A 60,948-nucleotide genomic window follows, 5' to 3' on the forward strand; every position below is an offset into this window, starting at 1 on the left:
AGCCTTGGGTTCGGCCTCTCCTGCAGCCTCTCCTGGGCAGAGCTGGGTTTCCAGACTCTTGGTGTGTCAGGCGATGTGCTTTGATTTATCTATGTAGACCTAAAACCTCTCACCCTCAATTCTAAAATTCATAGAAGTTCCAAAACCCATGTTTTGGGAACCCACTTGTTGACCAAACCAGACCTGGCCAGCCCTGAACCCTTGTCCACAAAGCTGGCCTGGGTGCAGGAGGCCGGGGAAGTCCCAGTGGGGTGGACAGCTGCCCCCTGGGGAGGTGGGAGCAGGAAGGTCGCCGCACGCACGGGAAGGGGGCACGGCCACGTGCTGGGCTCGTCCCCAGAGTCTCCACGTGATGGCGGCTGGGCGGACGCTGTGGAGGCGAGGCCCGGGCCCGCCCTCACCCCAGCCCTGTCACCCCAGCCTGCAGCCCCTCTTCCCCGGGGCCAACGAGCTGGACCAGATCTCAAAAATCCACGACATCATCGGCACGCCAGCTGAGAAGACCCTCATCAAGTTTAAACAGTAAGAGCAGGAGTCCCCGCCAGGGCTGGGCCCCTCTGCGGCCAGGCAGCCCTCTCCCTGTGCCCGCTGAGCGACGGGACCCCACCCCCGGGTCCACAGTCCCCGCAGTCTTGTCGGCAGCCTAGGGTGCTGGAGCCCAGGGTGTCCATAGGACTTGGGGACCTAGGGGCCCCTGCAGCTCCTGGCTCTGGCTCCACGCAGTGACTCCAGGCCCAGGCTCAGAGAGGAAGTGGGGGTCAGGCACTTCCTGGAGGCCCCCACGGGAAGCGCCCACAGTTGCTGCCTCTAAGGAGCCAACAACTATTTTGGAATCTTTTGCTTTTTTAAAGCTTCATTTCATTCTTCTCAGCCGAGGATGTGACATTCGTTTTTTCTAGGAAGAGTAGTTTCCTTACGGTTACAGCACGGATTTCAACACCCCCGTTTTTTAAAGACACTTTCTCTTTTAGAGCAGTTTTAGGTTCACAGAAAAATGGGGTGGAGAGTAGCCCAGGGGGCCCCACTGCCCGCTGGCCCTGCTGCCCTTCCGTGGGCACCTTGCCTGTCAGTCCACAGGCCGCCGCCAGGCCCCCGGGCACGGAGGGCCGCTCAGGCCGGACCCCTTCAGACCTTAGGCCGCCCCTCAGCGCAGCCCCGCGGCGTCAGGACGGACGGACCACCACGTGCTCTGAATAATGGCGCGATTGTCTGTTGTCATTGGGCTTTTAATACAGGTCGAGAGCTATGAGTTTTGATTTTCCTTTTAAAAAGGGATCGGGAATACCTCTATCGACAGCCAATCTGTCCCCGCAGTGCCTCTCCCTCCTGCACGCAATGGTGGCCTATGACCCCGACGAGAGAATCACTGCCCACCAGGCGCTGCAGCACCCCTACTTCCAAGAGCAGAGGTAGGCGGGGGTGGGGGGGCTGCTGAGCCCCGGGGCCTGGAGGGCCTGGAGGTGCAGCCCCCACCTGGCTCTTTTCTGCTGTCTCCTCCCCCAGAGGAGGTGGTGCCAGCAGGGGCCAGCAGAGGGTGCGGCTGCTGGGCCTGGGGCTGATCCTGGCTCGCTCGGGCCGGAGCCGCCCTGGTGAGGAGGTCCACAGGGCTGAGCACCTGAGACAGCAGCTGGCACTGGGGGAGTCGTCAGGGCCCGGGGCTGTGGCTGGGACAGAGGAGGAAAAGGCTCTTCCTCCGAGGCTGTGTGGAGGGGTAGTGACCACAGGACAGACACAAGGTGTCCTGCCGTCCTCCTTCCCCAGGGCGGCTGAGAAGCAGGCTCTGGCCAGCCACAGGAGAACTTTCTTCCCAGAGCACTCCGCGGCCCCGGAACTCCTCAGCAAGGACTGGCATCTCACAAGGGAGGGCAGGAAGCAGGTATTGAGCGAAGCAGCGAGCCCGCCGCCCTGCGTGGCCCTGGCTCCGTGGAGGTCCTCTCCAGAGGCCACCTCCTGGCCGGTCCCCTCTGCCCCTTGGCCCAGGTGCCAAAGCACCTCGCAGCACCCCCTGCCCCGGGGCCTCGAGCCTCCCTGACAAGGGCTCGGAGCAGCCAAACACTGGCCCGGGTGACCCAGGAAGCGGGCAGGGGCCCTGGCCCGGTCTGTCTCCGCTCAGCACCGTCACAGGCTGTGCTCTGCTCTTGGGCTTGAGACAATAGCATCTGTCTGCGGCGCCCCTGCTGTCCCGCAACCCCGTGCAGCCCGGGCCGAGGGCTGGGCTGGCACCAGGCTCACTCTGACACGGTGCCCAGCGCTCACCCAGTGCCACTGTGCGCCAGGGTGGGTGCAGACGCATCTGCAGCCAGGCCCTTGTCCAGGAACGCCACCCGCCGCGTCCAGCTGCCTGCCCAGCCCTCCGCTTAGCGTCAAGCCCGATTGCCCCATCTTCCTCCCGGGTCCGGCTGCTCCGGCTCCAACCCGTGCCCACAGCCACAACCGGCCTCCTAAGTGCTGTCCATGATGGGCCACCCCTCCCTCCCATGGTGTCCGCCCACGTCTTCCTGCCTGAGAGGGGCCCGCCTGGGAGGGGCCCGCCCGGCAGTCGGCCCTCAGGTGGCCGTGGCCATGGCCGCGCCTCCGGCTTGCCTGGACCACCGTGCCGGGATGGTGGGCTGAGCACCCGTAAGACTGTGGACCCTGACATTTGAGTCTCAATTTTCACATATCAGGGAATTTTTTAACTATTAAAAAATTTTAAAACCATCCTTAGCTCGGCAGGTGGGCAGCGGCCAGGCCCTCAGCTCAGGCGGGGCACAGCCCCTTGCTGGCCCCCGCTGCTCGCCTGGGGCAGGGCCGTGCCGTGTGCACCCTCTGGTTGCCTTGTGCCTGCACCTCGCCACCAACTCGGTGCCAGGCAACCTCCTGCCAGAGCCGCCCTGTGTTGCCCCAGCGCCCATAGGGGCCGTTGTCTGTCTGGCTGACCTCTGTTTTGTTTCAAGAAGCAGTCTGTGAAGCCAGAGGAAGAGCTGCCCCGGAGGCCAGGGCCCGCCTACCTGATGGAACTCCCCAAGCTCAAGCTAGCAGGCATGACCACGCTGTCCTACTCCAGCCCAGCGTTGCACAGCGTGTTTGGGCCCAGAGCCAACAGCAGAGTCTCAGTGCTCAGGCCCCTGAAGTTCATGGGCGCAAACCAGAAGGTAGCGCTGCCTCCCGCTCCCCTGGGCACCGGGTCGGCCCCTGGCCTCGCTGACCGCCTGCCCCCTCCCCTCCAGGCGGACCCACAGGAGGACCTGAGGCGCAGCCTGAAGCAGCACCGCCTGCCCGCGCTGGGGAGGAAGGGCGGGGGGCGCTGAGCGCGGCCCCCAGCCCCGCAGCCAGGCCTGCCCGAGATGGACAGAGGCCTCCAGGGAGGCCCGGTGCTGCCCATACCCGGGTCTGCAGAGAGGGCGCCCGAGGCCGCGCGCCGCAGCAGCGGCTGTACAGAGTGCCGGGTCTAATACACATGTCAAACCACCGCGTCCCAGGCTTTCCTTTCTTCTTCGTAATTTAAGGATTTGGGGCAGAGAATATTTTGTAGTTTTTTTATATGAATCAAAACTGATTTACCTGCTGGTCCCACGTGGCCGTGCGGCTGGGCGAGCGCCTGGGGCCATGGGGGTGAGGCCCGAGCCCTGTGTTATTAAAGAATAAGCTGTGGTTGTAAGGTCGCGCCTCATGTTTCTGAGTTAAACAGTGTCTTGACAGCCGTTCCGCTTCAGCTTTGGCTGCACGCCAGAGGGCCAGCTCTCTGGGGAGACTGGCCCAGCCTAATGTTTCAGTGGCAACAGGCAGGGCGGGCCCCAGACCCTCAGCCCGGCAGCCACGGGAGCGGGAGCTGGGGCGGGATTGGGGCTGGGGCGGGCAAGCCCCCTCGGGTGGGGAGGGCCCGTGGGAGAGGGGGGCGGCGGAGCAGCAGGTGGGGCTGTCCCAGGGCAGGCTTCCAAGGTCTCCTGTGGGCAGCGCATGGCGTCCTGACTCCCAAGGGCTCCAAGCCCCATTAGTGGGGGCCGATGGGGGCGCCAGAAGACCCGCACTCTGGTCTGGGGCCATGGCCAAGAGCGGTGGAAAGTGTGGGAGGGAACATCCCCGGAGCCTTTGCCAGCGGGCGGGCTCTCCTCTCCTCAAACTGACACCAGACAAGAGACGGTCACCCGGGTTTGTGCACCGACTCTTATATCTGCGCCCCGCCCCCCACCCCGCACTCTCTGCTGCCCCCCGCAGGTGGTGGACAGGATAGCTGGGCGGCAGGAGCCACAGGCAGCGGCCACAGAAGGGCAGGCGGCCTCCATCTCAGGGTGGCCCTGGGGAGCAGTGGTGGGGTGAGGGGTCGTGAGCAGGGCCCGGGGCTGGGCCTCATGGGGTGGAGGAGCCGAGAAGGGCAGGAGTGAGCTGGTGCACAGGGAGGGCTTGAGGGAGCTGGGGGCGGGAGCCAGCTGCTGTCGGGGCTGCTGGCCCCAGGCTGGTGGCTTCGAGCAGGCAGGAAAAGCATCCCCGGCAAGTCTGCGGGACTGGAAAGCCCAAGTGGGTCGCCCCAAAGCATGTCCCCTGACTTGATTTCAGGGAGCTGTAGGGCATCGATGCAGGGTACCCTGAGGGGCCCAGGAAAGCCTCACCTTCTCCTTCCAGTGGCCGTCCTGAGGTGCCTCCCCATCCTCTGCCCCCATACCCCCCCCAACCCCCGCCTCAGCTACTGAAGATGGTGCCGGAGCCAGCCAGGGAGTCTCGCCACCTGGGTCTCTATTACATCTTTTTACTTTCTCAAAACATAAACCCACCCTGAGGGAATGCTCTCAGGGTCCTGCGTCCCTCAGGGCCGCAGCCCCCACCCCCTGGCAGGCCGCCTCGGAGCCACGACAGCAGGCCTTTGGGCTCCGCGGCGGCCTCTGGGGCAAGTGCACCAGCATGTGGGGCGGCCCAGCGGCCAGGCCACAGGCCCGGTTGCTGCCCCATGGGGGAGTGTTTCCGCCATCCATGATTGAGAGCAGGATGGCCCCAGGCGCCCGGCAGTCACCAAGGCAGCTGCAGGGCTCCTGGGCTGAGGGTGCGGTGCACACCTCCAAACTGGGAAGACTGAAAACAAAGGGCCAGCCTTTCCACACCCCAGGGCAGGTGCCAGACCCCCAGAACTCAGGGCCGTCCTGTCCCAGCTCAGCCTCTCCTGACCCAGGACGCCAGCCGGGGGCGCTGAGTTCCAGGGCAAGTTGTGGTTAACTGGCAGCGTCAGGGGCAGGCAGGGGCGGGAGCTAAAGAAGCTGAGATAAGGGCAGAGAAATCCACGAGGGCTGCCAAGGGCAGTAAATTTTAAGAGACCTTTGGCAGGAGAGGTAAAAGGAGAAACTCTACGAGCCAGGGAAATAGGCCGACATGGTGGCCACTGGGAGACAGAGCCAGTCACAAAGCAGGGTGAGGACACTTCAGAGAAAAAAGGGTTTAAATGTCCCCAGACCCAGGCCCAGGCGGTGTCTCCGGTACCCCTTGGCCTGGCCGCCTCGAGTCTTTGCTTTTGTTCTTGCGCCTCTGAGAAACTGCTCTTTACCCACTAAATAAAGATTTGCTCCTCTCTGCTCATTCATCTGAGGTTTTCTATGATTTCCCCTCGTGCTTCGTGGGACAGACCCCAGGTGGCTCGAGGGCCACGGGGTGAGGTGGCGGCAGCCCCGGGCATGGCAGCGGTGCAGGCTGGCAGGCAGGCTCGCTGTCTACCCGGGCAGACGGACAGGATCCGGGGCTCTCGGTGGTTGAGCTCTCAGGGACCAGGTGCACAGGCACCCCGGGGAGGGGCAGGGAGGCAACCAGCCCCCCATGAAGCTGTGCACTCCCTCCCTGGGCTCTCTCGCGCCCTTGTCTCTTGGTCTCATCTCCATGGGCGCTGCCCTTTAGCCTCTGGCGCAGGGGCCGCACCCACACCCTAGTTCTCTGGTCCCAGGCGCCCGCCCACACCCCTTGGCCCAGCAGCCATGCTAGTGCGAGAGCAGAAAGAGCCTGAAAACTTCATTTACCTGACAGGTGAAGGAGAAGTGTGTGTGTGTGTGTGTGTGTGTGTGTGGTGGGGGTGTGTCACAAATAGCTGGACCTTGGGCCTCTCGTCGAGGGACAAGTGGTATAGAACTGGGACTGGCTGCCAGGGCCCAGGCAGACATCGGTGAGGCCACGGAGTCTGGTGGCCAGAACCTACCCCTCCTGGTGCCTGCAGGTTACCTCCTGCAGACTGGGGAAGGACAGGCCAGGGTGAGGCCAGGAGGGGCGGGGGCCGAGACCAGATGGTCCTCCAGGGCGACCCCGTGGGCACCAGGGCTGCTGGGGGTGTTTCAGGCTGTCCCTGCTCCCTCCCCAATGCATCCTCGTCCTTTCTAGCCCCAACTCAGCAGACAGGCCAGCGTTTCAGGGACCACTTCCCGGCTGACAGTCTCACCAATACAGCCCCAGGGTTCATGGTGCCTGCGGCCGCCAGCGCCCACCAGGAGGGTGGGCTGCCGCAGTCAGCACGCCGGACGCCTGGCGCTGAGTTGGAGCGACAGGCTCTTAGAGACGGAATATTAAATTTATATTTATTAGAAATATATATGTTAGAAACACCACTCTTAAATGATGAAAATGACTAGTGGAGGAGCCACACCAAGGGGCAGGGCGACGCCATGTATACCCACAGCACACTGGCTGCTGGGTTCCACTCGTCAGGGCCACCTCCTTCGCACAGCCCACGCCTGTCCAGTTCAGACACCTGAGGGCCTGAGGCCCAGCCCAGCCTCCTGCTCGAGGCCTGAGTCAGCGTCACAGCTTCCTCACGTGCCCAGACTGCCCTCAGCCCTCCACGCACCCAGAACCAGCACGGACCAGCCAAGAGCTGTCCACGCTGCGGCACGGGGCTGCTTGTCCCTCATGCCCGTGCTGCCTGACCCGCCAGGTCACACCAAAGGCGGCCACTTTCCCGAAGAGGGGCCTGGCCTCTGAAGGGCCGCTGCGCTCCTGGAGGGAGGCGGGGGAGCTGTGTTAGGGGCGGGGGCTTTAGGACCCCACCTTCTGTGCAGGTGGCGGGAAGGCTCTTCCCGACGTCTTTCTGGCGTCAGGGGCTCTGGCCATGCCAGTCCCTACCCACTCTACAAGGCAGGGGGGACCATCCCGTCCTTTCTTGAAGACCCAGGGCCCACAGGTGGCCGCTGCACCTAGTGCATTTACACTCAAAGCACCCACTAGTTGACTTTGAAAGACCCAATGGGGTGAGCGCTGGGACCTGCCGGAGACCTGGGGTCCAGGACGGCAGGCCCCGGTGGTCACTCTGCTTTGGGGGCTTGTGGCTCCGGGCAGGAGCGCATTGGCTGGGAGGATTCTAGGGTGCGCTGGTCTCCAGGACTGCGGGGAAGGGCACTACCCGCTCACGGTAGCCTCTCCAGGGCACTCTGGTGACTGCGGGTCTCAGCCCAGGTGCCTGCCTGGGGGTGCTGTGGCAGGGAGTTGGGTGCTGTCCTGCCTGGCCCCCTGGATGGCCTCCGCCTCTACCATGCCTGCTGGCCTTGGCACAAGCCCCAGAAGTTGGATCTGCCAGGAGTGTCGGAGCTGCCACACTGCCCATCCCCATGGCAGGCCTGGCACACGAGCTGCTCAGAGAGCCCGGGCGGCCGCACAGAGCCGGCTGCCTAGGGAACAGCCCTGCCACACAGCTGTGTCCACTGGCAGCCCCTGCTGGACTCGGGGCCACCCAAGGCCACGCCCGGGGCACGTGCTCATCCAGGGGGCATTTCCCGTGAGGACTTGCCGGGGTCCAGTGGCCAGGCAGGCCTGTGGCTCCTTGCAACCATCAACAAGGCCTTCGCCTGACAGCAGCTGGAAGCGTCTCTGGCTCCTTGAGATCATTTAACGCTTAGATGTAAAGACGACTATTGAGACCAGCTGCACTTGTAACTCCCCCACCCGTTAATTCAGTCCAGTACAGAGATGGCCCCAGAGCCTAGAGGACGCAGCGGTCTCCAGCGAGACACCGACGGCGGGGCAGACACGCAGCTTTCTTAACAGCGTGACGTCACAAGACTGATACTGAGGTTTGGTTAATTACTGCAACAGTTAAGAACTTAATTTACCAACACTCATGTCAGTAAGGTTCTTTATGACAGTTGTTCAAGCTGAAATTAGCTGAAACGTGAGTAAGGAAATACATGGTAGTTTTACTTTTTTCTTCAAAGGCAAATTCTGGCTGTTTTACACGGTCCCACTGTCCCGCACTTGGGAGTGACCCTGGCACGCAGAAAGCGGAGCTGCAGATGCTCCTTTCACACAAGGAAGCTGCGAGACCTGCGCTGGGGCTTTCCCACTCAGGGCTGGGAAGGAACAGTTGCCCAGTGGCAGCCTGGCCCAGCCCTCCTGGGCTGGCCCCTAGGGCCTGAGGCAGCGACCACCCCGTGCAACGCCAAGGGCACCGACAGGCATCCATGTTCCCCCAGCCCCGGCCATGGCAGGTGTCCCCTTCACCCTGCAGCCCAGGCCGACCAGACTCCGGGTCACCTCTCCAGCCCATATGCCAGCAGATGTTCCAGCTGGGGAGGAAACCCCAAGGGCATGGGGTGGGGAGGGGGGAGGGCCGGCGCAGAGGCTGACACGCCCTCTCGCTCACCATGGTGGGGGAGCAGCACAGGGTCATCGCCAGTGGCCGTGGCCAGGCTCTCATGCCCCCGCCTCCCCAGGGACCCCGCCCGCACGGGGTCTGCTGCAGGCCACTGGGCCTCTGGTTTCTCCTCAACAGCCCTGACAGCTTGGCCCAGGCAGGAGGCATGGACATCCCGCCCGACGGTACCACCACCCTGAGCGCAAACTCAGCGCAAACTCAGCGCTTGGCAACTTCTTGAGTACTCGCTGAAGCTGTGCCAGGGCACAGGTGAAACATGAACCGTCCCCTGGTCGGGGAGCCAAGCCCGCAGCGGTCACTGGGCCTCCGGGACACTGCCCAGCCCAGCGGCGCCTCCGGGCTTCTCGTCCCCAAATGCCTGCGACAATCACCGGGACACTTTGCCTCGCACATGTCCCCATTCCACTGTCATGAGGCTACAGTCCTCAATCCCAGGGCGACATCTCAGAAGAGGGCACTTAATGCTGGAAGCGTCAATAGGCACAAAAGAAAATTCATCTTTTACCAACATTTATATAAGAAAGTTTAGAAGCCAAAGTTACTGGTTATTTCTGAAGCGTCTGTCCCTCCCCCCTTAGGCATCTGTGTTAGAAGGCCCTCTCCCCCTCACGAGAGGACCCTCCCAGCCTGTACCCGGGCACAGTCCAGCCCTGGCCTCTGGAGCCCGAGGATGCCACCGCCGGCTCTGCACCCAAGTCCAGGTGTGCACAGGGCAGTGCTGCCCGGACAGCACAGCTGCACTTACCAACACCCACTTCACTCTAGAGGTTCATTAGAAGTTATTCTTGCTCATGATTGTGTTCAGCTGAAAAGCAAAAGTTTCAATGAGGAGGTGCAAAGTTGGTGAGAAAACTGCAAAACACACCCCAGATCTCGGAGTGGCCTGGGTGGAGGCCACCAAGGCCCTCAGAACCCGTGCTGGGGCGTGCGAGGACCTGCTCTGCAGCGGCCTCCTCCGGCCGCACCCCACCCCAGGAACAGGCCCTGCTGGATGTCAGGCAGGGCTGGGGTCAGGGCACAGTGGGAGGGCAGCAGGTGGTGGTGCAGCCCCTCCCCACCGGGGGACAGCAAGGACCCGCACCAGCAGGCAGAGCAAGGCCATGACCAAGGCCCTCGTCCCAGCCGAGACTGCCGTGGTCTGAGCAGACCCCACAGGCGCAAGCCACACTCCCTCCTCCATCTTCCCCACCCCTCTCCTGCCAGACCTGACCCGGGCTGGGTGGAGGCCCCAGGGCTGTCCCTTGGAGCTGCTGTCACATGCGCACACGGGAGCTGCAGTCTGCTGCCAGCTCTGCACTCGGGAGGTGGCTCGGGCCCCAGAGAGGCCACTTACCTGGGGCAGCTGCTCCTGGCTGGAGCCATGACCAGACCCTGAATTTGGAACTGTGATGACTCCGAGCACCGAGGGCAGTTCCTCTGCCCCCTGCCCGCTCTACGCGGCCGCTCCAGGCAGAAGGAGAAATGCCCCAGGGTGGCCACCGCTGCTGCCTGAGAGCAGGAAGCACTAGGAAGGGAGGAGTGTGTCTTCAGCGTCTGCAGGCCACTCTCCTCCAGGGCCGTCCTGCCCGGGTGGAGGCTCCAGGGGGCTCCAGTGGCCACGCAGTGGGGAAAACAGGCGCGTTGAGGCTGGTGTGTCGCCGGCCTGGCCTGGGGTGGAGGAGGGCGGGGAGCACCAAGGCAGGGCTGTGTTCCCGCCAGTGTGCCCTGCAGGACACTTGCTGAATCGCAGTCGCTACTCAAACCAGCGCAGTGAGTGATCATTAGCTGTGTTTAATTACAAGGTGTGCAAGACAGAATAACCTAAGTGACCAAAATAAGTTTAACAAGTGAACATGTCTTGACATAAAATACACAGGTCAAAGAGCCACCTCGGCCGCACCGGAGCGGGAGTTTGAGGAGTAGCCCCAGATGCAGGCCCAGGCGGTCTCGGCAGAGGGTGGCCGGAGTGCAGGCCGCCAGGCCCCAGGGAGGCCTTGGGTGGGGCAGCGAGGTGGCGCGGGCCAGGCCAGCACCAGTGTCCCCAGCCTTACCCGGAACCAGGACCGCCGTCCAGCAGTAACCACGGGAAGCCTGCACGCGGCATCCCCTCTGGGCGGGTCACAAACGCACATGAGCGCCGGTCAGGGCACTGGACTAGGGGCGTCCATCAGTCTTTAGGAAACAAAGCCGGGGTCCGCCCATGGCCGACAGTCACATGCCTTTCTGACCACAAGAAGCCCCAAACACCACCAAACCCACCAGAAGGCAGAATAAACCGTCCCCCTGGTGGCGGCAGGCGGCATCGGATGCAGCGGGTCTGGGTCAGGGCCACGGACCGGCCCTCGGGGCCGCTCTACCTGGCTGGGCCACGGGCCGGTGAGTGCACAGAATCCCAATCAAAGTGCTACAAACTGCTTCTTTGAAAAAAGATGTTTATTAAACAATTTTAATTGTCATAAAATGACTAAAATGGGTTTTAAAAATTAAGGCTCTTCTCTTTCTGTGGATTGCCAGAACAATGTAAAAATAATATCAATCAACCCTGCTGAATGCTTTGTTCCTAAAGTTAAATTTCATAGATTCCTAGATATTTTATGATTAAGATAAAAAACTGGACTATAAATGACAATTAACGGCGTCCGTACTGAAGACTGGTCAGGTGTACAATAGTCTAACTGAGTAGGTAAGCGAGAAGGTTCCAGCTGGAGCAGAAGCCTCACTGCAGCATCTTGCAGTCACTGCTCCCGGCGGCCGTGACGCTCCTGCCCTGAAGTGCCTAGGAGAGGGACGCTAACCTCGGGACGCTATGGGTTCCCAGGAGGGCGACTGACTTGGCTGGCAATTAGTTTGATTATATTTTTTAACGTTCTAAGGTGAATTATCAAATGATTCAGAATTACATGACATGCAGTATCCAAAATTATGGCTCTGATGCACTTAGATTTACACTGAGAATAAGAAGTGTCATTCACATTCGTCGTACACCCCTCCCCTCCCACAAGAGAAAAAATCACTACCTATTCAAGTTCTAGACCCAGCGCAGCATTAAGGGTTAAAACTTACCACTTTCCCAGGCCTTCCCCATGTGCAAATAAACCCCTCCTGACAGGCCGTGACCACACAGTCTTCCAGAAAGACCAGCACAGTCAGCCTTTCATGTGCGATCTTTTTACAGACCAGCGGCTCTAACAAGGGAACATCCTCCATGCGGGGGCACAGGGGGGTCCCCAGGGTCTTAGCGGGGTCCGTTTTGGCCTTAGTGACGAGGTTCAGTTTGTCGCTGCTCTTGCTGGAAATGTGGCCCATGCTGTGGTTGCGCTTGTGGTCCTTCTCGTGGTGCCTGTCCTTGCGGTCGTGCAGCGAGAGGGTGGCGAACTTGCTGACCCCCGAGGCGATGGCCCCGTCGGCCACGCTGCTCTTGCTGCCAGCGCTGGAGACGGCGGAATGTGGGAGGCTGTTGGACCGGGGCAGGGGAGGGGGCGCAGTGCTACCGGGGGTCGTGACGCTGTTGCCCGCGCCCCCGGCCGGGGCACTCGTGGCATTCATGACGTTGGTGTGTGTCCGTGCTCTGGAGAGGGGCTGGTGGGGGAAAAGGATGTCTTCCGTGAGGTCCCACAGGCAGAGCTGCGTGTCCTGGCCCACGGAGCCGAAGCGGTAGGTGACGCTGACCGGGCGGCTCTCGGCCGAGTTCCGCTTGGAGAGCCGCGACTGCGTGCTGTTGGCGCGGCCCCTGCCGAAGTGCAGCAGCTCCTGGAAGTCCTCATCGCTGCCGCTGAACTCCATCGGGTCGCTTTCCTCGACGCTGGTGGTGTAGGGGTCGAAGGCCACCACGCTGACCCAGGACTTGTGCCCGTGGCCGCGGGCTATGACGCGGCAGTCCACGAAAGACCAGACGGTCACCAGGTCGTCCTCGCCGCCGGTGACAATGTACTTGCCGTCGGGGCTCCAGCACACACACAGCAAGCCGCCAAAGTAGCTCTTCATGGTGCCGTGCAGCTCCACCGAGTCAAAGTTGAACACCCGCAGAAACCCGTCCTGGCTCACGCACGCCAAGAACTTGCCATCTGGGGAGAAAGCAAACTCGTTGAGGGCCCCCTCGCCCACCGTCCACTTAAGGAGAGGGTTCCTCGTGGATTTGCTCTTGCAAGTGTGCACGGCAAAGCTCTCTCCCTGCTTCAGGAGCTGGTAGTGGGGGGCTGTGGTGCCACAAGTGTGCTCCACGTTATACAAGTACATGCCCCCACTCGAGTGGGCTACTAGGAAAAGGCTCTCCGAACCGGGGACCCACTTGACACAGGTTACTCGTGACTTGTCTATTAGTCTCTGTGAAGACAAAGGAGAACACGTTATCACGATGGAGAAGGTTTAAAGGGCTACTTTTCCAGCAAGAAAACTTGTCTGCCTCAGGGTGAGAAGGACGAGGGTGTCGAGCATTCCACGGCCTACCCCGTGCCAGTCCCGCCACCAAGCACTGGCCCCTTGGAGAAGGACCCTCTAGAACTGCACTGGGTGTGGGGCTTCCGGGGAAGGAGTCGGTCCTGCCCCGAGCCTACAGGAGCATGCTCTGGGTCAGCTCTGCACCCGTGCGGACACGCAGAGCAGGCGGCAGGCACCAGGACCAGCTGCGACCCTGGCTTGTACCCACATGCGTTTCCCCTATGGGAGCCCCTGAAAGCCCCTCGTCCTCACACCAGGAGAGCTCCCACTCCCCGCTCCCCGCACTGAGTGCCCTCGGGAGTCAAAGGCCAACCACACAGGCCCCCCTGCTTTGGCCGCTCCTAGTGGGAGTTGGTTGGGGCCCAGCCAGCGGCACCGGGCGGGGGGGGGCAGATGTGGGCACACTCACCCTGTCCCCACTTCAGCCCAGAGTCACCGACACCCCGTCCCGTGTGTCTGTACAAGCAATTCCTTCAGAAGTTCTTCAGAACACGAGGGTGTTTAAAGAAATTAGCAGACGGCTGATTCAGGGGCACGTGCCAGTCTCTGTGCCCCCGTGGCAGCTACGTGTGGCCACTCACCAACTGATCCTTCACCAGGCACAGACCAGGGGCCTCCCTGATGGCACAGGGGCTCAGTCTCAGCACTATTACACCACTGCCAGCTACTGCGGCCTGAGTTCGATACCGCCCAGGGAGCTGACCCACAGGGTGCAGTAGACCGCTCCTGTCTCCCTGTTGCTCCCCTCAGCAGTAGATTTCAGTCAGTCTGCCTGTTCTGTTCCCCACTCTGTCTCTGGTGAACCTCTCACCCCCACACCTCTGGCCTACACCCCAGTTCTTGTATGAATAAATCTTAAAGAAAAAAAGTAAAAAACAACAAATAGGGCCTCCCTAGTGGCGCAAGGGGTTAAGCACAGCACTATGAAGCAATCCACAGCCTCTGCAGCACAAGTTCGATCCCCCGGCCAGCCAGGAGCTACCCACATGGTGCAGCAGACCTCTAATGTCTCGCCTACTGCTCCCCTCAGGAGTGTATTTCCGTCGATCTGCCTGTTCTGCTCCCCACTCTGTCTCTGGTGAATCCATTCACCCACCACACCTCTGACCTATACCGCAGTTCTTGTGTGCATAAATAAATAAATCTTTTTTTTTAAAGATTTATTTTTATTTATTTATACAAGCACTGGGTACAGTCAGAAGCGCGGGAGGGTGAGAGAACTCACCAGAGCCAGAGCAGGGAGCAGAGCAGGCAGATTGAAGTACACTGCTGCGGGGAGCAGCGGGCGGCAGGAGAGGTCTGCGCGCCATGTGGGACCCTCCTCCGGTGGCCGGGGAGCAGCCGGGGATCGAACCGGTGCTGCAGAGGCTGCAGGCAGCTTCGCAACCCAGGGCTCAACCACTGCGCCACCGGGGAGGCCCATAAATAAGTAAATCTTTATTAAAAAAAAAAAAAAAAAAAAACCACAACAAACAGGCACAGACCAGTCATGCCTTTCAGGTCAAAAGTGAAAACTGCCCAAAGACTTGCTGCGGCCCTCGCCAACTGCAGACTAATGGTTCCCCTCAGCTGCGCCTCTTTGGCCAGAGCCCCAGCGTGGCCTCAGTGGGCTCTGGGCGTGGAGGGCAGCCCAGAGCTGCTGCATTCTGCCCACAGGAGATCACAAAACAGGAAGACCTGGCTTCTCTAAGGCGACACCACCGGGCCACGCTGACCACTGCAGAAGGTGGGCGGTTAACAAGCCACCCAGACTTGGCGGGGGGGGGGGGGGCAGCCGGGGAAGGCCGGGGAAGGCCTGACACAGCCACACCACTGGCACGCAGGGACCAGGGGCTTGGGACAAAGGTGGGGCAAAGTCACTTGGCAGGAGGCATCATGCCGCAGTGGCACGCTGGCACATCCATCACCAGATGTCAGCAAGCAGACCATAGGGACAGTGCAAGGCATCCCACCCTGCCTGCCCCGCCTGCCCGGTGGCCTCCCTAGCAAAGGCCCCCAGCCTACCCGGGCCCAACCACTTCAACGGCCACAGCCTCTCCTACAAGAGGCTCCAAGGTAATTGGCAAGGCCAATCTGGGCCTTTATTTGAGAGGAGGCCTACCCTACCCCATATTCCTGACCTCAGTGGCCTTGTCAGGGGGATTGAGGGGCCAAGGCAGAGGTGGGAGTCAGGCCTGCCTGAGCCCACCTTACTCTCACACATGTTCAGAACTGGAGGGCATGAGAGGGCCTGGTGCGACAGTTAGGAGTAAACTGCATTTGGGCCATAAGGCCCATAGAACAGTGTGGAGAGCTGGGAGCCAGTGCAGTAGGTAGAAATAGCCCCGCCCTGCCACTGAGAAGCGCAACGCTCACCCCATAACAACACACAAGGCTCTGACCGGGTGCATCAGGCCGTGAGGGCAGCCCCACCGTCTCCCACACCCACGCTGCATGTGCCAGCCCTGGCCATTTGGCAGAGGACCGGGCTCCACCTGCAGGGGCCAGGTTGTGTGCAAGGAGAGGGAATGTGTCCTCTCTTCTGGGGACAACCTGGTCCAGCCCGCCTCTGGGCTCGCAGCGCTCTCCTGGACAAGGGCTCACATCCAGTCTGGGTCTGCGCTGCATGCCGGGCACTGGGCCGTGAGCCTCAGAAGCAGCCTGCACGAGAACAACACCGCAGGGGCCTCATGCAAACCTCCCTCCAGCCAGAGGCCCTGGCCTGGAGGCTTGCCTTGAGCTGCCCGTCTAGCTCCCAGCACCCCATCTTTTGCTGCGACCCCCTCACACTGTCTGCATGTGTGCAAAGACAGCCTCCTGTTTCCTCCTAAAGCTTTGTGGTCTTCAGTGACGGGATCCCTGTGGCTCACTTCAACATCCCCCACAGACAGGCGCTCACGAAGAAATGAGCGGTCCTCCTTGCAGGATGAGGCCCTGAAAGTGCACTCCTGCGGAGCATGAGCTGCAGGGGTGCATGGTGATGCTCAGTGGACCCCAGGGAGGTGCCCGGCAGTGGCGGCAGCACCAGCAGCATCTCCCGCAGGGGCCTCCTCTCCGCTTGCAGACCCGCCCCCTGCTTCTCTGTTCCCCCCAGTGCACGCCCTGCGCCAGGCGCCCAGAGGACCCATGACAGCTGTCCTCATGTGCAGGGCACACGTTCAGGCACTGACATAGAGAGATGTGCACCGGGGGGGTGCAGCACTGTGAAGAGATGGAGTGGGGAAAGGCCAGCACGGGGCAGGGGGTCAGAGCGACCTCAGGCTGACAGGATGGCTGGAAAGGCTGCCTGAGGGGGTGAGGCTGGCTGAGCCCAGGCTGGAGGGCTCAGACAGCAGGTGAGGTGCGTGCAGAGTGCACCGCAGAGCAAGCGACACCCGAAGGCCCTGCGCGGGAGCACCCCACACGTGAGCCTCCCAGAGAGACAGAAGAAGCCGCCGTGAGGCGGGGGCCGTCCAAGCCAGTGAGCGGGCAGGCCAGGCCAGGCCGTGGACACAGGCTGCCCTCAACCAGACCAGGGTGGGTGCACGCACCAATGCCAGCTTAGCAGGGAGCCCCGATTTTATATTGCTCTGGGTTATGACCTGTTTTGTGTTTAACAAAAAAAGGAAGAGGACAGAAAGAATTTTATTCCTGTCTTTCAAGCTAAGAAACAGAAACCCTGAAACAGCTACTCAGCAACTATGAAGACGAAGCCCAGAGTCTACCCTGTCAGAGTATGTATTTTGTGCCAGAAAACAGCCAGTGGGAGCAGCCAAGCCCTCAACAGCGCCCAGTGTTACATGGTGGGGCTCCCTGTGGGCTGAATTCTCCACAGCACCAGGGCCTTGAAAAATAGCCGTGGTGGGTGCCCACCTTGGAGGCTCCTGGGCAGAGTTGGGCATGAAAGGCCTGTCTGTGCTGGGGCACGGGGCTGGTAGGAGCAGGGCTGGGGACCGAACAGCCCCAGCTGCAGACCTGGACAAGGACGCTGTGGCCTCAGCAGAGCACCAGGCGGGGCGGGGAGTTGGCAGGAACATGAGAGAGGCAGGACTGTGAAGGCCCAAGCTGGGTGTGGGGGGTGGCCCCACGGCCCAGAGTACGAGGGGCGCAGTGAATGTGAAATACACACCGGATTCTGAGGAAAAATAACACTGACTTTCTCTTTTGTAACTTTTATACTGATGAAATCTGAAATTGTATTTTAAACATACTGGACAAAATAAACTCTTAAGATTAATTCCACTGGGCAGATGCAGCTTGCTCGGCATCAGCTACAGACGGCAGCACTGTGCGTTCTCAACGCGGCCAGAGGAGCCAACACTCCCTGGCAGCAGGCGCCATGCGGAGCGGGCACGGAAGGGTGGGCAAGGTTGGGCACGGGCTGGCCGCCGGGGCTCAGACAACGGTGTCTGCAACTCGCCACGGGGTGTCTGGCCATGGTCAGGCTGGGTGCGGGGGCAGGGCTGGGGGCAGTGTGAGAAGAGAAGGGGTGCTCGGGGAGGAGAAACGAAGCGGTTGCGTGAGCAGGCAGGAAGCATGACTGGGGAGGGAGAGGAAAGCGGCTGTGGGCAGCGCCAGAGCAAGGACATGCAGCCAGGGAGAGTGTGAAAATGTAGACAGAACTTCCCACAGGGAGGGCAAAAGTCAGGAAAGCAGCCAACAGGAACAAGGAGTCTTGCGAGGAGGAACAAGCAGGGCAGAAGAAGCGGTGGAGCGGAGCCCCCGCAGGCTAGGGCTTGAGGCCTTCGGGTCTGCCCACCGGGAAGTGGGGCTGAGACAGAGGGCAGGGCAGAGAGGCTGCCTGGGCAGAGCGCAGGGCAGGAAGGTGGGGCCCAGCAGGCCCGGGGAGGAAGGCCCCGCCCCAGGCTGCAAGACAGGTGAGGCAAGGATGGTGGCGGGAGGGAAGAGCCCATCCTGTGGCAGGAGGGACACTCAACAGCCGAGATGCCAGCGGTCAGTGTCCTGGCAAGGCCACTGGGCGCCCAGTGAGGAACATCAAATTCCAAACTGCTGCAAGGCCCGGTTTTATAACCATTTTCACGGAAACAGAACTTTAAGCCTGGTGTCAACACGCCGTTTCTGGACTCAAGACCCCACCCTGGAAGTGGGATCCCACCCCAACCCCTCCCTGGGGCCCCCATATGCCCGGTTCTGAACTGTCCCACTTCCGGTGTCAACCCAGTGAGGCCCAGAGCAGCCGCTGACAGCGCAGGCAGGACGACTTTCTCACTGCACTGAACCAGCCAGAAGGAAGCAGAACAAAGACCGGCGCACGGGCGACAGAATGCCACTGCCCACAGCCTTAGCCGAGCTCCCTAAGCCCTCAGGTCCTTGGATCAGCACGAGCATCACAGATGCAGGGAAGGCCCGTGGGGTATGGCAGGCCTTCCCCAGCACAGACGCAGGGCATCGCAGAACTCCCGAACCAGCCAAGCCACAACCCCTGCCGGGCAGCCTAGCCGCAAGCTCCTCAATGGCGCAGAGCTACCCTCCCCTCAGGAAGCCCTGGAAAGGGCATCCCAGAGCTGGTGAAAGAGGGTCGGATGTCACTGTCATCATCGCTGAAACCTTAAGGAGTAGCTCTCATGTGCTCATTTTCTTCCTTTGATTAAAAAAGCAACAGCAGGGCCTCCCCGGTGGCGCAGCGGTTGAGCGCTGGGTTGCGAAGCTGCCCGCAGCCTCTGCAGCACCGGTTCGATCCCCAGCCGCCGGGCGAGGGTCCCACATGGCGCGCAGACCTCTCCTGCCGCCCGCTGCTCCCCTCAGCAGCGTACTTCGTCACTCTGCCTGTTCTGCTCCCTGCCTTGGCTCTGGTGAATTCTCTCACCCTCCCATGCTTCGGACTGTACCCAGTGCTTGTATAAATAAATAAATAAAACTTAAAAAAAAAAAAAAAGGTAACAGCAAAAACTAAAATGCCCAAAAGCACTCTTCTGTTCTAGAACTAGACACAACACGCCAAGCTAGCCCCTGCCCTGCCGAGCAGACCCTCCTCAGCTGCCCTGAGAGCGGGAGCAGGCCTGCGCCCAGCCAGGGTCTCAGTCCATGGCGGTGATTAAAGCAGCCAAGAGGAAAGGCCACCACACACTACCCGTACCTGACAAGGGCCCCGAAGCCCTGTAAAGCTACTGTCCAACAGATGGGACCGACCCTGAATGACCAGAATTTCTCTAAGAACTAAAACGGTGCAGTCATCACGATGCAGAAATTGCTCCTTTCTAGTCCCTCCTTCCCAAACACATCACGACCACTGGCAGGAAGGGGCGCTCCTCTCCCCAGCAGTGTGACCTGGGCCCCTCCTTTCCAGGAAGCTCTCGCTCTGCAGGGTGGGCCAGACTCCCTCAACAGGCCCCGAAGCCAGCAGGGGTGTGACGTGTGCAGATACCAGCAGTCAAAACCTAAAATCTACTCTCACAGGTGAGCAACACAGAGACGCAGGCCCCGAGGCCATCTCCTCCAGAAGCCTGCCTGCCCACGGCCTGGAGAGGGCAGGGGTCGCCTCTGGGCCTTAACTGACCTGGACTGACTAGAGCAGCAGCCAGGCTTAAGGTGAAGGCCGCCAAGGCATGAATCCTCACGGTCTCATCCCATTAAAAAAAAAAAAATAAAGCATGGCCCAGGGAACAGTCACCAGCGAGCGGGGCCCACGGGGATGCGTCCCCACTCCTGAATTCTCTACATGCTGAGCTTTCTACAAACAAGCACTGTAACAAATTTTAATGGGGGAAAATCACCTTTTAAGATCGACCTGATTCCCAGATAGAAATTTTCATCTATCTTTAATCTCGAGTAGGTTTCTGGAAATTTAAATCCATCCATCCAAGCAAGTAGTGGATTTTCAAGCACCAGGTACCTTCAGCAGGGAGGCCAGGGGGCCCAGCTGGGGTGCCCGCAGGGGAGGGTCTGGTGAGCCGGATGGAGACAGACCACCCCTCCCCCCACCCCCAGCCCCATTCCTGCCATCCTATCCTTACAATGAGCCTCCATCTGGGCCTCCACCCAGGGCGATGAGCCTCCACCTGGGTGAGGGGAGCAGGGGGAGCAGCGGCTGTCCCAGAAAACGATTTCCCCTTCCCTTTCTCCCACTGAGTTCAGGCCAGGGCCCCCTCCTGAACGTCACTGAGCACTCCCAGGGCTGCTGCGCCAGGCCCCTGCTCAGCAGTCCCCAGCAATCTTCCTTCCCACCTTCCATCTGGGGGCCAGGGGTCTGAACCCTGAGGCTTCAGGCTCCCAGGAGCTGGGCGGAAACAGTCAGTTTCAGGGTTCTCAAGGCTCCTTTAGGGAGGCCAGAACCCTAGCAAGCAATTGGTGGCTCCTGCCCTCTGCCCATGGGCTATTCCTCTCAAGGACAGGACTGCAGTCACACGCTGGCAATTCTCAGACTACACCGCTAGTCTGGAGCTCCAGGTCTACGTCAACCAAACACAGGCCTCTTAAAGTCAGTACAGCAAGGACCCTGCCCTCCCCCACCCACCTGTGCTTCCCACTCTTACCCAGGGCGGTGAAAAGGAGTCAGAAACCCAGTGTTCACACATCTTACCAAGTGAGCCCCCCAAAGCAGCCCCAGTAATTTTCAGAAGCTCCCCTCTGTGGCACCCCACAACACAGCCGAAGCAGCCAGACCAGGCCAGCTCAAGACAGGTCCACCAACCTCACGCCACCCTCTCCAGGGGCTTCATCCTCTCTTGTCCCCTCACCCCAGCCCTGCCCTGCTCTCCCTCCGGCCCCACTTTCTCACCTGGTTGGGCTCTCCCCCCTCGGCCTCCCATGTTCTCTGCCGCAGGCCCACCTTCTCTGTCAGTGTGTGGTGCTACGTTTGCACCGCCATCCTCTCAGGAGAGAGGAGCACAGGTTTCACCTGTGCCAGGACAGGAAGGTGACATCAGTGGCTGAGTGAGAAGCGCCCTGAGTGAGAAGCACCCACCACACGAAGTCAGCCCTCTGTTCTACCTGGGCCCTCGCAGGCCTCCACGCTGGTCTTGCCATGCCCATGCTCTCTCCCCCCACTCATCCCACCTCCCACAGTGCTGACAAGAGTTTCAAAGACACGTCTGATCCTGTCACTCCCTGGTCTAACGCCCAGGGTGCCCCCGCAATGCAGTGTGAGATGTGGGCTCACCCAGCCCAGCCCCAAGCGCCTGCATGGCTGTGACTCCTACCTCCCGAGACCCAGGGCCCCTTCTCTCTCCTGGCTGCTTCCTCCAGGCTGTCCTGCGCTTCCCCAACTCCCACACAGCTTTCAAGACCCAGGTCAGACATCACCTTCTAGATGCCTCCTACTTTTACTTTATATTTGGACCACACAGCACAATATAGCTTGCACACCCCTCGGTGCTGAGTCCATCTCATGGGCTCACAAAAGAGCCAGGGTCATGGTGGGGCTTGGTCAATGGCCAGCAAGAGCTTGGAACTAATCTCTGACTCCGACTCCATCATCTACCTGCTTCACTTACTTTCCACTTTGACTATTTCCTTCACCTGCAAAATGCAAAACGCCGACTAGTGCCCACTGCGCCACGCACAGGTCTATCTAAAACCCTGGCTCACAGCAACACCAAGTCTGGCAGGTGTTCAACCTCCACTCCCAGGCCTCCTGAGAAACAGGCCTCCAGAGACCCTGGCTCTTGGCCATCCATACTAAGACCAGATGACAGTGTTATTCAGAGTCAAAAACTTCCTTTCTGTGGGGGCAATCCACTTCCGCCTCAAGCTGCAACTTCCAAGTTGGCCTCCGCCCACACACAGTCCTGGATTTGGAACAGTCATTTTCAAATAAGATGTAAGAAAGAGCCTGAAGCAAGTCCCACTTAGGTGACGAGGAGTGAGCGGGCCTCCCAGCTGCAAGCCGCTGTCCGGAGCAGCTGTGTACCCGGAACCTGAGACTCCCGGGGCCTGCAGCCAGGCACCCGCCTGCCTCGAGACACATCCCCCGGTTCCCTAAGCGGCACCTGGTGCCGCTTGACCAGGGCAGTTCCCGGGCCTTGCATACCAACAGCCCTCTACACGGTGCCCTCACCGAGCAACTCTCCCCAACCTGAACACAGACAAACTCCCCCACTGATAACCCCATTCACAACTCTTAGTGCAGAAAAGGTGGGTTCTGCTCACCTCCTCCCAATCCGGCTACTTAGAAACTACTGCCCAGGATGATAGTAATAAAACATCCAGGGAAACCGTAATTTTCAGCTTAAGAATTTTTTTAACAGAGAATGGGACTGAATCCTTTTCCTCTAGTTTGTCAATCCAGATGGCAAGTTCTGTTTCCAGTCAACCCAGATGAAACTAGGGAAGATGGCGTGGCTGGCAGACCTCAGCAGCCAGGGCCGCAGGCAGGCGCAACTACATACCACAATGACTGCGGGCAAAGCAGCACCTGAACGGCAATTTGTCAAGATGCATAGTTTCCCAGCAAAGAGACTTGGCGCTAATCCATGCCAACAGGCAAGCCACTGGTGGGTCCTCCCGGGGAGAGCCTCAGGCCCCCCATGACCTGACCTGGCCTCCCGGGGTTGAGGTCTCAAGCAGGGCTGTGGCCCAGGGCTCCCGGTTCTGCAAGCCCACCTCACTTTTCCCTTTGCTGGGAAATCAGACTGAAACAGGAGGACGGACCCTGGACACGCGGACAGCAGCGGTATCCGGAGCGGAAAAGTCACTCCAGCAGTTTCAGCAAACAGAATCTACTTGGCAACGGTTATCTGCCACGTTTAATGGTCCTGACAGGTTCCTGAACAAATAGCTCAGATATCTCAGCCGCCTTTCAGAATGAAACTGAAGATTTAGAAACCCAGTACATTCTACAACACTGGCAAGAGCTATGTCATGTGATCTCATTTTAAGTGCCAGGATTTTAACTATGTCAAAGGTGATTTTAGAGGAAATATTTTTAAGAGCACGAGAATATCCCTTAGCTAAACCCCTGTCAAACATACACATGAAAGGTTCAGTTACAACTTAAGCAGCCCAAGAAAAGCCATCAAGTTCTTCTGTGTGCAAGAACTCTCTGTGAAGTAACGTCCATGTTTTCTTATTTCACCATCGATGCCAGCAGCCCTGCCCAGGCCCCTGCCAGCGCTTCTGAGCACCCGCCACGGACTCCTGCACCTCTGCCACCAGAACTGCACGTTACCCCATACAGAAAAGGGAAAAGTCAACAAAATAATTCACATTTAAACCTGGGTAATTCCAGGTCGGAAAGCTGAGAGGATGGAAAGTGGTCTGCGCCTCTAACACACACCAAGGCGCACTACCTCTGGTGAGACGTAGGGGTTCTTAAAGGGAGTCTTAACGGCTAAGACGGGGTGCTACTTACTTCCTCATTAAATAGTTTGCTAGTTTCTTTTTTGATTGGGTCTATAAGCTGGACTTGGCCTGCGGAAAAGCCCACTAGGAGAGAGACACTTTCTGCTGTGGCTGTTAGGTGGTTGAAGTCATGACAAGTAGGCTGTGTTCCTTTGTATATCCTTTTATCTATTGGTTTACTCAAGTCAGCAGCCTGGAGAGAAAGAGAAAAATACACACGGTGAACAGCACATTGAGACGAGCAATCTAAGTCACACGATTTTATACTCCATTATGATGTTCAATCTTAAAAACAAGGTACTTAAAATATTTTTTTTCAGTTTTTAGCATTTTATAAAGACAATTTCCCACACCTTAGCCAATCTGATACTGTTAGACTATCCAAAACATGATTACAGCTGTTAATTGGAAACTTACTCTTCTTCAAATGTATTTCCTCCTGGACTTCAAGGAAAAATCCTTGATACTAAATCCAGGATTTGCAAAGTGCATCCCAAGCATTTTCTACCAGTAACTCTGATCACACACAGCTAAGTCGGCGAACCCCTCTCCAGCACCTACGTGCTCACTGGTGAGTTACCTGCAGCCCAGTGGTTCTCAAAGTGTGGTCTCCAGACCAGCAGTAGCGGCACCACCTGGAAACTCAGAAATATAAGTTCTCAAGCCCCACCCCAAACCAATGCATCAAAAACTGGGGGGGTGGGCCTAGCAGGCTACAGCTTAAAAGGCCTTCCAGGTGATTCTGGGGCTGGCTCAGGCAGGTTTGAGAAGCACGAGCCCCCATCATCTGCATTGCAGTCAGGACACTCCAAGTGCTGTGTCCACACCCCGTTATCCTAACAGCCCTACAGAGGCAGACAACAGCCCCCACATTTTGCAAATGAGAAACAAGTTCAAGATGTTAAGTGAGGCGGCTGGCATCACCATACCTACCTAGTGAAGCAGAGCGTGGGGTCTGGAGCCCAAATGGACAGGGAGAAACACCCCCCCCCGCCCCGAAGTCAAAAGCAAATGGCTTCTCACTTGGGTAAAGGTGACTTTCCTAAGCGCCCCCGGCCCCAACCAGGACTCTTCTTCACAAGGTGCCTTTGTCCACCATGCTGGACATTGGCCCATGTGACCATGCGAGTTGAATCAAGCGAAGCCCCACCCTCCCATGGGCCTGAAACCCCAGGGCAGATGGCAGCTGTCCTGCTGTTTTTGATTTCCACTTATCACCTGCTCTGTGAGCTTCTGGGGTTTTTTCTTCTAAAGAGGCCTGTGATATTGTACCTGATATTCTATTTTTTTAAACAAGTCAAAAAAAGGACCTCAAAATGACAGGTGCCTCCAGCCACATGCTCCCTCCCTCTCCCCAGCCTGAGACTGGGGCAGGGCTCTGCTGGGCAGGAGGGCACACAGACGCTGCCGCTGCCACTGCCAACTCCTCTCCTCACCCCTCCCTCCGATGGTGCTCCAGGGGCTTCCTAATTTCCCGCCAACCACACCCCTAATAGCTCATCCCTGCCCCTTCCCACTTGGGTTGCTTCCTGCACCCCAGGAGCCCCACAGTCATTCCTCTAATTCCACACTTGCCCTTCAAATTAGGGGCTGCTTAGCGTCTTCACAGTTTAAAAAAGGAAGCCTTGGCCAAGCTCTGTCCCTCCTCCCCTTCACACGCAGCCCTGCAGCCCTGCGTTTGCAGGGCAGGCAGCCCTGGCTGGAAGAGCCTTTGAGCCCTGGCCCTGGAATCTTTCTCACCACCACACCCCCGCGCGCTCCCAGGAGTGCTGGCTCCTTTATCCCAATCTCAAGTGCTTAATTCATTCTACAAAATTTAGTACTTAATCACTTGTATGACTGCATTATTGTTTTATGTCTATTATCATCAATTACAATAAAATTACAATAAAACTCCTTCAAGGAGTGGAGCTTCATTAGTAAACAGTAACACTGCTCCTCAAGATTAGTTCTGTTTCTCAGCTTTCTGAATTCTGCGTACATGAGCTGTAGATAGTTTGGGATTTTTTTAATTGCTGCATCCTAACTTAATGCCAATGAGCTAAATGCCTACAAAACAATTTACAGCAGAACCAATTTATTAAAAGTCTAATCAATTCTAGAAATTAAATCATGACGGTTTTCAGTCCCAGCAGAGCAAGAGGGCCAGGAAGCGCAGAACCTGCTGGATGGAAGAAACTGAACTTGTTCTGGGTTTTTTTAATGGTGAGACTGGCACCTGTCACACTGCTCAGTAGTGCCTGCACAAGAAGTTCCTGATGACAAAATATCTGCTGGCACTGTTAGGGGGAAAAGGCTGTCCTAAAGCTAATTCCATACAGGCTTTGTGGACTCCACCCCCCACCCCAGACCAAAGCCAAAGACACTGGGAACTCCAAATCCCATCCCCACCCAAGGGAAGGTGGCTGGGACCTGAGGGTGGGGTTAAGCAGCCAGGTTGGTATAAAGCCAGGCACGTGGGCTTTGGAGGGGTTCCCCCATTTTGGCTCTCCGCCAGCTCGCAGCAAGCGGGCCGGCTCCGAGAGTGCTTTTTGGGTTTCCAGGTCGTGGGATCGGGTAGGACGCATTAAAGACTTTATTTCCCTATTTCCTCCCTGAGTTGTACATTTTCCTTATTTCCTTTTCCCTTGTAAATAAACCTTTTATTAACCTTTTGTGTGTGCCTGTGGTGGAGTATTCATAAGTCCCTTTTAAGCGTGCGGGTGAGGACCCACAGCCAGGCAACCCGTTCATTATCGGGGCTGCCCTATAACAGCACCTCCTCATGCTGACTGGGGTTTCAACAGAAAAAAAAAAATCTAAACGATGGTTTGAACCTTCCTACCACAAGAAAAGACGGTTACCAGCACCTCCACCCCCGGTGCTGTGGAGTGCTGGGGTTTCCCCTTCCGTGGCCTTTGATCCTTAAAATCCCTTGAATTCTTTTTGTGAGGAAGACCTGGAATTTAAGTCAGCTGGGCTGGTTTAGCTTGGACCCCACGAGGGTCCACAGGAGACCCCTGTTCCACTTACCCCTTCACTCCACATTCCCCAGGCATGTGGGGGACCCTGCTGAGCTGGCAGGGGCTGGAACCCCAGAGGAGTGGCTCTGTCAAGGCCAACAGCCAGCCCACACTCCGCGTGCCAGGGGCATTTCACAATAGGAAAGACCTCAGAAAGACCACTCTCAAAAACGCACATCCCGCATGATGGGGGCAGCGGAGGCAGTAAAGATGGGCTTTGCTTCCCCTAAATGCTGCATCTGCCTACCCATCTGAGGTGCAACTCAGAGAAAAGCCGGCCCAGATACCTGCCAGCCCAGAAACCTGGCCCTGACCAGGACACCTGCCAGGACACACTCAGCAAACAGTCCCCCCAGGGCGGCCCCTCCCTTTCCCAAGCCCCTTCTCCCAAGCTGCCTGGTGGTCCCCTCCCCATGGGGAAGGACAGTCCAGGGCCTTCCTGGCCCTGCTTCCCAGTCAGCCCCCCAGTCTAGGTCTGTTTCCTTGGCTCGACTCCGGCCTCCTTCACCCACTTCTACCCACCGCCAGCTCACCCCACACCCTCCAGGTCAAGCCCCAGAAAGACTTAGGCTACTCTCCCTCGGATACTGAGGACTGGCAGCAAGCAGAACTCCTAGCTTGGCGCCCACAGCCTTCCCCCAGGGCCTCACACCCTCTCCTTCTCCCGCGACCCCCAAGGCAGTGCTCTGAGCCCCATGAGCTCCTGCCCTCCATCTGCACCCACCCAGGGTGGGTGTTCTTGTACTTGGACCTCACGGGAGTGATTTCTGCCGGGCTGACGGTGTTCTGTTCCGAGGGGAGCGTCCCACTGGAGCGGCAGCCCCTGGCCGCGTGACCACCAGAGGGCTGACTGTGAGGCCAAAGAGGAGACAAAAGAACAGGGGCTACTTCCCCGGGGCACAGAGGACCACTCAGGGAGCCAGAAGCCAGGCAGGGGCATCCTGGCTCCACATGGGGGCGCGGGAACCACACTGCAATGACACATGGGGAGCAGCAGAGTAAACCATAAACAGGCTGCTCAGGGAGCTTTTAACCTAGCGCCGTCGAAGACGCAGCCAGTCCAGTCACTGGTCATCCTGGTTGAAACCTGGGGACACCCAAAGACTTCCAAGTCACAGGCATGGGCGAAAGGCCTGACCACACGGCGTGAAGAGACGCTCATGCTGTGACAGAACTCAGCACACCGCGTGCCCGAAGTCTCCAACAAGTGGAAAGCAAGCTGGCTTCGAGGACACAACAGCGACCCTTGTGCAGGTCAGCAGGGGACACTCAGGTAGCAACAGTTGAACGGTGCCACACAGAGGCTAGTTCCATGGTGCACCCCCGGCCTTGAAGCAGAAACAAAACCAGGTTGATGTGAAACACCCACAGGAGCCACCCTCCTCGCGGTTTCCTCAGTTCAACAGTTAGCTCCAAACAGCTGCAGAGCTGGAGCTTCTTTTAAAAAGATACCAGGGAATTAAGAAATCAGGTGGGTCTGGGATCACCGATCCCAGTGGGAAGAAAATGCCAATCAATCACACAGTCTTCAGAGCTTCAAAAGGGCAGAAACTGATCTGTCTCATTCACCCACAGCCCCCCAAGCCTAACAAAAGACCTAGCGCTTGGGGGGCACCCTCTGGAAATGAAACATCTGAAAATGGGGGAGAGTGAGATGACAGGAACCACGTGGAAGAGCCCCACAGCTAGACACCCATGAACACAAATATACAGTCCTCGACTGAGTAAAATCTCACGCCTTACTGGGGCACCATCTGGGAGGAGACCACCTGGCCAGCACACGCTTGGAAGTCACTTACAGCTCTCCTAGTGCCTCCTTCACACATTGTACCACCCAGGCAAGCACGATTATCCCTCCTCTCTCGTACAGGGGACCAGAGCCAGCTTCCCGAAGGAGCAGGCACAGGTCGAGCTGTCTGGACCCCAGCCCTGAGCGCCTCCAAGGCACCTCGCTGCTCTAACAGGAAGCTGACAAGATGATGTCGGAGGTGGCACCTTGTTTAAAATTCCAGCCATCTGGCTCTGGCCCAGATCCCAGGCCTACCTTCTCAGCGCACCTACCCTGCAGGGTTGTTTTATTACAGTGGAGTGACATTCTCAAGTCCCCCGCATAATGCCCAGTCCTTAAAAGGGCCTTGAAAAAAGTCTATTACCTTATCGTGTGTGTGTGTGTGTGTGCGCACGCGCGCGTGCGTAAAACTATATACACATAGAGCTCCTCTTTTACCACGTATTTCTACTTCTAAATATACAGGGACTTGCTGCTTATCATACACTTTGCAAATTCTTAACATTTATTAATACCTTCAAAACTATAAAGAAAGAAAACTGGTATTTCTTCCTGCCCTACGTTTCCTGGAGAAAGACAACAGTGGCAGAAGCCAAGCTCAGGGTGTGTCTTCCTCCCGACCTAACTTCTCAAAGACAGAACATTCCTTTTCCATCCACAGGTGGCCACGCCGCACCCAAGGCACCCATGCCGGCCACCTGGTGCACTCAGGGCCCATTTATAGGCACACAGGGCAGCGTCAAAGCCCAGAGGAGAGTGCAGGACGCAGCATGGCCAGGGAGCGGAAGGACAAGGACCAGGCAGGAGCCTCAGACACAGGCCAAGGATGAGATGTCAGACTTCAGGCACCATCTTTCTGTCATTCCAAAGTGGGCAGTGACAAAATGATTAAAATGTGTTGCGTAAAAATTTCACAGCAACAATCTCTGGAAATGCTTGCTGTTCGCCCCTCACCCCCAAAGGCTTCCAAAAAGCCAGGAAGGTTCCTTCTTTGGAGGCCAGCTTTGGGGGCAGAGGGTGGCTGTGAGGAGGCAGTGGACGGTACGGCTGTGGGGGCCCGAGATGAAGGGCGGCATCTTCTCCCCTGGCCAAGCTGTCAGTCAGGTTAATGCTAAAAGAAGCTTCTGTTGTTATAGGTGCCATTTTTTCCTGATGTAGCTAGTCAGTTAAAACCTGTCAGTTCTTTCCTAGGAGTAGTTTTTCTTTTAAAATGAAGGTACCTCAGCAGCTGGACTGCACACTTCCGCTGGCCCCTTGCTGCCATAGGGCGCCCTGGCTCAGGCTGTCTCACCTGCCTGGCCACCGTCGGGACTGGCTGCCACGAGCCTCCTGTGGGCTAATGAAGTACTGGCTTCTTTATTAAAAAACAAAACTATGAATAAACATCAGTAAACTGAATTTGTACACATCTTAACACCAGCTCTCATCACATTAAAATGCTGACATATTCAAATAACCTATTTTAATAAGCCTGTCTGTAAATATGCATAGAAATAGGCATTTCTATTCCTAACGAAATACCAACATCGCAAATGAAAGAAAAGACAAGATGCTTTCATTTCTGTAAAAGACACATTTCAAACAGATCATAAATTTCTAGACAGACCCCTCTGACAGGCAGCAGCGTGGCGGCCCATCCTGAGACCTGTGCATGTGGGGCTGTGACGCAGGCCAACTGAGTGAGGCCTGCCCCACCAGGGAGGGCTCCACTGCTGCCTTCTAGGGGCTTACAGTTCCTGACCCTGAGACGCCCGGGAGCTGTGCTGGCACCTGCACGGACAGCCCTGACTTCCAATTCGCCAACAGCAGCCTGCAGAGCAGCACCTGTGCTAAGCACGATGCATGCACGTCCCCAACCGGTTAAAGACCCTGCAGCTATCCAGACCCGGGTTCCTCAACCAGGGAGAAAGTGACCCATGGAGGCCGGGGTCTGCCCCAAGCTCCTGGGCTTGGACTCAAGGGCTCAAGTGAGCCACCAGCCAGCTCCAGCTTGCACAATGGACAACTCAGTATGGAAGGCACGAATTTCACCAGCTGACCCTAATGAATACGGAATGTTCCAACAAATGACAGCATTTTGGATCTACTGCATTACTGTGTTTTCAAGCAGAGAACTAGAGGAGCGGAGAGAAGCAAACTTACCTTGTGCAAGTAAGGAAGATCAACCACTACAATAGGCCACCTGCCCTTTACCTCAAAGTCTCTGACTAGCCGGGCCTCAGCTGGAGAACGCCGCTGGGAAGCCCAGCGCAGCAGGAGCTGACCTGTTCCAAATGCCTCTCTGCGGAAAGGCCCTCTCCCCTTCGCTTCTGTTTCATTGCGTCCCTTGGCTCCCGTGCAGCGGTCCTTGTCCCATGTCTTAGCTCCCCAACTCATCTAGATATTCAAGCCACCACTGCTTCACAGGCATCCTCAGCACCAGTCACTCAGACTCTGCTTGACGCTTCTCCTCTCGCGCACTGGAGAAGCCTCTGGAGGCCCTGACATGTCTCAGGTGTGGGCAGAGCCCTCGTGATAGCAGTCTGAGGGGGGCCTGTCCCCCTGGCTCACACAGGAGTGAAGGGCGGCTCCCTCCCTGCAGAGGGCACGCTGGCACAGCCTCATGCAGGGCAAAAGCCTCCTTTCCTTTATTTTATTTTTTTTAAAGATTTATGTATTGATTGATTGATGATACATACATACAAGCACTGGGTACAGTCAGAAGTGCGGGAGGGTGAGAGAATTCACCAGAGCCAGAGCAGGGAGCAGAGCAGGCATAAGGACCGAAGTACACTGCTGAGGGGAGCAGCAGGCGGCAGGAGAGGTCTGCGCGCCATGTGGGACCCTCCTCCAGTGGCCGGGGAGCAGCCGGGGATTGAACCGGCGCTGCAGAGGCTGCAGGCAGCTTCACAACCAGCGCTCAACTGCTGCACCACCGGGGAGGCCCTCCTTTCCTTTAAACAGAACTTCAACTCCTAGAACATTATCCTGAGAAAATATTTTTCAACTATCTGTGAGACCTGGCCCAGCAGACACCCACCCACGGCGGGCAGACGACACGGCGGCGGCGAATGCGGCAAGGAAAGTCAGCTACTGAAGAAACGTTACACGAGCCTGTATTTCCTATGAATTTGTATAGTTCATATAAAATTATGTGCTGCTATATAAATAACCCTATTTATATAAAATTCAAACCGAAGGAAAGCTACATCTGTGATGTCGGAAGGGAGGACCAGTGGTTGCCCTTGAGAAGTGTGAGAGGAGGCTACAGAGGCGGCTCTGGAAGGCCAGAGAGGCTGTTTCTTAATCTGGGTTGGTTCTACTTTGTGAAAAAATAGAGCTTTACTCTTATACACAATCCTGTTGTAGGCATCCTTCAAAAAAAAAAAAAAAAAAAAGTGCCGTGTGCACATGTGTGTGACACAAGGTCAGTCAATTCAGCTTTGTAACAAAACCTTAACTTCCCTTGTGGTCCAAAAAGAAATAGGTCTCATACAGCCATTTAAAATGAAAGGTGTTATATAAAATGTCAATAAATGAAAAATCCAACAATAAAAAATAGGACTGTAAAGATAAAAGGAATTACAAAGAAATATGAAAAATGTATTCATACTGTAATTGTATTGGTAGTGACGCAATATTGTTATTATGAATATATCTTGTAAAATAAAGCAAAGCAGGAGCCTCCCTGGTGGTGCAAGGGGTTATAATGCAACCTATGAAACTATCTGCAGCCTCTGCAATATAAGTTCAATCCCCGAATGGCCAGGAAGCAAGACACATGGCCCAGCAGACCCCTCCTGACTCCCCGCTGCTCCCCTCAGCAGTGTACTTCGGTCCATCTGCCTGTTCTGTTCCCCACTCTGTCTCTGGTGAATCCTCTCACCCCTCCGCACCTCTGGCCTGTACCCCAGCTCTTGTGTGCATAAATAAATCTATTTTAAAAATAATAAAGCAAAACAGTTAAATATGTGAATGTGATTAGGAAACAAGATTTTCACAAAAGAGGTATAAATGTAAAATCTTTGATCTTAAATCTTTTTTATTAATTTTATTTTTTTACATCATTGTTCATTTTTATTTTATTTTTTTTTTATAGAGGCATGCTTTATTTATTCATTTATTTGTTTGCTGGTTTGTTTGTTTGTTTGGTTTATACATGCACTGGGCACAGTCAGAAGCGCGGGAGGGTGAGAGAATTCACCAGAGCCAGAGCAGGGAGCAGAGCAGGCAGAAGGACCGAAGTACACTGTTGAGGGGAGCAGCGGGCGGCAGGAGAGGTCTGCACGCCATGTGGGACCCTCCTCCGGTGGCCGGGGAGCAGCCGGGGATCGAACCGGTGCCGCAGAGGCCGCGGGCAGCTTCGCAACCCAGCGCTCAACCGCTGCGCCACCGGGGAGGCCCCATTGTTCATTTTTAAACAATATTTGCTCACCCCACCCCCTCAGGTGTAGTCCCCACAGTGTTTTCTTCACCAAGGCACCTGTGCACCATCACCTCAGTCCCCTGTGCTCCTCCCTCCCTCCCTCTGATCCCTCTCCCTCCTCCTCCCCTGCAGGATGTCTCTGATTCATAATTGTCCATTTTTGATTTGTTGTGTTTTGTACTGTTATTATTTTTTTACACTGATGTCTTATTGGGCTCCCCTATATTCCTGCTATAAGTGAAACCATCTGATATTTTTCTTTTTCCTTCTGGCTTATTTCACTGAGCATAATTCCTTCTAGTTCCATCCACGTTGCTGCGAATGGCATGAGTTTATCTTTTTTGATTGCTGAATAATATTCCATTGTGTATATATGTCACATCTTCTTGATCCAGTCATCTATTTTTGGGCATTTGGGTTGTTTCCAGGTTTTACCTATTGTAAATAGTGCTGCAATAAACATAGGTGTACAGGTGTTCTTTTGAATCAATGTTTTTGTGTCCTTTGCATAGATCCCTAGCAGTGGAACTGCCGGGTCGTATGGTAGCTCCATTTTTAGTAGACTGAGGAACCTCCAGACAGCTTTCCATAGTGGACCAGTCTGCACTCCCACCACCACATCCTTGCCAACATTTGTTGTTGCTTATTTTTTGATATGTGCCACTCTTACTGGTGTAAGGTGGTATCTCAATGTGGTTTTAATTTGCATTTCCCTGATGATAAGGGATGTTGAACATTTTTTCATATGCCTGCTGCTCATTTGCATTTCCTCTTTGGAGAAATGTGTTTTAAGTTCTTCTGTCCATTTCTTTTTTTTTTTTTTTTTTATTTGTTTGCTGGTTTTTGTTTTTGTTTTTTTGGTTTTTTTTTTTTGTTTATACAAGCACTGGGTACAGTCAGAAGTGCGGGAGGGAGGGTGAGAGAATTCACCAGAGCCAGAGCGGGGAGCAGAGCAGGCAGAAGGACCGAAGTACACTGCTGAGGGGAGCAGCGGGCGGCAGGAGAGGTCTGCGCGCCATGTGGGACCCTCCTCCGGTGGCCGGGGAGCAGCCGGGGATCGAACCGGCGCCGCAGAGGCCGCGCGCAGTTTCGCAACCCAGCGCTCAACCGCTGCGCCACCGGGGAGGCCCTCTTCTGTCCATTTCTTGACTGGATTGTTTATTTTGCTTTTGTTGAGTCCTGTGAGTTCTTTGTATATCTTTGTGATCAGTCCCTTATCAGTTGACAGGCGTGCAAAGATTTTTTTTTCCCAATCAATAGGGTCTCCCTCTGTTTTGGTTAATGTCTCTTTTGCTGTGCAGAAGTTTTTCAGTTTGATGTAATCCCAGGTGTTTATCTTTTCCTTGACTATCTTTGCTTTGGGTGATGAGTCTTTAAAGATGTTATTGCAATGTATGTCTTGTAGTGTTTTACCTATATTTTCTTCTATATATTTTATGGTTTCAGGTCTTATGTCCAGTACTTTTATCCATTTTGAGTTGATTTTTGTGCATGGTGAGAGGTAGTGGTCCAGTTTCATTTTTTGTTTTTTAAAGATTTATTTATTTATTTATACAAGCACTAGGTACAGTCAGAAGCGCAGGAGGGTGAGAGGATTCACCAGAGCCAGAACGGGGAACAGAACAGGCAGGCTGACGAAACACACTGATGAGGGGAGCAGTGGTGGCAGGAGAGGTCTGTGCGCCATGTGGGACCCTCGCCCGGCGACTGGGGATCTAACTGGCGCTGCAGAGGCTGTGGGCAGCTTCACAACCCAGCACTCAACCACTGCGCCACCGGGGAGGCCCTAGTTTCATTTTTTTGCATGTGTTAAATCTTTTTTTCCAAAGAGAGCTCTCATTTTATTTTTTTCTTATCAACAGCATTAATTTTTTTTAAAGATTTACTTATTTATGCATACAAGAACTGGGGTCCAGGCCAGAGGTGCGGGGGAGGTGAGAGGATTTCCCAGAGACAGAGTGGGGAGCAGAACAGGCGGATCCACTGAAATCCACTGCTGAGGGGAGCAGTGGGGAGACAGGAGAGGTCTGCTGCACCATGTGGGTAGGTCCCTGGCTGGGGATTGAACCCATGCTACAATGGTTGGTGATAGCTTGATAGCACTGTCTTTAACCCCTGCGCCACCAGGGAGGCCCCGATCTTAAATCTTACTAGAAAAGACCAACGTGAATTCAGTAGGTTTTTTCTTTCTTAAAAAAGAAAGCAGGGCCTCCCTGGTGGCGCAGGCAGTTGAGCACTGCACTGTGAAGCTGTCCACAGCCTCTGCAGCGCGGGTTTGATCCTGGCTGGCCGGCGAGAATCCCACATGGCGCGGCAGACCTCTCCTGTCTCGCCTGCTGCTCCCCTCAGCAGTATATTTCATCAGTCTGCTTGTTCTGTTCCCCGCTCTGTCTCTGGTGAATCCTCTCACCCTCCCGCGCATCTGGCCTGTACCCCGGTTCTTATATTAAAAAAATAAATAAATCTTTAAAAAAAAAAAAACAAGAAAGCATTTCCCAACCCTGTCCAGTAGGAACACAGAGCAGCAGTGCCCAGACCCCTCTGCTCCCATGATACCAGGGACAGGACAGGAAACGGACAAGAATGTGGAACAGCCTTGTGTGTGGCTGGCGCAGGAAAGCTATGCAAGACTACTGACGCTGAGGCCAAAGGATGCAGGAGGCAGAGTAAAGGAGCTACCACCGGTCAAGGATGGACAATTCAAACATCAAAATGACATCACAGAATTTTCATGAAATGTAACACATTTTCATCAAATGCTAACGTCAACAGCAGAGAAGACAAGAAAGTTCCCCTTACAGCTAGTAACTGCAGAAGGAAATGCCAGAGTCTGAAAATCGCTATTTAAAACCCATCTTCCTAACAGAGTAATAAACTAATAATAGCCAAATATCATCCATGGATGCTAAACAAGTGGGCGAAGGCGTGATGCGCAACAGGCTATGTATGTCGTCTCTCAACAGCCCCTCACAAATCATGTCAACTTTTACAACGGATTAATTTAGTCTTAAGGTTACCACCCCCAATACTGGGGCAAATCAGCATCATATGACTCCTGAGAAGAACACATCAATTCGGGGTAGTCCCCCAAAACACAGACCATGAATCTAACCATGAAAAATATCAGAAAAGTGCAAACAGAGAGATACTCTGCAAAGTAACTGTTCCAAATTATTAAAAACATAGAGATCATGAAAACAAAGGGAAGGCTGAGGAGTGGGTGTGGCCTGGACAAGACTGGAGAGGCTGCAAGGAACTGCAGCTTGGGACCCCGACCCAGAGCCTAGCGTGAACTCGGGCTCAGAGCAGAGGCAGGCATGGACGTAACACTTCCCACTTTGATGGATGTACTGTGGTGACAGAAGAGAAAGACCCTGGGAAACAAATGATATGGTGAGAGATGCTGCTGAACCGCATGTATTATCTTAGGGAGGGGGAAGGGGAGAGAGGAGGAGGAGGGAAGCAAAACAGGCAAATTTCAGACAATTAGTCAACTGGGTAAGAGACATATGGGGAGTTCTTTGTACCTCTTGTCACTTTTCTAAAAGTGTGAGATTACAGCAAAAAATATTTTTTAAAGATTTATTTTATTTATGCATACAAGAACTGGGGTACAGACCAGAGGTACGGGGTGAGAAGATTCACCAGAGACAGAGTGGGGAGCAGAACAGGCTGATCCACTGAAATCCACTGCTGAGGGGAGCAGTGGGGAGACAGACAGGAGAGCTGCGCCTTGTGAGTCGGCTCTCTGGCCGGGGATCGAACTCAGGCCACAGTGGCTAGCAATAGTGTGATAATGCTGAGATAATCCCTGCGCCACCAGGAAGACCCCCAGCAAAGTTTTTTTAAAAAGAGAAACTTAGCATGCACTTTCAACATGACGAGTGGTGCTTGTTTGGAAGTGAATCTGAACAAACCAACTAAATAAAACAGGCGTGACTAACCCATCAACCTAGCCATGCCCATCTGTGGCAGCGGTTATTATGTGGATCTACACGTGGACAAAGCCACACATGAGTGCATAGGAACGGTGAGCGCCAGCAAAGCTCTGTGCACCTCAAAAGTCGGCTTCCGTCCAGTACCCAGTTAGAAAGATCACATGCGGGGGAAAAGGGCACAAGTGACCTCCACACACATTGTTTATAATTTCCTTGTGATCTTTAATTATTTCAAATTAGAAAGTTAAAAATAAATCAAATAAATTTTTATAAATCAAGAGCAACTACAAAAGATATTTCTGAATCTATCAAAGAATAGACTTCTTTAAAAGCAGAATTTTTACAGGTTAAATGTGGTTTTATTGCCCCAAACAATCCCTATATCATAGAAAAATATAGCAGATACCTGATGTCTAGGATTTGCTTTAAGTAATGCCGTAAGGGGGCCTCCCTGGTGGCGCAAAGGGTCAAGCTTCAGCACTATGAAGGTGTCCGCAGCCACTGCAGCATGAGTTTGATCCCCAGCCAGGAAGCGACCCACAGGGCGCAGCAGACCTCTCCTGGCTCGCCCACTGCTCCCCTCAGCAGTGTATTTCAGTCAGTCTGCCTGTTCTGTTTCCCACTCTGTCTCTGGTGAATCCTCTCACCACCCCAACCCCCACACCTCTGGCCTATACCCCAGCTCTTGTATGCATAAATAAATAAATCTTTAAAAAAAAGAAAAAGAAAAAAACACAGGCCTTAAAAAAAACCTTGAAATGTCTTCAAAATCACACTAGTTGTTTGACGGCCTGGGGCGGCTACCGCAGCCACAGGGACGCACTGCCTTGGGAGCCGCACGCTGGCCTACAGGAAGTGCCCCCACGTGGAATAAGGCATGACACAGGATGACAAAAGACAGCAGGCAGGGACACATTTCAAACTTGCCAAACCCTAAGTTTCATGCCAACCAGGACCACTAGAGCTCATTCCTAACGTTTCTGTGGCACCGTGATGCCCCTCAATGACACAGGGAGGAGCAGAGAAACTCTTTCTAAAAGAAAGCAGCCACGCAGGACCGGCAAGGCCACACCGCCACTGTCCCTCCTGTGGACGCTGCAGTGTCACCCTGGCCTTCTGCGGGGCCTCATTTGCTACAGTGGCAAATAAAGATGACTTGTTCAGACCCTCTGCTCCCAGCTTACCTCCCTCCATTTTTCCTCTAACAAAGATCTAAAATTGAGTCTCTATCTTTCTCACGACAATTGAACTGAGAATTTATCATCAATGTCACATGTCTCTAGAAATCCTAGGAAAACTGAATCCTGAATTATCCTCAATCCAGAAGAAACAGCTGAGTTACACAGCAGAATCTGCTTCTCTGTATTCAGTATTACTTTACAATTTAAAAGTGAGTAGCTTGAGGTCTGAAATAAAAATCTCAAGTTCATTGGGGCAGGATTGTACAAGGAGCCTCACCGGGGACAGCCGGCCCCTGCTTGAGGGGGGCAGGCGGCTCCACACGAAGCCGGGGTCAGCCCCAACCAGGACGGCACATGGCAACGGCTGCGCATCCACGCCTCTGAGCGGTTCTCCGCCGCTCAGCTCAGGTAATACACGTGCAGTCAGACTTGCAGTGACAGCTTAGAAAGTCACACACAACACTATTCACAAAATAGTGGATTACAGAAGCAATTCATTGCCCCGGTGAAGAATTTTCCAATAATTCTCTACACAAGAGTCATAAATGACCCACGCATTCATGTAATCAGAGGACAAACAGGGCTGGAACTGAGCCTCTCAACGGTCGAATCTGCCCTCAAGGGCCGTGACTCGAGAGCAAACAGCAAGCTGCCTGCCTCGCGCTGTCAGTTCACCCATAAGCTCGCAGCTCTGGCCTGGCTCCCCATCAGGGCACCACACCAGAGGGTGCCAGGAGAAGCGCTAGAGCGAGCCCCCATTTCCCAGGCTCTGCTCCTCTCGCTGTGGTGGTCCGCGTCAGACAGCAGCCACCTGTCAGAGCTGAAGTACTACTACTGAAGACCGAGTAAAGAAACACAGAACACTCTGCCACACTCAATAAGCTCAGGATAAACCTAGTTGGCACTGAGTTCACGGGCATGAGCCAACTGCTGCCAGCCTTCTTGAGGTGAGAAGGGAACTGCCTGCCTCTTGGCAATTTGAAGTCCTCGAGCTGACTGTGTTCTGAGGAACTAAGGCCAAACCCCACTCCCACAGCTCTGGCCAGTGCTCCCAACGGCAGTCAAGCTAAACGCCCACTAATAAAACGCTGGCCAGTGGGGATGTATATAAATCTCGTATTTCTGCAAATGTATGCACAGACAAGAAAAGTGCAGAAACAGGCAGCAGTTCCAAGCGAGGCTGCACAGACATGAAGGCCAGCAGCTCGGGCGGCGGCACAGGTGGTTGCAAGAGAGACTGAGGCTACAAGCGCCAGCAGGTCCCACCAGCAGCACCCATGGCTACAAGACAGATTTCCCAAATCCCCAGGAAGAGATACAATGACACGACATCCCCAAACGTTCTCATTGCCTGCAGTTAGCCCAAGCACTGGGGCTGTTCTGGGACACGGGGAGGCCTGGGTGAGAAACCACGTCTCACGGGAGGACACAAAGGACGGACAGCGTGGCAAAGGTGCCAGAGCCAGCCAGGACTTGTCCTGCTACAGGCAAGGCTGAGAGAGGCACCGAGAGGCAAGCACCCAAGCCAGCCGGCCCATCCCAGAGGCCCCCCGCCTTCCTGGGGAATGCGGCTCTTTTGTCAGCAAACAACTCTAGGTACATGTTACAGAGACAGCTCTGTCTCTGATGGAGTCAGAACACTGGGGTCTCATTGTGGGCCCCGCCACTCCTGGTCCCTGAGCTTGGTCCCTCATCTGCCTTTCCAAACCATTTCCAACCAGTTGGGAAAATGAGGATAATAAAATAGTTCCTACCACATATAGCGTCTGAGGATCAAGGTGTTAAATATGAGTGGTGGTTAAATATGCCGACGTAAAGCAAGAGCTCAGTGGTATTAGCCACATTATTAAATAAATAAAATCAACTTAGGTTTGTTAAATGCATCCAAACCAAGTACAGAGTCAACATGGAAACAAACATTTGATGGTTTATAAGCACTTAAAAAATAAATGTAGGGCCCCCCTGGTGGCACAGAGATTAAAGTCTTAGCACTATCGAGCTAATGCCAGCCACTGCAGCCTAAGTTTGATCTCCGGCTAGGGAGCTGACCCACAGGATGCAGCAGACCTCTCCTATCTCACCCGCTGCTCCCTTCAGCAGTGGATTTCGGTAGATCTGCCCATTCTGCTTTCCACTCTGTCTCGGGGGAAATCCTCTCACCTCCCCCAACCCCTGCACCTCTGGCCTGTACCCCAGCTCTTGTATACATAAATAAAAATAAATCTTTTAAAAAAAGAAATACATTTAAAAATAAATAAAAAATAAATGCACTTTTCTACTTAATGTGTGTGTAAAAATGCATGTGTACAGGGAAGGGAGGCTTCCTGAAAGGAGTGTGGCCACAGAGGTCAGAGGTGAGGGCTAAGGTTAGGGCCTGAACACACTTTCCCCACCCCAGAGGGTTAAAAGCCTGGCCCACCGCTTCTATCCATTCACTTTCATATAACATAGCAGGACTAAGGTAAGGCCGGCAAATCGACCTCCACCGATCAGTTAAGATTTTACTAAACTCAATGTAGCATTAACTTTTTTTTTAAATAAGATTTATTTTATTTATACAAGAACCGGGGTACAGGCCAGATGTTCAGGAGGGTGAGAGGATTCACCAGAGACAGAGGGGGAACAGAACAGGCAGACTAACAAAATACACTGCTGAGGGGAGCAACGGGCAAGACAGAAGAGGTCTGCTCGCCATGTGGGTTGCTCCAAGGCCAGTGGGGATCAAACCAGCACTGCAGAGGCTGCAGACAGCTTCACAGCGCTGCGCTCAACTGCCCGCGCCACCAGGGAGGCCCTGTAGCATAACTTTTTAAAGCAGTCAGATGTGCCGAGGACAGAGCTGTGTCGTAAACCAACTCAGGCCACGCAAGCCCAAGTCTGACACGAGAACACGCAGTGTGCGCGGATGCTGGAGACCCTGGGGGGGGGGGGTGTGCCGCGGCCTGCGCCAGGCCCTAAGAGAACTACTGCCAGGGCAGGGAGGAAGGAAATCAGTGTCTTGACAGGGCAAGGCTGAAAGGCAGGCGCTTGGTGACTGGGCGAAGACCATAACGGCATCCAGGGAGACAGGGGTCGCGCCCCCTCAGCGGCCACGCGGCAGCCAAGGTGCACAATGCTCCTGGGAGCAAGCGCTCTGTGAAAGGTGGGAACGGTGAGAAAGGACGTGGCTTTGGAGACCAACGGGCCACACTGAAGTACCCCACTGCAACTCAGCAGCTTAAACAAGTGACTCCATGCCCACAGCCTCCCTTCTGTCATCTACACACAAGGGAGAACCCCATTACTTGCTCTGCACAGTGCGTGTGAGGACCACGTGTGTGATGCACCAGCTCGGGGCCAGCAGAGCGTTTGTGAGAAATGGCAGCTATGATGACACAAATCTGCACAAGGTAATCATGGGTACTAATACACTCCACAGATTAACAGCCAATGAGCATTCACTGCACATTTGGCTCAGGGAGAACCTGGAACTGGATGCCCCAAGGTAGTCGGTGTTTCAGTATCCTGACCAGCTCCCCCTCTGCCCCCACACACACCTCACCCACCCAGTTTCTGATTCGGTGTCAAGAGCAGCACCGGGGAGTCTGCATTTCCGTGAGTGTCAAGATGCTGCTGCTTCTGCTGTGGATCATGTATAAGAAAACCATGGCCTGGGCCTCACTGGTGCCACAGGGGTTAAGTCTCAGCACTATCAAGCCATAGCCAGCCACTGAGGCCTGTGTTCGATCCCTGGCCAGTTTGCTGACCCACAGGGCAAAACAGACCTCTCCTGTCTCCCACTGCTCCCCTCAGCAGTGGATTTCAGTACATCTGCCTGCTCTGCTCCCCATTGTCTCTGGTGAATCCTCTCAACCCACCCCACCCCCGCACCTCTGGCCTGCAGCCCAGCTCCTGTATGCAAAAATTTTTAAAAATTAATCTTTAGGGAAAAAAATAAAAAGAAAACCATGGCCTGAGAAGGAAGAGGACTTGGCAGTTTTTAATCAATGTAAGAAGCCAAACATTTAGGCCATGGCAGAGGCAATCAGAGGGTGTGGATGGAGCTTGAGAGGCCAAGGCCAAGGCCAGACAAAACAGACGTGCAGGGGCAACAAGGTGCAGCTCACCCCTTAAACACCCCAGCAGGAGAACTCATCAGGAGAACCGAAAGAAGATTTCCACTGGCGGTGAGCTTGCTTACAGGCTCGGCTGGGCCTCGCAGGACAGCAAAGGAAGCCACTACAAACTGTGGGCAAGTCAGCCCCAACTGGAAGACGGCAACTGCAAGCAGAGACGGGACAACGACTGGGCAGGGAACGAGAAGAGCAAAGCCATGGAGGCCCAGGCCAGGTCTGATCACGGGACTGCCGTCGCTGCAGCCCCGCCCCGCAGAGCTTCCCCGCCGCAAGCCCAGAGCCTGCACGCCCAGAGCCTGCACGGGAGCCACCAGGTTTGAGGCGCACAGCAGAGGGCTTCAACCCCATTAAACCCTCCTATTTCCTAATTTCCTGGCATTACCTTGCATTAATCAAGGGAGCTGAGACACCTTAAATTTACTCAAACAGGAAAAGAAAATCATATTTCTTTACTTGTGCACGATGCATGACTTACTACACATTTATTAAGACAGAGTACACAGGACGAGCAACCTTTAGTTACCAACTTAAAAGTCTACAAAATCAGCTTCCCAACAGTGCTCACCAGGAGACTGTCTTTCAGTCACCCCTTTATGGTCAACACTGGCAAAGATGACACAACTGGTATTGAAAAACACACGACATGACCCTCGGGTCTACACACCGAGCGTTCTGCAGAATTGCTGACAAGTTCTTTTCCACATCATTCACGAGCGAGCAAGAAATCCTGAGTGCCCCCACCCCCAAAACTGGGGTTGAAACCCCATCTCACATCTTAAACCAGAATAAATTGCCACGATACCAAAGAGAGATCAAATGTAAACAACGGAATCTCAGCAGCACAAGAAACCAAGAGGATTTTTAACAATCAAGTTAGGAGGGTAAGAGAGTTCCCACAACGTCCAAAAAAACCAACGAGAATCCTAGTAGAAAAATGGTCTAGGACATGGACAACTCATAGAAAATACAAGTGAAAATGAAATGATGTGCTGAGCCAGGCTGGTCCAAGACACAGACACGGAGGTCACAGCACTTGTATCTGTCAAATCGGCAGAGACCAAGTACCAGCGCACTGTGCCAGCATAGGTCAGAGCCGCCCGTGGGAGGCCCTGACATGTCCACTAGAAGGCCGAGTCCTCTGCCCAGCAATCCTCTCGTGGAAATGCAAGCAGCGGCCTGCACAAATGACAGCACGTGGCTCACAGAAGGCAGAAGCAGCTTCAAAGCCCACCAAAGGGCGAATCTGGTCCCTGGGCATGACCAGAGGGTGTGTGGCTGTCAATAAGACACTGACAGGGCCTCCCCAATTGCACAGCGGTTGAGCGCCAGGTTGCGAGGCTGCCCGCAGCCTCTGCAGCGCCAGTTCGGTCCATGGCTGCTCCCTGGCCATAGGAGGAGGGTCCCACATGGCGCGCAGACATCTCCTGCCGCCCGCTGCTCCCCTCAGCAGTGTGCTTCGGCCCTTCTGCCTGCTCTGCTCCCCACTCTGGCTCTGGTTAGTTCTCTCACCCTCCCGCGCTTCTGACTGTGACCAGTGCTTGTATAAATAAATCTTAAAAACAAAACAACCAAAAAAAGACACTGACAAAGGATAATCTCCAAAATATGGCTTACAAGACAAAAACAAGGAGCAATACAGTACAAATGCTAAAACAGTCGTTTCTTTAAAGAGGGACACATCTGCAATCTCATGTGCAGAACCACAGACCCTCTCTGGAAATAACCTGATGCCAGTTACCGCTAAGGAGGGGAGCCCATGAGTTAAAGGGGCAAGTATGAGAGACTTGTCCCCATACGCCCTTTTAATCGATGCATACTAGAGCTGGGGTTCAGGCCAGAGGTGTAGGGGGATGAGAGGCTTTACCAGAGACAGAGTGGGGAAGAGAACAGGTGGATCCACTGAAATCCCTGACTGAGGGGAGCAGTAGGGAGACAGGAGAGGTCTGCTGTGCCATATGGGTCAGCTCCCTGGCCAGGGATCAAACTTGTGCTACAGTGGCTGCAGATAGCTTGATGACACTGAGACTGAACCCGGAAGCCCACACCCTCTGAATTTATTACCCATTTTAAGAATAAACTGTGCCTAAGAGAAGCCATAATATCTACAGCCGAAGTCAAAATTCTCTCCACTTTACCCGAGATCAATTCCTTGCCCAAGAGAGACCCAGTCCCAGGCCCTGCAGCTTTGTTCCTCTCTCCCTCTCCTCCCTCAGGCCAAGAAGCTGCCAGTCCACCCCTGCTCTCTGTCCACATAGCAATGTTGTGTATCATGCATCTGTGCAATCCAGCTGTCAGCTGGGGTAAAAAGAACCACCCAGAAACCCTGGCACTAACTGGGTCCCCACGATCGACGCCCGTGCTGCCCAGTGACGGGCGATGACAGCCAAGTGGAGGGAGGACCCAGACCTGCAGGTGAAACGATTCCCGGCAAAGCTGCTGAAACGAGGGGCTCGTCCTCACAGCAAGGGCTTCCCCACTGCGGCAGAGTCCACGCCGGTGCACTGTGCTGGGGGCACGCTGATTACTGAACACTCGCAACACCACTCTCTCTGTGTCAAGCACTGCTTTAGGTCCTGGGGTTTCGGCCATGAAGGTTAATCAAGCCCTCCTCTGCTGGACGCTACAGCCAAGGAATCTGATGAGCAGCCGAGAGTAGTAAGGACGATGAAGAAAAATCAGCCAGGAAAAGGTGGTGGAAGGGAGATGGAGTGCGTTTCTAGGGAGACAAAACAGAAAGTTTCTTTGGCAGGATCAGTTCTGGGCAGAGAGTCAAGGAGTGAGGGAGTCCACAGGGGTTGCCAGGGAAAGGCATCTAGTCAGAGGGAACAGTACTTACGATGGCTCAGTACTTACAATAGTGGATCATGCTGCAGTGAGCTTCCTTCTGAGGAAGAGAAAGTGCCCTAACAAACTATACTGGTGGTTGTGGAGAGGGAAGGCACCAGATCTAAACAGGAAGGCACTACAAAGTATTAAGAGTGGAGAAATATGATCTGCCTTGCTTTGCCTAAGCGGTCTCTCCAGCTGCCATGGGAGAGACAGGGAGCCATCGGAGAGACCAAGAGAGATGGTGGAGAGATGGTTCTTCCTGTGGTGGGGCAGGAGAGATGAGATTCTAGATACATTTTAAGGCTGAGCCAACAGGAAGGAGGATGACTCCAAGGTATTTAGCCCATGCAACCTTTTACAGTGATCTACTAAGTTCATTAAAAAAAGTCACACCTGTATATAAACTCGACTTCTTTAAAATAGGTTATGGGCGCCATCAACATTTATGCTCATCTTCATTCCAAGTCAGAGGCTGCAGAACAGGTCTTCATGCTGGAAAGGTCACACACCTGGGTTCATTCAGGTGCAAGCACAACCCTGGGGGCAGGGCCCACACCACAATGAAGGCGCAGAACTGAGCGCCAAAGGGAGCCAGAAAACACCAGAAGAGGAACAGCTGTGGGTGGAAATGGAGCTCTTCCTCCCTTGAAGTTTCCAAATTTTCTACCATAAACATGCCCAAATCTTTCCTTTTTACTGCTGCCACCGAAGGCACACGCCTTACAGCGCAAGCTTACTGTGACTCGAGCAAGCAGCAGACCTTTCTCCTAAAAGCACCTTCTAAACTGAACGGTTGCCAGATCTTCCACGCCTCCACTGGCTGCTGCTGGTGCCAAGGTAAGACGTACACTGGGGAGATCTGCATGGGAGAGGGGAGTGCAGAGAACGGGGTACACATAACAGTGTGCCATTCTTCCAATACATACTCACAAAGCACAGATGTAAAAGATCAGCCACTGACTCACTGGCAACATCTCACCATGAAGCAATTACATGCAAGACAATGTGCTTACACAGGAGACAGCGCTGGGCACTGGCCATGAACAAGTGACACTTGCACACAATGATCCACCCACCCAAGCCTCTAGAGCACCTAAAACGCATCAAAGGCCATGAGCTAAACACAGTACCGAGTTCAGCAAAGAATCAGAAAATGAACTATCCCAAGTTTACAATCTAAACGGGAGTGGGGAGAAGGACATTAAGTTTCAAATTCAAATTATTTTATTATTGTGACAAATGCTAGAGAGACAACCTGGCAGAGAACATCAGACCTGACCTAGTCTAGGGGTCAGCGGAATAGGCCTAGACAAAGGTGACATATAACCTAAGAGTTCAAGGAATAGGAATTAAACAGGTGGAGGGTGAAGGACCATCCAAGCCTAGGAGGCTGCACATGAGAAGAATCTGTAGTAAGGAGGGAAGGCCTGTTAGAAGCATTAAAAGGAAGCCAGTGAGTCAGAAAGGCAGGGTGAAGGGAAGAGAGCGCAGGTAAAGCAAGGGCCAATTCACGTGGGGCAGAGCAGGCCTTGCTGGTACTTTTATTTTAATGCTATAGCAACAGGACTCATTGAAAGATTTTAAGGCTCGGAGTAAAATCAGATTCACATTTTTATTTATTTATGCATACAAGAACTGTGATGCAGGCCAGAGGTGCGGGGGGTGAGAGGCTTCACCAGAGACAGAGCGGGTAGCAGAACAGGTGTATCCACTGAAACACACTGCTAAGGGGAGCAGCAGGGAGACAGGAGAAGTCTGCTGCACCCTGTAGGTCAGCTCCCCAGCTGGGGATCGAACTCAGGATAGCTTGACAGCACTGAGACTTTAACCCCTGCGCCACCAGATCCACATTTTTAAAGATTACTCTGGCTACCCTATAAAGAAGAAATGAGGGCCTCCCTGGTGGCACAGGGGTTAAGACGCAACCTATGAAACTATCGGTAGCCACTGCAGCACGATTTAGATCCCCAGCCAGGGAGCTACCCACATGGCGCAGCAGACCTCTCCTGACTCCCCACTGCTCCCCTCGGCAGTGCACTTCGGTCAATCTGCCTGTTCTGTTCCCCACTCTGTCTCTGGTGAATCCTCTCACCCCCACCCCCACACCTCTGGCCTGTACCCCAGCTCTTGTATGCATAAATAAATAAATCTTTAAGGAAAAAAAAAAAAGAAGACATTAGAAGGGAGTGGGAACAGGTAAGAGACCAGTCAGAAGGCTGCAGGGTGCCCAGGTGAGGGCCGGGGATTCAACAACTACTTGGTAGGAAATCAACACAAACCCTGAAGAGAAAGTGGGGGAAAGGGGGAGGAGGGTGTGCCAGGGATAACAACAAAACACAAAACATTAATGACAAAGCAAAACAAAACTACAGACATGTTGAAAACATACAGCCGTTTCACAGCAAATATTAAATAAACTTTCAGTTTTCAAAACAGAATTTAGAGCAAAACTAGAGATGAGAGTATAATATACCAACACAAAGAACAATTTACAAAGATTAACAATTCTGAATTTAATAAGTAAAACTGACAAAAGGGCAGCCTTAAAAATGGTAACAACACGGGCAATAGAAGTAGCACTAAAAAAGGTGGTCTCACATACAGACAGGTCAACCTGTACCTAACAGGCAGTGGATAAGCACTCTTTTAAAAGAGGTGGAACTCGGGCCTCCCTGGTGTCACAGGAGTTATGTCTCAGTGCTATCACGCTACTGCCAGCCACTGTGGCCTGAGTTCGGTCCTTGGCCAGGGGGCCGACCCACAGGGCGCAGCAGACCTCTCCTGTCTCCCCGCTGCTCCCCTCAGCAGTGGATTTCAGTGGATCCGCCTGTTCTGCTCCCCACTCTGTCTCCGGTGAGTCCTCTCAACCACCACCCCCCGCCCCGGCACCTCTGGCCTGTACCCCAGTGCTTGTATGCATAAATAAGTACATAAAAGAGGTGGAACTCTAGCTCACAAAGAGTTTCATCACATTTCAAATATTCAGTATCAAGAAACATAGTCTATAGCCATTTAACATCAACAAGTTGATCAGTAAAAAAGTCAAACACTATGAATAGAAACTGAAAACACCTGCCCAGAAACCCTGAAAGCAGGAATGACACTGACGATAACAAAATATTTCTATCTCAATGACAGTGGCAGTAACACAAATCTAATGCAATTGAGACTGAAAAAGAGGCGCCCGGAGGGACTTCCACAGCCTTAGCACCGCAGTAAAAAGCAAAAATGGCTGAAAACCAACCTTTTACTCCGCAAGAGCAAAGTAAACCTGAGGAAAACAAAGAGCAAATACACAGCAGATATCAAGACAGAAACCAAAGAAACAGGAGTTGACTCTTTGAAACAAAATTTTAGTTGACCAACTCTGGAAAGAAAAAAACAGGCAGACGAATTCAGGGTGCCACCCGGGCTGCTTGCTGAGGAGCCGGCAGCTGGCGCACTCACAGGAGACCAAGACCCACCGCACTCACAGCAAGACAGCAAGCAAGAGGCAGTAGGCCCGAGAGAAGAGACCGGCCTGGAGCTGAGTGACAGTGATGGGAGGCACGTGACAGTGACGGGAGGCGCGCGGCCAGAGCACAGGGCGCGCAAGTGTTAACTGCCCTAACAAGCAGATCTGTGCTTTCAGGGTAATACCCACTGGGTTAATTTACCACAATAAAAATTTATTCCTTGGGGATGGGGGAGGGAAAAGGCATAAACAATTTTAGGAACGAAAGACAGAGTAGATGGGAGTGAGGGGAAGTGGGACCAGCTGTGTCGTGAGGAGATCCAACTAAAGACAAGGTGGAGGAGGGACTGGAATCCTGAGGCCAGAGAGATAGAAAGTCAAGTTCAAGCGTCTGACAAGGAGGGTTTCAACAGGAAGATGGTCAACTATGTCATGTTGAAGATGGTCAGCTCTCACTTCTGTGAGAGCCCACGGAAGGGGCTGAGTGACCAGCGTCCTGGAGAAATCAGAGAGCAGGTGCCAAGGTCACACTGGAGAAAAAGACTGAGTTCCTAATTTTGTGCTAAGCTGTCTCAGCTGATGACAAAGCCCCAAGTGTCACTGCGGGACAAAGTGCCAGAGGCGGACAAGAGGTGACTAGGCACAGGCCCAAGTGCCAAGCCATAAGAGCCACAGTGTCTGACGGGTCAGGTGTGGCCCTGAAACACCCAAGATGACAGCAGGAAATGGGAGGAGGCTGTGAGACAGGTTAAAGTCTTCAATGAGCAGGGGAGCCAGGCAGCATGGAGGAAAGAGGAAGGTGGGGGTCCAGGGCAGAGGCTCTGCAGGGCCCCCTGGAGGGGTGCAAATGAACTAGCTGGCCTGGCTGCGCCCTGGAGGGTGGAGTCCTGGCCCCCCACTTGGCAACACCCCGCCCTCTGAACCCTGGGAAACAGACTGCTGCAACAAGAGGGCACCAAGCATAACACCATTTTTCAAATTAGCTGAGCAAGTAATAGTGCCCTCCAAAATCTAGAGGGAAAAAATCAGCAACATGAGAAGATGTACAAATACTACAGCTCCACAGAAAGAAGGGACAGCAGCAGAAAGTCTTTCCTCTGGAAGAGAGAGTGTGAGCACTCTTTCCCAGGGCATTAGGATTAGGAAGACGTTGCTTCCAAACAAAGCAAGCTTGGGGCAATCAAGACACCAGACGCTGCCTCCTCCTTGGTCGATCCAGAGCACCCTAAAGGCGCAAGGTTTGAGGCTGTGGCTAACATCCACAAGCCCCTAGCCAGCGCAAAGGGGCTAGCAAGCCTGCCTCTGAGAGCATGGGCAAGGATGGCCACACAGCCCATGAGCTGGATTTTGAAGACGACCTAATTCACTCAAGCAACTCCTTAAAGGACTATTAATCGTGACCCATCCTTCATTCAAAATCAAACCCAAGGGGCCTGCTATGTACCGGTCCTATGCTCGCTCTGAATGGACAGACGGTTTCTACTCTCAAGACTCAGTCTAGTGGGGGAGACAGAGGTTCTGACGCAACACCCCAACACCGTGTGACAAGGTGGGAAGACACACAGAGGCTGCACAGCAAGAGCAGGGAGGCCTACCAAGCAGGCGCGAGCACGTGCAGCAAGGAGTCCACCCATGTGCCCATCCCTGCCTGCAGAGCTCTCTCACCCCAACCCTTCTCCAGAAAGAAGTGTCCCCGATATTGACCCAGGCATGGCTGGGCGACTGCTCAGCACCTGCTATACATCTACCCGCCTGGCGGGGGCTCACTGTGGCTGCAGGGCAGTCAGGGCACCGAACAGCCCAACCCCTGCTGAAGGAGTGAGAATGACCCTCTGGCCAAGGCATGGGCTCGTGAGCCCCTGTGGGGCAGTGAGTCCAAGGAGGAGGTTTGTCTCTGATACCATCTTCCTCATCCCCTCATCCCCTCATCTTCCTCATCCCCTCCTCCTCATCAGCGCTCACGCAGGCCCTGTGGTACGGAAGCAGGAGGCCTAGGCCCTCGGCCACCGCTGCCATGCAGAGGACTGGCACGCGGTGGAGAGCAGCGCCAAGGAAATCCCACAAGACAGAACAGGCGCCCCAGTCACACCAAGCCGGAAGTCTGCGTAACCTAGGAATTTTCACTGACAAGAAATGTACCTAAAGTTTACGCTAGTTTGTGCTGGGTTTCCTGTTATGTAAAAACCAAAGTATCCCTAACATGGTAATATATTCAAGGTGTGCTAAGTCCTAAAGCCACCAGGGCCTCTCCCATCCACACACTGCCCTCAGCACATTCACGGTTCACCTCTCACTGTTAAACCTAGTTAAACCTAGTTCTCAAATATTAAAATGAAAATCTTTCCACTTTATTTGCACCTTAAAGAAAAGCAACTGGTTAATATTTAAATACCATGGCTCAAAATTGTCTTAAAAAATGCATACAAAAAGATTTACAAATGTATATAATTTATAACTACCAAAAATATGAAAATTCGTCATGGTAAACACACACACTCCTAAGCAAAAATAAGACACGACAGACAAAATAGGAAGGAAAAGATCCTCCAATTCACATCACAATCAAAGGGCTAATCTCCCTGACAAACGAGCCCCTCTATAAAGATCAAGATAAGCCATAACCCACACTAGAAATGGACAAGGGATATGGACAGTCCAGAGAAGTGATTTCCCTCTCCAGATGCTGAACCTCACTAACCACACGGGGAAAACGAAACAGAATGACACTAATTCCTCACTGCCATCCAATGCAGAAGCCCAACCCAGGGAGACTGTGCTGCCTGGTCACATTCATAGGGAGCACAAAGACCGGCCCCAGTGTCAGCAGAAGAAGGAGCCCTAGCGACACCAGAACACAGGTGCCTGTGCCCTCTGACCCAGCAGCACCTTTTCTGGAAATCTGCCCTACAGACAGCCCTGCCCCCGCGCACGGTAACACACGCAGTTCTCACCGCTGTATATGTACTGTTTTCTCAATCAACAATCGAGAATCATCTGGTTAAATAATTTATGAGACATCCACAACACCAGTATAAAGCACCCATTAAAAAGAGTGAAGACGCTCTATTAATACGGAAAGGTCTCCAATACACATCACCAAGCACAGAAAAAGTCAAAGAACACATTCCTTCAATTCCTTCAAATCTCTGTTCAAATATCTTATTCTTATAACAACAGAGTAAGGGCCACCCTGGTGGTGCACGAGTTAAGTCTCGAATTATGAAGCTACCAGCAGCCCCTACAGCATGAGTTCGATCCCCAGCCAGGGAGCTGACCCACAGGGCGCAGCAGACCTCTCCTGTCTTCCTTCAGCAGCAGATTTCAGTGGATCCACCTGTTCTGCTCCCCTCTCTGTCTCTGGGGAGTCCTCTCATCCCCTGCATCTCTGGCCTGCACCCCAGCTCTTGCATGAATAAATAAATAACTATTTAAAACAAAAAACAAACAATAGAATGAGCCAAAAACAAATAAAATGGTTACAGGGAAGTGAACTGAAATGGGAACAAACTGCTGAACTAACCTTGTTTTATAGCCCTCATGCTGGTGCCACCTGCAACACAAAATCAAGTGTAACAGCGTCACGAGGCATAACTGACAAGACCATGCACACCTAAATGTGTATGACTGGGGGGACGGGGTCTGCACCTCCAAACCCTCTGATTCCATTGCTCCAGCCCAGGGAAGAGACACCCAACACCACCTCCCTTACGCTTCTGTGCTCTGCCTGCAGCAGCAATGGCCACTATGGGCCCCGCCAGCCCCAGCACGTGCCCCGCCGTGTTCAGTACCCACTCATCTAGCAAGGCGGAGGGTCCCCGGATAAATTAAAGATAATTCCTCATATTCTAACTGAATTATGGTAATAATTGTGCAACTTGGTACATTTACTAACCATCTCTCAATGAGACCATTAAAACAGACGGCAGAGAGACAAAATCAGTTGGCTGGGACGGGCCGAAGCCGCCGGGGAGAGAGTTAGAGAAGCCAGCCGAGACCAGCAGGGTCCCACTCGCCTGGGCACCAGCATCCAGGGCTCCCGACCGCAGACGGCAAGCCTGGGGTGCAGCCCAACTCTGTCCTTCCAACAGACTCCCAGGGGATGACACTGATGGGCCAATCAGTGGGCCACACTCTGAGGGGTCCAACAACTTCAACAATGAGGAGCTTTGCTCCGTGAAGCTGCTGAGAAATCGGGCACAGGCTACAGGATAGAAAGGATGCACAGGGCGTGGGCGGGGACCAGAAAGTCCCCCCACTTTTAAGAGGAAACAACATATTTACTGTACAGTTGGACTCAGCCCCGGGAGACCACTGAGGGAAGATTAAGCAGGGCCTGGGCACTTAACAGGCGCATGCAGCACAGCAGGGAGGGGAACTCAAGCACAAAAGATGAAAGGAAGTGAGAGGGACCAAAGGGGGATGGCCAGCACCTCGCGATGACCTAAGTCCTGAAGCCCCTTCCGGGAGTCCTCTGCAGTCCACCAGGACTGTGTCCCCTGAAGGAGGACGCACACTCCTGTATTGGACAGTACAGTAGAGTCTTTTAAAAAGCCATCCTTAGAGCGCTGGAAGCAGGGGACAGCCAATATATAATGCTTGCCACTCTGGAAGAAAATTCTATTCTCCAAAGCCTTGCACAAGCTTTCACCCTCAAGTGCAGCTGACTGGTCTCAAACAGTCATGAGAGGCCCCGCTGGTGGGCCTCAGGCTTCCAGTTGCTCCTCCCTCAGCCTGCCCACCCAGCCATCAAAATTCAGCTTAAATGTCACCTTGTTCAGGTCTCCCTAAATTCCCACAGCCACTGAGACAAACACTGAGTTGTCATCACTTACTACCTGAACTCAACAGAGCAGTCATCGGGGCAGAAGAACAGTTGCCGAGAAAAAGAAAAGCAGAAAACAGAGGTCAACTCAGAAGTCCAGGTAATCAGCTGCCGACTAAAAACTATCACAAGGACCCCAGGACCTCTTCAGGGAGCGAAAAGTTGCCATTAGTAGGCGAAGCAAAGTGGGGACCCTCCTTGCAGTCAGTCACACATGGAGCATAGGAGGACAAGCCACATGTCACCTAAACCAGGACAGTCACACATCCCACGTGCCACAGGCTCCCGCTCCGATGATGTTTCTAAACACCAAAGATTACAAAAGAGAACCATATTAAAATAGTCCTGGTGTCGCAGTGGGTTGAGCACAGCGCTGTGAAGCTGTCTGTAGCCTCTGCAGCATGGGTTTGATTCCCAGCCAGCTAAGGAGCTACCAACATGGCGCAGCAGACCTCTCCTGCCTCGTCCGCTGCTCCCCTCAGCAGTGCTTTTGGTCGTCTGCCTGTTCTGCTCCCCACTCTGTCTCTGGTGTATCCTCTCACCCTCCTGCGCCTCTGGCCTGTACCCCAGCTCTTGTGTAAATAAATAACATCTAAAATAAATAAATAAATAAAATAGTCCTACTTTATTAAACAAATTTAGAATTTTAAAGGATTTCTATTTCACATTAAGCAACACACGCAAGAAGCAGGCCCCAGAGGTGCCTGTTGAGATTCCGAGGCAGCAGTGTGCGTGCTGGTGACACAGGAGGCAACCACAGCCAGTGTGAAAACACCTGTAGCGCCCACTGGCCGTCAAGCCAGGGTCCTGCTCGTGCGGGATGGCGTCGTAACTGAAGGGCATGTTAAAATTCAGTCAAACCTTGTGAAAACAAAGATGTAAAATATTGGCACGTTCCCTAAATCCTACTCAGGGTAAGAAGCCCTGCTAGGGGGCCTCCCTGGTGGCGCAAGGGGTTAAGCACCGCACTGTGAAGCTGTCTGCAGCCTCTGCAGCACAAGTTCCATCCCTAGCCAGCCAGGGAGATATCCACATGGCGCAGCAGACCTCTCCTGACTCACCCGCTGCTCCCCTCAGCATGTATTTCAGTCAGCCTGCCTGTTCTGATCCCCACTCTGCCTCTGGTGAATCCTCTCACCTCCTGCATCTCTGGCCTGTACCCCAGCTCTTGTATGCATAAATAAACAAATCTTAAAAAAAAAAAAAAAAGGAAGCGGGCCTCCCTGGTGGCGCAGCGGTTAAGCGCTGGGTTGTGAAGCTGCCTGCAGCCTGTGTGGTGCCGGTTCAATCCCCGGCTGCTCCCCGGCCACCAGAGGAGGGTCCCACATGGCGCGCAGACCTCTCCTGCCGCCCGTTGCTCCCCTCAGCAGTGTACTTCCGTCCTCTGCCTGCTCTGCTCCCCGCTCTGGCCCTGGTGAATTCTCTCACCCTCCAGTGCTTCTGACTGTACCCAGTGCTTGTATAAATAAATAAATAAATAAATCTTTAAAAAAAAAAAAAAGGAAGCCCGGCTATGCGGGGAAGACTGTCTAAAATCACAGAGATGGTCCACACAGCTTATCACTGGGCTGGAGGCATTTGGGGCTGGCTTCTAAGCCCTACTTGTCTTGGGTCTTTAACTGAATCAATCGGTCATTTACTGTCCCACTGGACTGTGATCTCCCATGTGGGGGAAGGCCTCAACAACATCGCAGAGCAAGCCTAACAGCCTACCTCCCGGCTAGCCCATGAGCCTCTTGGGTCAGCCATCATGACTCACAATTCTTTGATTTCCAATACGCTGCTATACTGCTGTTTTCACACTAATATTTGTTAACTGAAACATTAAGGCAAGAAATAGCCTCACAAATGAAGATAAAAGTAAGTAAAGAGAATGAACACCTGTACCAGTTTTGCTGCACAACAAAAAGAAAACAAAAGAAACACCCAGTATAACAGTTGGCCATGAACCAATTAAAGGAGAAACAGCTTCAGGTCACAGGATAATCTACTGTGTGATTACTTGGGAATATGTTAAAATATTCCTATTCTTACTTTTTAAATAGAAAGACCTTATAAATTCCTTCCCCTATAGTTTCAAGTACATTTTCCTACTGCTATAAAGTACTGATTTGGCATATTTTTAGTACAAGACACCCTATTTTAAAGAAAACCCCCATTACAAAATAGAATGAACAATGCAAAACATTACTCAACTTGCAAATTACCAATTGGCAGATAAGTTGTGAAACTGAGAAAAATGCTAAAAGATAAGAGCAATTGCCAACTAAAGTAAATTAGTTTCGCTCAATTGGAAAGGAAGATAAAGCACTTCTGAAATCAGAAATAACAGGCTACATGTTTTAAAACTTACCAAAAAATATAACCTGTACCACCACGTCAGAACAAACCATCTATGTGAAATCCAACCCAGGCCCAGAGCGCTGCTACAGGCAGAAAAACCCCTCTTTCCTTCACTCCTGGTTCCACTTATCACTTGTATGGCTATGCCATGTGCAAAGCACACACCTACTTTATATCACAAGTATCAGTACAAAAATGAAGCTTCTTACAGCCAAGAAATGTCACAATTCACCACCACACCATCCACAATCACAGTGCTTTGTGTGTAACAGTGCTGCAGTAACACTTAAATCAGGATTACTGCACTATTATAAAAAAAACAGATGCTGAATGCTGAGGATACCGTAACTTTGTCACTGACATTCTCAGAAGATTTTATTTATTTATTTATTTTTGTGGGACCCTCGCCGGCAGCCGGGGAATGAACCAGTGCTGCAGAGGCTGCGGGCAGCCTCGCAGCCCTGTGCTCAACCACTGTACCACCAGGGGAGGCCCCTCAGATGATTTTAAATGTCCTGAAAATTTACAATGAGCATGCCTACCCATTAAAAGTTATTCCTGTTTTTGACGCCCACCCCTACATAAGCAGATAGGACCACATTTCAGAAGTCCACACAAAGAACCCCACTGGAATATAAGATGTTCTTTAAGACAGCCAATGCTGAGTACAAAAATCTTCACATTTATTTTTAAAATAAATTCTTCAGGCATACAGCCAAGCAAGTCAGTAACAAATTCCACTACGTTTTCATTCTTGCTCGAGTTTCCTACAGAACACAGCAAATACTTCAATCTCTAGATTAACTCAATGATCATCGATACGGGGTCAGGCTCCTTGAGGGCAGACTCGTGGCACCCCGCAAGGAGGACAGCGCTTCCCAGCTGGCGGGCATGCCCCAGAGACTCACTGACAGAATGATATGCCAGTCTCACGGATTTCACTGACATATTCTGGGAGCTTCCTGCCACTGCTCACATTCACACATGGAGTCTCTCGAAAGCTCATCGTCATCTTGTTCTTCAAGGTCAAGAGAACCAAGGTTTTGATGACAGCGTCTCAAGCCTCTTTAAGTGATGTTTTCCCCTAGTATGTAAGATTTTATAGTCTAATAACCAAATCATTACCCATAGTTCAGAAGTCATTAAGGAGTCCTTCGTGGGGGAAAAATAGGTTTCCGCTTAATTCCACGTCCTACTAAATGAGGCACAAAATTTCCCAAAGTAAATTTGATTTAAAAAAAAGTTCTAGACGCCTAAGTCCCCTTGTCAACTATAAATGGGGAACAGACAGGTGAAAATCACCAACGGGAGCAGGGTGTAGACACCTGACCTTCTCCGGAGCAGCCCAGGTCTAAAACCAGCCTGTTGACAGGCTGTCGTTCACGTGCCCATACAAAGTATGACTCCCTCAGTCACCGACAGGAGGAGGTTCGCGGCCTTTGACAAAGAGAGAGTTCTGAGACAGAGTGCTCATCTCTGCCCGAACACCTCCCCTCTAAAAGCTTATTAGCTGTTATTAACTGGCTCTTCTCTGGCCCTGGCTTCACCTCAGCATCTGAGTACAAAGCTTTCTCTAGAATAAAGACCTAGACTCGTAAAGTTTTCAACTTGCTTTTATAACAGACCCAACTCTTCCCAGTTCCCACTGACGCAGCAACGAATCCAAGACATAGAGCTAGCTTCCCAACAGAAAGATGAGTTTATTTTCATGAAGAAATGACTAAGCACAGAATCACACAACCCTACATGTAAAAAGGTCTTGGAAGCCCTCTAACTCCAGACTCACTGACGTGGGGGGCACTTCAGCAACACCTCTAGGCAGTGCGCTTGTGTCCTGGACGCTTAAAACTGGGAGGGGGAGAAGTAAAACCCCTTGGCTTGAATGTGAAGCACTGTTGAGTAAAGTTTTAAAAAACAGTATGTTAATACTTGGATATGGCAGGCTATATGGCTTGGTAAAAATATATCAAAAGTAATCTGTACCATTTGGTTACTTTCCATTACTTCATCTCTTGCTATACAATTCCCCAATTGTATGAAAGCTAAATTTGTTACCTACTGACAATTTTTAGTGTCTTTAAAAAGATGTGAGCTACTAAAAATAACTGTTACTTTAGGATCCAAAATGTAGTAGGTTTTCTGTTTCTAAAGATCTTTGTAAGTATGGATGGACACGGGTCCTTTATTCATTCACTGGACAAGCAGTGAGTAGCAAGGATCCACCATTCTGTGCGTGACACTGCACTGGGCACCAGGAGATGCAGAAAAAAAACCCAACCCTATGCTAAGGTGGCTTTGAAGAGAGACAGGTTACCATCGGAGAATTACAAATTGGAAACAACTAGGAAGGCATATACAGGGAACAATGGGAACGTGTAACAGGGGAAGTGATGGTTAAGCTGAGATCTGAATAGCAGCCGCTCACATACCAGGAGATAGAGCCCCATACAGCGGAAGGGCTGTCCACCAAGCCCAGCTCCCTTGGGCCCTGATCCTAAACTATCTCTTGTTTTAAAGAGGAGAATGAGTATGCTGCAAAGAAGCTTGAGATAGCCTCACACAAATAGCTTCATTTCAAACTCTGTTAAAATGGGTCTTCCTGGTGGCGCAAGGGGTTAAGACGCAACCTATGAAGCAATCTGCAGCCACTGAAGCACAAGTTCAATCCTCCCCCAGGGAGCTACCCACATGGCACAGCAGACCTCTCCTGACTCGCCCACTCTGCTGCTCCCCTCAAACTCTGTTTAAACTCTGTTCTTCATCTACCTCAGAGTTGCTATCAAGAGTCGAGAGAACATATGACAAAATGCGGGGTAAATACTGAAAGTGCTTCCTACCTGTGTGGCCTATAAGCTTGAGCAGTTTCTTCTCCCTCAGACACTGCTCCAGGCTCAGTTGCATCTCGTTTTCCTTATCATGACAACATCCAACAAAGGTCTGCACACCCTCTCTAGTCTTGGTTTTCTCTGAAGAGCTGAGCCTGCCTGAATGCTAAAGTCCCTTCTAAAAACTGGCCTGTAAGTGTTTACAAATGCCCAGGTATAGATTTTAGACGGCATCCTCTACTCCATTCCCCCAGGACTCCACTATCCTTTCAGCTTTTTAAAGACCTAATTTCCTCTCACTTTACATGGAGATTTAAATTGAATGTATTCGTCCAAATCAGACCTTGTAAATGATCCAAATAATTGTTGTAAGATTTTTTTTTATTGAGGTAACGCTGGTTTACAATACTCTGAACAGGTTGTAAAACTTTATATGTCCCAGTGAAAAAAGTCAAAATGGAAAGATCTGTTAAAAACAGACTTTGGTTTTCTGACTAAAGAAAATCATTTGCTCTATTTTTAAAATCAGAGACTAGAGATACAAAAACAATTGCTTATACTGAGATAAACAATAAACTCATTCATGGAAAAAAAGTTACAATAGCTAGAAAAGAGGGGAAACGCCCACCATATCACGTAAATGCATCTTTAAGATACCACCAGGAGAAAAGGAAATTTTGCAAAAAGGTCAAAATGCTCACATACAGTATACATTGGAAGGCAAATTTAAATGTTTAAGGTTTGTCTTGTTTAAAATCTTTTTTTTCTGGTGTAGTTTTGAAAAGCTCTCCCAGTTTTGCCCATCACTGAATGAATCCCGCAAAAAAAAAAAGAACACCCTTACGGTATTTCCTGGTGAGAGACCTATTTTCACCATGCAGATGGCGACTACCAGGTCCATGTAAGGTTTGCACTGCTAGCTCAGAAACAATGTACCTCCAAAGAAAACGTCTTTGGGAGCGAATGTCTAAACCTGTAATTGCTAGTCAATTTTGTTTTTCAGCACTTCTAAGTTTTCTATCTAAATAAGTAATAACTTCAAATTCTAAACTTATTTCCAAAGAAAAAGCTAATCCTTCTGTCCTTAATATCAATATCAAGACAGCAGCTTCCTGTTTGACAGTTACTCTTAATGTTTAACTACATTTTACATCTACCTTTTCAGGGCTTTGGAGTTCATATGGTCATTATATTGCAAGTCACAAGGTGTGCGCTGCAACAGTCTCTATTTAAAGAGATGCAGCTAGAAGTTAAATAACTCATCGAAGTTAAGTAATTCATCCAAGGTCATCCCAACAAGCCCTGGAAGTAGGACTAACACTTCTGCCCCGAGACCACCAACTCCTTCACACTTTCCGGGTTCCAACACAGAAAAAGTATAATCAAGGGTTTTACTTTCAGAAACTTACAACAGCCTCAAGCACAGCAGTATGCTTATCACAGCCTAACAAAAAAGATTCATCTTTAGCTAGCAAGCTCACTTGCTGCATTTAGGCACTACTCCCATATCACCCAGCAAAAACGTCCCGGATCTGGAGATGGTAATCCCTACAAAATGCTCACTCTTGAATAGGTAACGATTTATTTTCACGCTAGCCGAATTGTCAGGAACTAACCTGTTAGTTTTCCCACGCCCGGGAGCGGTGGGTACCGAATTTCCTCCCTCTTGCCAGAGCCCAAAGACCACAATCTCAAAAACAAGCAGCTCTCAATGAGAACAACGCTACGCAGCCCAAGAGAGAAAAGCTCGAATAAGTTGCTCTGAAGGAATATTTTTAAAGAATGATTACATGCCTCACAGATTTAGTGTTAGGTCCCCAGCCGAGAAAGGATGGTTCTTGTAAAGTATCTTTCAAGGCATATCCCTCCCTGTTCCGGGACACAGTCTGACCTGCTGGACAGGATTCATCTGGGCACGCTGACACCGAACCCCTCTGTAGAGTTCACTGGAAGCATCGCTTCGACCTCCCATCTGTAGTACTCAGTCCAGCCCACACTACACGGGCCAAGATGACCCCCTTTCACAATCTCGGGAGGAGCTTCCCCGGGTGGAGACAGTGACAGCCGTCCTCCCTGGGATGTTCATGGACACGCAAAGTGTTGACACCGACAGGTTCCTCGGGAGTGTCAGCGCGGCGGCAGGTGGAGCAGCCCCGCGAGCCGAGCAGGTCCTCCCTGACCTGGTCCCAAGTCCTGCGCGGCCCAGCCCGGGTGCCGCCTTCCAGCCCTTCCCCAGCCGCCCCGCGCCCCGGCCCCTCAGCAGAGCGGGACTCCCCACCCTCCCGGGCCGGGCGGTCCGGGCGGACCGGACGGCCCCCGCCTCTTCCGGGGACCAGCGGGCCCGCGCCGGGCCGGACCCCGCGCCGACCCCGGCGCCCAGCCCCGTCCTCAGGCGCCCCCGGCGGAGGGAGAGGCCGGCCGGCCGGCCCGGCCCGGCCCCGGCCCCGCCCTGCCCCCGGCCCGTGCCCACGCCGCCGGCGGGCCCGGCGACGCCCGGGTCGGTACCTTGCGGACCCCCTTGTAGATATAGAAGTAGAGCTCCCGGCCCACATTGAAGCAGAGGCGGTCGCCGTTGCCAGACTGGTCGTTGAGGTTTACGAAGGAGACGCGGACGGGGTTGGACCCCTGCGAGTTGAAGGGCACCCGGTTGGGCCGGCTGTACTCCGAGTGCGGCAGCAGCTTGTACAGACCTTCCCGGGTGGTGAACTGGGTCTTAATCTCGTTCATCTCCTTCCCTCCTCCCTCCGTCGCCATCTTGGAAAGCAGCGTTCATCCTGCCCCGAGTGCCCGGATCACGCCCAGCGCGCAGGCGCCGACCCGGGCTCCCGCGCTGCCCCCGCCTCTTCCTGCGCGCCCCTCCCACCCGCGGGCCGGCCCCGCCGCGGGGATGGGGCGGGCTTGTTTACGGCGCCACTGCGCAGGCGTGCTCACCTGGCGCGCGTGTTACGGGGCGGGGCTTTTTCCGGCCCCGCCCCCGGC

At 53.5% G+C, this 60,948-nt stretch overlaps 2 protein-coding genes across 3 annotated transcripts in view; one reads left to right on the forward strand and one right to left on the reverse strand.

Moving 5' to 3' along the window:
* Positions 1-3,290, forward strand: part of MOK (MOK protein kinase) — a gene marked incomplete at its 3' end in the record, with an annotated part of 12,068 nt that extends 8,778 nt beyond the window's left edge. Inside the window, exons 7-11 of the mRNA XM_084240317.1 lie at positions 421-522; positions 1,236-1,409; positions 1,762-1,876; positions 2,937-3,134; positions 3,210-3,290. Coding sequence (XP_084096443.1) covers positions 421-522; positions 1,236-1,409; positions 1,762-1,876; positions 2,937-3,134; positions 3,210-3,290 — 670 coding nt within the window. The remainder of the gene's footprint in view (positions 1-420; positions 523-1,235; positions 1,410-1,761; positions 1,877-2,936; positions 3,135-3,209) is intronic.
* Positions 3,291-11,617: 8,327 nt separating this feature from the next.
* WDR20 (WD repeat domain 20) lies at positions 11,618-60,723 on the reverse strand (the record flags this gene model as incomplete). Of its 2 annotated transcripts, XM_084241106.1 has the most annotated exons (3): positions 11,618-12,895; positions 23,277-23,459; positions 60,475-60,723. In XM_084241106.1, 3 exons carry the CDS (start codon positions 60,721-60,723, stop codon positions 11,618-11,620), a joined length of 1,710 nt encoding a protein of 569 aa, XP_084097232.1. The 2 variants fall into 2 exon arrangements, with proteins under 2 accessions (XP_084097232.1, XP_084097233.1); XM_084241107.1 differs by lacking the exon at positions 23,277-23,459.
* Between the last annotated feature and the right edge of the window lie 225 nt (positions 60,724-60,948).

Source organism: Talpa europaea, assembly GCF_964194135.1.
Source record: "Talpa europaea genome assembly, chromosome: 8".
NCBI classification, from domain to species: domain Eukaryota; kingdom Metazoa; phylum Chordata; class Mammalia; order Eulipotyphla; family Talpidae; genus Talpa; species Talpa europaea.